The sequence below is a fragment of the Phyllobates terribilis genome, unplaced genomic scaffold (genome assembly GCF_046119375.1).
Source record: "Phyllobates terribilis strain yellow unplaced genomic scaffold, ASM4611937v1 Scaffold_65__1_contigs__length_7625178, whole genome shotgun sequence".
Taxonomy (NCBI): Eukaryota; Metazoa; Chordata; class Amphibia; order Anura; family Dendrobatidae; genus Phyllobates; species Phyllobates terribilis.
Window position 1 is genome coordinate 725,033 of NW_027362825.1, and position 72,089 is coordinate 797,121.

The 72,089-nt window shown below is 41.6% G+C and overlaps 11 non-coding genes across 11 annotated transcripts; all 11 read left to right on the plus strand.

Annotated features, from left to right (window-relative positions):
• The first annotated feature begins 18,967 nt into the window (after nt 1-18,967).
• Nucleotides 18,968-19,040, plus strand: TRNAF-GAA (transfer RNA phenylalanine (anticodon GAA)). The gene has a single exon. It is a non-coding gene; the product is annotated as a tRNA-Phe (tRNA).
• Nucleotides 19,041-20,226: 1,186 nt separating this feature from the next.
• TRNAL-CAG (transfer RNA leucine (anticodon CAG)) lies at nt 20,227-20,309 on the plus strand. Its single transcript has one exon. It is a non-coding gene; the product is annotated as a tRNA-Leu (tRNA).
• Nucleotides 20,310-22,493: 2,184 nt separating this feature from the next.
• TRNAL-CAG (transfer RNA leucine (anticodon CAG)) lies at nt 22,494-22,576 on the plus strand. Its single transcript has one exon. It is a non-coding gene; the product is annotated as a tRNA-Leu (tRNA).
• A 934-nt stretch (nt 22,577-23,510) lies between these two features.
• Nucleotides 23,511-23,583, plus strand: TRNAF-GAA (transfer RNA phenylalanine (anticodon GAA)). The gene has a single exon. It is a non-coding gene; the product is annotated as a tRNA-Phe (tRNA).
• A 1,185-nt stretch (nt 23,584-24,768) lies between these two features.
• On the plus strand, nt 24,769-24,851 carry TRNAL-CAG (transfer RNA leucine (anticodon CAG)). The gene has a single exon. It is a non-coding gene; the product is annotated as a tRNA-Leu (tRNA).
• A 910-nt stretch (nt 24,852-25,761) lies between these two features.
• Nucleotides 25,762-25,834, plus strand: TRNAF-GAA (transfer RNA phenylalanine (anticodon GAA)). The gene has a single exon. It is a non-coding gene; the product is annotated as a tRNA-Phe (tRNA).
• A 1,184-nt stretch (nt 25,835-27,018) lies between these two features.
• TRNAL-CAG (transfer RNA leucine (anticodon CAG)) lies at nt 27,019-27,101 on the plus strand. The gene has a single exon. It is a non-coding gene; the product is annotated as a tRNA-Leu (tRNA).
• Nucleotides 27,102-28,029: 928 nt separating this feature from the next.
• Nucleotides 28,030-28,102, plus strand: TRNAF-GAA (transfer RNA phenylalanine (anticodon GAA)). Its single transcript has one exon. It is a non-coding gene; the product is annotated as a tRNA-Phe (tRNA).
• Nucleotides 28,103-31,700: 3,598 nt separating this feature from the next.
• Nucleotides 31,701-31,773, plus strand: TRNAF-GAA (transfer RNA phenylalanine (anticodon GAA)). Its single transcript has one exon. It is a non-coding gene; the product is annotated as a tRNA-Phe (tRNA).
• A 2,158-nt stretch (nt 31,774-33,931) lies between these two features.
• On the plus strand, nt 33,932-34,004 carry TRNAF-GAA (transfer RNA phenylalanine (anticodon GAA)). The gene has a single exon. It is a non-coding gene; the product is annotated as a tRNA-Phe (tRNA).
• Nucleotides 34,005-70,317: 36,313 nt separating this feature from the next.
• TRNAL-CAG (transfer RNA leucine (anticodon CAG)) lies at nt 70,318-70,400 on the plus strand. The gene has a single exon. It is a non-coding gene; the product is annotated as a tRNA-Leu (tRNA).
• The last annotated feature ends 1,689 nt before the right edge of the window (nt 70,401-72,089 follow it).

Consider the following 72,089-nt stretch of genomic DNA (forward strand, 5'->3'; position numbering starts at 1 on the left):
CAGAAGTCCTCCTTTTCTCAATGTTACCAATAAGTAAATGTAGCTATAAAAGGTCATCAATAGGCTACCTAATACAGGCGGCTAAGAATGTCATTCCACGACACTGGAAAAGCAGAGACCCACCCACTGTAGGCTGATGTTGATAGATACTGTGTGATTTGGAGGGATTGGATTGATTTGCAAAACTCTGACGCCTACCATCTAGCCCCCAACTAAAGTTATCCATGATGTCGGCACAACAATGATCATAATCACACTCTATTGATTGGTGGTCTGTCGTGGTCCGCTCCCTCTCTCTCTATCTTTCATATGGAAAAATACATGATTGATCTGGATATTGATGGAAAACCCTCCCTGTACCCCCCAATGTACTGTCGTTATGCATAGATTTATAGTTATACTACCCATTTTACTATGTATATTGTATTTTCTTGTACTTTTTCAACACAAAAATAAAAAAAAAATTTAATTTGAAAAAAAAATTGTAATTAGATCTACAGGCGGTGGCTACTCCGCTGACTAGCAGACACTGAAGCTTTGGAGCAGACCTCTGATTCCCAGGCTATAGTATGAGTAAACAGCTCTTCAGACTCAACCATCTGTGTTACCCCAAGCCATAGTGTATGTAGTTTCTTGCGGTTAAAAGGGAGGGGGAGACCCGACCCACCTGGAATTGACGATGGCAACGTCATGTAAAACACAGCAAGGGGACTCCAAAAAGAGTTTCCATTTTTTCCCAAAATTGTGGCACAGACACCACTTAAGTGGCATCAATTGTCCCAGAGTTGCTTAAAATGGTTGGTGAGGTCATTTTCCAAAATCCTCAAGCTTTTAGTCTCCCCAGAATGACACAGGTGGGGCAGATGGTGGTTGTCCCAGCCCGCTAGGCCGCATTGTAGCACAGTGAGCTTCGCACTGCAACTTATGCTTCATATCCATGTGACGGTTCATGCATGAAGTACTCAAACTATGGATTTTTTGGCCTCTATTTAGCTTTTGGTGACAAATGTTACAGATAAGACGAGTTGGGTAATCCTTATCGATCTGAAAAATGCACATGCTATGCAAGGTTTAGAGCCCATGCGACTCTGCTACTAGCAATACTATCAAATGATTGGCTGGGTTAGATGCAGAGCGTCTGGGTTGGTTGGGGGTCCTCACAGTCTGCCTAGGCTAGATGCAGCTAAAAATTATTATTAAATACACAGGCGGTGCAGCTTGCTTCGCAGCTGGGCTAATACGCCCAAAGTATTGGTAGACTCTATACTAAATAAGGAAGGATTCACTGACTGTGGTGGCCCCTCCATGGGCCGTGGCGATTGGTAGAGATTTGGTGGATGATTAGAGGAGAAAGCTCCTTAATAGAGAAAGTTGGTGGATTTATACTTTAAATACATGTGTACCAGCGGGTTTAAACATCAGACATGATTTGAAGTATCATTATGAATGATCATTTATAGATTATTATTATTATTATATATGTTCCTTTTTTCTTCTTTTCTTTTTCTATTGGATTATTTACATTTATATGCATTGTTTCTATGCTATACGATTTTAACATGGTATGTGTGTTTACATTTCTGATTAACTCAGCCTTGAACAGGTGCATAGCAGGACATGACATATAAATACCACTTCCTTGCTGTTTTTTTGCAATGCAATGCTTAAGAACCTTTAGTTCGAAACGCGTTTGCTGTTCTTCTCCAAGGTGGACTTTTAAAATATTTTTTGTATGACCCAATAAAAAGTGGATTTTAGAAGATTTGTTCAGCTGGATCTTCCTAGTTCCTCATGTTCGTCTTGTAGCACTCCTGGCTCCGTGCTGTTGATCTTCTAGGTGGGTGAGCTGATTTTTTTCCTTATTTTCTACCATGTGGCGATTGGTCATCCACTTTCGCTGCCCCTTACTCAACGAATTCACAAACATCTCCTGTCGGTTTGGAGTCCCATTATGCCCAACCAAAAACATAGGCCCCACAACTAAAAAAAATCGTTCTTAGGCATCGAAATCGACACCACAGCAAGGTTGTTCCGCCTCCCATGGGAAAAAATACCAAAACATTACACCTGATCTAGGTTTTTTGCGCAGTATGGAAAGTAACACTACAGCAGATGCAAGTATTACTAGGTCTCCTCGTGTTTGCGAACCGGGTGATGCCAGTCGGAAGGGTTTTTTCTCTTCATTTATCGCCCGCAACAAAAGGGGCATCTAAACCGAGTCATACAATCAGAATCAGCAGGCAACTACGGGCGGACTTAGAGGTGTGGAAAACCTTCTTATAATCATTCAACAGTCTAACATTCAACTAAGATTATTCACCGGGGCGGCAGAATCAGGCGGATATGCAGCGATACTAAGTAACCAATGGTGCACAAGCTTATGGCCTCCGTATTGGGCAGAACAAGTGCTGACAAAAAATCAGACAGTCTTGCAACTGTTTCCTATAGTGGTAGCAATAGAAATATTGGGTGCGCGTCTGGCTAACAAAAATATACTCTTCATAACAAAAAACACCCGCCTAGCGCACTGCATTAATAATATGGCATCATCGTCTCTCCCAGTGCTAGGCCTACTATGCCCGCTAGCATTCCTGTGCCTAAAACACAATGTATGGGTCTGCGCTAGCCACGATGCTGAGGGGTCTAACGCTGCTGCTAACGCTTTATCAAAATTCAATTGGCAGATTTTCACAGAGCTCCTCCCCAACACCAACCCATCGGGCAACAGTTGCCCAGCCTCCCTATGGGATCTAGTGGAGAATAGTTGATGCCATTAATCAGAGCGTCAGTTGCCCCGTCAATGTGGCAAGCATACAGTAAGGCATGGGAACAGTGGACACGATTAGTAGCAGGCAGACGGGTTGACCAATTTGAACAAGCCAGATTACAAGTCACCATAGAATTTCTCCACCAGCTAATGATGAGGGGCATATCAGGGGCGTCAGCGCAGCCGTGGCTGACCAGAGTAGCATTTCACTTCCAACTACTGAATTGGGGATATGTGACAAAGAGATTCATCATCAGACAATCCATAAAAGGGTGGAAAAAGGGTCAGCCAAGTCAGGAGTGTAGACGTCCCATCCCGTGTCACTAAAACTGATTTCTCACATCATATCCCTAACACCATTAACATGATACTCACAATTCAAAGCAACACTACTGTCTACTGTATTTGCGATCGCCTTCTTTGGGGCGCTATGCATAAGCGAATTAGTCCCTCAATCCAAAATTAACACCAGTGGAGGCTTATTACACCAGGATGTTGTCATAGCCAATAATGCAATACGTCTACGCATACGCCAATTGAAAACGGTTCCAGCGGGCAGGGGCACTTGGGTACTTCTACAACCCACAAATGGTACGCTGAATCTGGTAACAATAGTAAAAACATATATAACCATCAGATCACAAAGTAATTTCTTCCTATCACACATTGATGGAACGCCATTATCAAGATAACAGTTCCAAGCTATATTTAATAAATGCATAACATCGGCAGGGAACCACCCCAAAGATTATGGGACACACTCATTCCGCATAGGCGCGGCCACGGAAGCAGCAAGAGCAGGACTGTCAGAAACGGAAGTTCAGAGGATAGGGAGATGTCGATCCACGTGTTTGGCGAGATACATAACACCGGACTTGTTATCCTAACGTTGTTTGTTTCATTTACAAGTGACGCTAAGCCAACAGTGTGGGTGATAGGCCACTCGTATATATATTGTGCAGAAAAAAGGGCGAAAATCTGCCCAGGAGGGAGGAAATTTGAGTTTCATAACACATATTTGAACAGGAGAGGTAATAGAGGCCTGCAATGGCCACATGTACTAATGGAGGTAATAAAGGTAGGGAGAGAGGCAAGAGGTCCGGTCATCTTAGTTATACAGGCCGGGGGAAACGACCTAGGTCATCACAAGAGCGCATAACTAATGGCAATAATGAAACTAGACACTAAGCGCTTCAGAAAATTTTTCACAAAAATAGTCAGAGATTGTGCCGAGCGCGGTATGGCAAGGTGCCCGAGACATCACGGCCATCGAACGGACAAGGCGGCTAATAAATATTTGGATGCCAAAATTTATAAGAGACAGAGGCGGACAACTGGAAGGAGATAAAGCAGGCCTCATACTGCCCGACTGTGTTCACTTAATGGATATTGGACTGGACATATTCCTGTCAGGACTCCAGGACGGAGTGGAACAAGCGTTAAGAGTGATGGATGGGGGTCAGAGTCCTGCATACGAGTATGCAGGATCCTCCGTGGCCTGGAAATAGAAAGGACATGTTGGAGAGTTACAATTGTTGGCCAACTTGCTGTTGTGGAGGCTGGAGACACAGGGCATGCTGCAACAAGCTGAATAATTTTAGAAATAAAATGTCTTTCTAATGTAATGAGTATAAACAGTTAATAAAGCTGTGACCGATCCTCACCTATCCAGTTGTAAGAGTTACATGATTGTATTGTCAATGAAAGGGGGGCGGAAGGGGGCTGAGCGTCTGGGTTTGGTTGGGGGTCACCACAGTCTGCCTAGGCTAGATGCAGTTAAAAATCATTATTAGATACACAGGCGGTGCAGCTTGCTTCGCAGCTGGGTTACTATGCTGACTAGCAGACACTGAAGCTTTGGAGCAGACCTCTGAGTAAACAGCTCTTCAGACTCAACCATCTGTGTTACCCCAAGCCATAGTGTATGTAGTTTCTTACGGTTAAAAAGGGGGGGGGACCAACCCACCTGTAATTGTCGATGCCAACATCACGTAAAACTCAGCAAGGGGACTCCAAAAAGAGTCTCCATTTTTTCCCAAAATTGTGGCACAGACACCACTTAAGTGGCATCAATTGTCCCAGAGTTGCTTAAAATGGTTGGTGAGGTGATTTTACCAAATCCTCAAGCTTTTAGTCTCCCCAGGATGACACAAGGGTAGAAAAGTCCTTGCGGATCCTTGATTTGTTCATCTTTATCAACGTGAGTCTGTCTACATTGTCAGTGGACAGCCGCGTCCACTTATCTGTCAGCACACCTCCAGCAGCGCTGAACACACGTTCAGAGAGAACAAAAATTATTATTAATTTGAAAGCTGGTGGAGCTTAGTATAGATGGCCTAATAGAATGAGTACCACACACTGCTACTATGCCCAAAATTATTTTCCAGGCAAGATGCAGCTAAAAATTATTAGTAATTTGAAAGCTGGTGGAGCTTAGTATAAATGGCATTACAGAATGAGTACCACACACTGATACAGGCCCAAAATTATTTTCCAGGTTAGATACAGCTAAAACTTATTATTAATTTCAAAGCTTAAAATGGTTGGTGAGGTGATTTTAACAAACCCTCAAGCTTTTACTCTCCCCAGGATGACACAGGGGTAGAAAAGTCCTTGCGGATCCATGATTTGTTCATCTTTATGAAAGTGAGTCTGTCTACATTGTCAGTGGACAGCCACGTGCGCATATTTGTTACCAAACCACCAGCAGCGCTGAACACACATTCAGAGAGAACGCTGGCTGCGGGTCATGACAAGATCTCAAAGGCGTGAGTGGCGAGCTCCGGCCATTTATCCAGATTGGAAGCCCAAAAAGAGCAAGGGTCCAGTGACACAGTCAAGGCTTCAATGTTCACTTGGAGATACTCCTGTACCATTGTCTCTAGGCGCTGACTATGTGTCTGACTTCTTGTCTCCTGTGGCCTTGCAAAGGATGGGCTAAAAAAGTGGTGAAAGGATTCCGCAAAATTGCTGTTACCAGCAGATACTGTGTTTCTGTTACGGTTTGAGTGCTGAAGACTCGACAGTCTCACGGTTGGCAAGTGAGAACTGTGAGATTCACTACGTGCACCACTGGTATTTTGTGGAAAAGCACATGTAAGATTCTGCAACAGTCTCTGCTGATACTCCTGCATGCGTGAATCCCTTTCTATGGCAGGAATTATTTTGGCAAATTTACTTTTGTACCGGGGATCTAAGAGTGTGGCAACCCAGTAGTCAGGATTATTTCGAATTCTGACAATTCGAGGGTCATGTTGCAGGTAGTGCAGCAAGAAGGCACTCATGTGTCTTGCGCATCCAGGAGCACCAAGTCCCTGTTGTGTTGGTGGCGGGGTAAGAATCATGCTTCCTTACTCTGCCCTCTCCCCCCAACCTCGCACAACAGAAATGTGATCAAGGTCTCCCTCATCTGATGAGTCTTCCATGCCCATCGCCAGTTCGTCCTCCACTTCTTCCTGGGTTCCTGCACCTTCCTCACTAGTTTGGCTGCTACCTTGCGCCGTGGTTAATCCCTCTCCCCCACCATACCATGCCTGCTGCCTTGGTGCTGCCGACCGTCTGGACCTTGCAGATGTTAGCCCTTCCGCATACAACTCCTTCTCCTCTACTTCCTCCACCTCCTCTTGTCCCACCACCTGACTCCGAATTCTGTTTAACATGTGCAGCTAAAAATTATTAGTAATTTGAAAGTTGGTGGAGCTTAGTATAGATGGCCTAATAGAATGAGTACCACACACTGCTACTATGCCCAAAATTATTTTCCAGGTAAGATGCAGCTAAAAATTATTATTAATTTCAAAGCTGGTGGAGCTTGGTATAGATGGCCTAATACAATGAGCACCACACACTGCTACTATGCCCAAAATTATTTTCCGGGCTAGATGCAGCTAAAAATTATTAGTAATTTGAAAGCTGGTGGAGCTTGGTATAGATGGCCTAATAGAATGAGTACCACACACTGCTAATATGCCCAAAATTATTTTCCGGGCTAGATGCAGCTAAAAATTATTAGTAATTTGAAAGCTGGTGGAGCTTAGTATAGATGGCCTAATAGAATGACTACCACACACTGCTTTTATGCCCAAAATTATTTTCCAGTCAAGGTGCAGCTAAAAATTATTAGTAATTTGAAAGCTGGTGGAGCTTAGTATAGATGGCCTAATAGAATGACTACCACACACTGCTCATATGCCCAAAATTATTTTACAGGCAAGATGCAGCTAAAAATTATTATTAATTTCAAAGCTTGTGGAGCTTGGTATAGATGGCCTAAAACAATGAGTACCACACACTGCTACTATGACCAAAATTATTTTCCGGGCTACATGCTGCTAAAAATTATTATTAATTTCAAAGCTGGTGGAGCTTGGTATAGATGGCCTAATACAATGAGTACCACACACTGCTACTAAGCCCAAAATTATTTTCCGGGCTGAATGCAGCTAAAAATTATTAGTGGTTTGAAAGCTGGTGGAGCTTAGTATAGATGGCCTTATACAATGAGTACCACACACTGCTACTATGCCCAAAATTATTTTACAGGCAAGATGCAGCTAAAAATTATTATTAATTTCAAAGCTGTTGGAGCTTAGTATAGATGGCCTAATAGAATGAGTACCACACACTGCTAATATGCCCAAAAGGTTTTACTTGGCTAAGTGCAGTAAAAAATTTGTATTACATACACAGGTGGTGTAGCTTGCAACACAGATAGGCTACTCCACTGACTAACACACACTGCAAGAGGCCCAGAAGGATTTGCTTAGCTAGATTTAGCCAAATGCTGTGAAAAACACTTGCACAGCACTTAAACAGACCTGCCTGGCAAAAAAGTGATAGGAACTGATGTAACCTAGCCCTCAAAAGGGCTGCAATTACAACTAGTCACTACTCCCAACCTATCTGTCTATTTAAGAGCACAGACCTGCCTGCTAAAAGTCGTAGGAAATGCTGGAACCTAGCCCTCAAAGGACTGCAATTAGAACTAGTTCCTACTCCCTAAAACTATCTGTCTATTTAAGAGCAAATTCGCTTGCAATTCACACAGTTACAAAATATAGCACCCACAGCAGCAGCGGTGCCGTCTAACACTCTGCTGCAGCAGTGAGAAAATGGTGGAGATGTGGAAAATGGCTGGGTCTTATAGGGCAAGGACATGTGACATACACAGCCAATGACACATGCCCTTGCTTGTGTGAAAAAAAGCACTGATAGGCTGACAGACTGCAGCTCCCCACTGTAAATGCGGGAAAGAGAAAAAAAATGAAGATCTTCATTATTTCTGCAGAGATCCATCCCATGCCCCTCCCTCCGCACCGCTGTACGCTCAAACTGTGTATTAACATTTATTATCAGCATTACTGTGAAAAAATCCAGTTACGATTTTGGTGCACTAACAGTTATCGAACATAACCTCGAACAGCCTGATTTTTTTCAAATCGTTCGGGTTCGTCGAAAGGCTCGAACACCGCCCAAAACAACTCGAATTTGAGATTGGCAAACAGTTCGATTCGAACACCGCTCATCTCTTCTTGTGAGCTGTGGACAGCTGTGAAAGAGCAGGCAGATCTGTGGCTGAGACCGCTGAACCTACATCCAGGCATGGTCGTGTGTAACAATGGCCGTAACCAGGTGGCGGCTCTGAGGCGAGGCGAGATCACACACGTACCATACCTGGCTCATGTGCTTAACCTCCTCGTTCAGCGGTTTCTTAAATCGTACCCTGAGTTGCCAGATCTGCTCGTCAAAGTACGCCGCCTGTCAGCTCATTTTCGCAAATCGGCTACAGCTTCCGCCGCCCTTGCTGTGTTGCAGCAGAGTTTGCAGCTTCCGGCACACCGACTGGTGTGTGATGTCCCCACACATTGGAACTCTACCCTCCACATGTTGCAAAGGATTTGTGAGCAGAAGAGAGCAGTTGTGGAGTACCAGCTGCAACAAGGCCGTCGATATTCAGGTCAGACTCCACACATAAGACCTCATGAGTGGACCTGGATGTCTGACATATGTACCATCCTGACAAACTTTGAGGAGGCCACCAAGATGGTGAGTGGCGATGACGCCATCATTAGTGTCAGCATCCCACTTGTCTGTCTTTTGCAACGCTCTCTGCAGAGAATTAAAGAGGAGGCATTGCAGCCAGAGTATGATGAGATGGATCAAGAAGCCATAGTGGGCGATTACACACAGCCCAGCCTCTTCTCATCCCAATGTGCATTGGGGGACAATGAGGGAGAGGAGGAGAGAGAACAGGAGCAGTTATCATGCGCAGTAGACGGTAGTACCTGTACAAGTATCTTACTGTCGGTTCAGCGTGGGTGGCCTGAGGACAGGGGGGAGGAGGAGGAGGAGGAGGAGAGCATGGTCAGTCGTCATCTTGGTGAGGACACGGAAATCTTGCCCGTTACCAGTTTGGCATGCATAGCTGACTTTATGTTACGCTGCCTTAACCGTGACCCTCGCGTCGTTAAAATGTTGGGTGACATTTATTACTGGTTGGTGACACTTGTAGACCCCCGCTACAAGGAGAACTTTCACTCTCTTATTCCTGAGGTGGAGAGGTCTACAAAAATGGGCCAGTACCAGAAGGGCCTTGCTGCAGAACTGTTAAAAAAATTCCCATCTGAACACGCTAGCGGCAGAGGTCACAGTTCGTTGACCAACCAAAGCGTACAAGCGAGAGAGAGGCAACTCCAATCCAACAGAGGCAGTGGAACACTGTCAATGTTCTGGGACAGTTTTCTCAGACCCTCCCTTCGGACAGACCCTGAGGCGCTGGGTACTCTCACATAGAGTGGAAAGTTTCAAAAGATGGTTAGGGAGTACCTTGCCGACCGTACCAGCGTCCTCCGTGATTCCTCTGTGCCTTTTAATTATTGGGAATCCAAGCTGGACACTTGGAATGAACTCGCTCTGTACGCCTTGGAGGTCCTGGCCTGCCCTGCTGCTAGCGTGTTATCGGAGCGTGTTTTTAGTGCCGCTGGGGGAATTATAACTGATAAGTGCACTCACCTGTCAACTGACAATGCTGACAAGCTGACCCTTATCAAAATGAACAAGGGCTGGATTGGGCCAGACTTCTCATCACCACCAAATGACAACAGAGTAACATAAAGTCAAATCCACTCTGTTATTTCGGGAGGTGTATTCATATGCACCGCTTCACACCCACACATGGGTATAGGCTTCCTCATTTCGGCTGTTTTATGTTCTTCTCCTTATCGTCAGCCTCCACCACCACTATACCACCAGGGTGACCGTGGTCCATGTTGCCATTATTGAAAGTTCCTCCGTCCTTATTTTTGTCAGCTTTTGCTTGGAAGGCATAAGCAAAGACTGTGGGAGACCCACTCCCCAATAATGGGAATAATATTTTTAAGATGCTGTACTGTGTGGCTCTTGTAAGGGGCATTAAAACTGTCTTGTTATACGCCTCTGACCTCCACGTCTCTTCTGAGGGGCATTAAAACCGTCTTGTTATACCACTCTGACCTCCACGTCTCTTGTAAAGGGCATTAAAAGCATCTTGTTAAACCACTCTAACCTCCACATCTCTTCTGAGGGGCATTTAAACCGTCTTGTTATACCACTCTGACCTCCACGTCTCTTCTGAGGGGCATTAAAAGCATCTTGTTATACTACTCTGACCTCCACGTCTCTTTTAATGGGCATTAAAAGCATCTTGTTATACCACTCTGAACTCCACGTCTGTTGTAAGGGGCATTAAAAGTATCTTGTTATACCACTCTGACCTCCACATCTCTTGTAAGGGGCATTAAAAGCGTCTTGCTATACCACTCTGACCTCCATGTCTCTTGTAAGGGGCATTAAAAGCAATTTGTTATACCACTCTGACCTCCACATCTCTTGTATGCAGCATTAAAACTGTCTTGTTATACCACTCTGACCTCCACGTCTCTTCTGAGGGGCATTAAAAGCGTCTTGTTATACCACTCTGACCTCCACGTCTCTTCTGAGGGGCATTAAAAGCGTCTTGTTATACCACTCTGACCTCCACGTCTTTTGTAAGGGGCATTAAAACCGTCTTGTTAAGCTACTGGGACCTCCACGAATCTTCGAACGGGCATTGCATTTCCTCCTAATTTTTTGAAGCTTTTGCTTGGAAGGCATAAGCAAATACTATGGGAGACCCACTCCCCAATAATGGGACTTATGTTTTTAATATGCTGTACTGCATGGCTCTTGTAAGGGGCATTGCAAGTTGCTCCGTCTTAATTTTTTGAAGCTTTTGCTTGGAAGGCATAAGCAAATACTATGGGAGACCCACTCCAGAATAATGGGACTTATGTTTGTAATATGCTGTACTGCATGGCTTTTGTAAGGGGCATTGCAAGTTGCTCCGTCTTAATTTTTGGAATCTTTTGCTTGGAAGGCATAAGCTAATACTATGCAAATACTATGGGAGACCCACTCCCAAATAATGGGACTTATGTTTGTAATATGCTGTACTGCATGGCTCTTGTAAGGGGCATTGCAAGTTGCTCCATCCTAATTTTTGGAAGCTTTTGCTTGGAAGGCATAAGCAAAAACTATGGGAGACACACTCCCCAATAATGGGAATAATGTTTGTAATATGCTGTACTACATGGCTCTTGTAAGGGGCATTGCAAGTTGCTCCGTCTTAATTTTTGGAAGCTTTTGCTTGGAAGGCATAAGCAAATACTATGGGAGACCCACTCCCCAATAATGGGACTTATGTTTGTAATATGCTCTACTGCATGGCTCTTGTAAGGGGCATTTCAAGTTGCTCCGTCCTAATTTTTGGAAGCTTTTGCTTGGAAGGCATGAGCAAATACTGTGGGAGACCCACTCCCCAATAATGGGAATAATATTTTTAAGATGCTGTACTGTATGGCTCTTGTAAGGGGCATTATAAGTGTCTTGTTAAGCTACTGTGACCTCCACGTCTATTCCAAGGGGCATTCAAACCATCTTGTTAAGCTACTGGGACCTCCACGTCTTTTCCGAGCGGCATTAAAACCCTCTTGTTAAGCTACTGCGACCTCCACCACTTTTCCGAGGGGCATTAAAACCGTCTTGTTAAGCTTCTGTGACATCCACGTCTCTTCCAAGGGGCATTCAAACCGTCTTGTTAAGCTACTGTGACTTCCACGTCTCTTCAAAGGGGCATTAAAATCATCTTATTAAGCCACTCTGAACTCCACAGCTCTTCCAAGGGCCATTGAAATGTTGTTTTTAATTACCTCTAACGTCCACGACTCTTCCAACGGGCATTGCATTTCCTCCTAATTTTAGTCAGTTTTTGCTTTTCAATGCAAAGGCGAAAACTAAGGGAGACCCACTCCCCAATAATGGGTAGAAGGTTTTTAGTAAGCTGTAATCCACGTCTGTTTCATGGGGCATTGCAGTTCCTCATAATTTTTGGAAAGCCTTCCATTCACTGCTTAGGCCAACAGTGTACAGGACATCCAGTTGCTATAAATGGAAAAAACGGTTTAGTTAGGGCCCTCTGACCTCCATGTCATTTCCAAGGGGCATTGGAGTGCCTCAAAATTTTTGCTAGGCATTGCACTCACTGTATGCCCTATAACTGTGTAGCCGAACTGCTCCTTTTGTTACTGAAACATATCCTACAAGACATATGTGGTTGACTGGCCTGATATTGATATGAATGGTCCCTGTTTCTCCTCCTCTTTCTCCTTTGCCACTACCTCATCCATCATTTATCACCTGAAGCTTTGTTTTAAAGGGAGTCATAGAACTGGAATAGTGGCAGGAAAACATCCAGCAATCCTCAGAGGAGGTAGGATATGCACCAAAACGCTGACCACCTCAGGCCTAGCCGCTACTACATACATGCGTTTGCATTCCAAAAAAACAAAGCAGATGCTAACTTGTATCATCATCATCATGGTCCTCACCTTGGCACTCTCAACTCCCCTGATGGAGAAGCCAGGGCCCACCGGAGTAGTCTGGTTCTCTGGTGGGCTTGTCCAATGCTGCCCTAAAGCAGGCCGGGCTAAGAAAAGTGTGTGGGGGGATGTTCCAAGGAGAAATAAGGGCGGCTGGGGACCGTTTATGGACACCCGGCTGCCCCCAGGCGGCTGGGGATCGTGTGTGGACAACCGGCTGCAGGGCGGCTGGGGACCGAGTGTGGACACACAGGGATAGTTGCAAGTCTGCATCTTCTGATGCGGTAAGGATGACTTCTGATGGGCACACTTTTAGGCAGTGACCTGGGTGTAAGAGATGCTTACAGGGGTCTTCCCCATGCTGTTCCCATGTCTTTTCAGCACTGTATGCATGTGTCACACAGCACATGGCCAGATAAGGTTGTAAAATGTTAAAATTACATTTCCCGGTGAATGCATTTGTCACGGTTGAAAGCAATACAAAAGTGCAAAAACGCATAAAAAATTATACTTGTGAACATAGCCCAAGGTGTGGAGGAGTATTTTTTTGGGGGGGGTTATTTATTTTACCTTATACACAAGTTTTTACCCTGGAAAGGAAGTTCCTTAACAAATTTCACAGGAAAGCAGTTTCAGTTTCGTTTTTGAATGTTTTATTGTGAGCCCTTAAAAGTGGCTTACTACCTCTGACCATGTTGTTGAGAGCAGTGACCTGGGCATCAGAAATGCTTCCTGGGGCGATCCCCATGCTGTCCCCATGTCATTTGAGCACTGTCACTATTGTTTTGGGCACTTGTTAGGCTTTTAAAAGACTGCCGGGGGTGTGATGCCAAAAATGCTCGGGTCTCCCTTAGACTAACATTGGGATCGTTGCTCGGGATGAGCACCCGAGTATCACGGCGAGCTCGGCCCAAGCTTCGAGCACCCGAACATTTTAGTGCTCGATCAACACTAGCTGTAACTAATAGGTTACGAATCAATATTAAAATAAAAGAAATAATGGTATATTTCCTTTCATCGCAAGTAATGCTCATCTTTCTACTGCTTAGCTTAGAAAGAGTTAAATCACAAAATGCCAGAAGAAGTCAGGTTGCTGAGCGGTCTAAAGTGCTGCGTTCAGCTCACAGTCTCAACTGGAGGCGTGGGTTCGAATAACACTTCTGACATTAGTATTTTCTTTCAAGAAATTGTACAGCTTCACTCCTGTTACTGATTAGTTGGGGGTCTGCTTTATTGGCGGCAATCTCAAACCGAAAACTAAAAGTGATGGGGCTTAGCAAAACCAATTCTCAACGTTGGCACTTTGGCAGTATTCCTGGGGGTCCTTGAGTTAAATGTCCTGAATATGTGCTTTCACAAAAGAAAAATACTGTGGATATTAAAATGGGAGGGACTATTTCATCTCTATGTGTTCTCTGTCCCTATTACGGCAGAGAGTGAACCTCCTAAGGTGCTGTCGTGGAAGATTCCTAGAAACTTAATTACCTGTAAGTCTAATTTTAGATTTTTCTACCTCAGGCATAAATAGACTATAAATATACTTAATAAACAAAAGCTAAAAGAGCAGATGAACATAGTTTAACAAGTCTGAAATGCGCATGTGATACTGACATCAAAGTTTCACCACATTTTTGGACAAATGTTTTCACTTTCAACATTAACAATCAGTAGAATATTTTCTCTAAATTTGCATCTCCTTTCTTCACTCCAATTGTTTGCACCTAAGAAAAAATATATCTTGATGCAACATTATGCTTACAAATTGTGTTTTATGCTCAATCATCACCTCTCCTACAGAGACACAGTCAGAATTACCCTGGCGAATTGAGTACATTTAAATATGTAAAAAAAATGCAGAATTGCTGTTTTTTTCTATTCATTCACAAACAGTTAATGTAAGTTCTTAAATATGTACGCAAAATAGCGTGATTTTCAAATATAGATCATCTTGCAAAAACAAGTCAAAGTAAAAATAAAAACATCCAGTTGTGACATTTGCAGTGTGTTGAACATTCGTGAAGCTAAATGTGTCCAGCCGAAATAGCTCAGCTGGGAGAGCGTTAGACTGAAGATCTAAAGGTCCCAGGTTTCGGCAAAAGTTTTCTTCTTCACCCATTAAATTTTAAGCAGAAAATAAACAAAGAATATGGACTGACTGTTTACAGAGAATGTAAAAGTCCTAATCATTATAACTATCTACAGGAAATAAAATGATAGAAACTTGAGAACTGAACACTTTTAACTTTTGAGGAAAATAATATTTTTTGTAATTTTTTCTTCATTCTGGACGTCATCATTTTCTTTTATTTTAGTTTGACTTATATGTATGAGGATTTAAAGGAAACCTGATAGCTAATACGGGCAGCATGTATCAGACACTAGCTGAATGATTTCAGCCATGTATGTTTGACTATGAATCGCTGTGGCATTACTGAGACAAATATGCTTCAAAAATATGCCATGACCAAAGTTGTTTGGGGAAAAAGTCAGAAAGGCAAAAAACACAAGCCCCAACTCAGGACCGTCATCTTTCATTCTAAAAATAGGTGGTTTCCACGTTAATGGTAAGACAAAGAATCCACAGATTTGGCATTTCTCTAGCGAGGAGAGCCCACTTAAAATGTATGGGGTGCTTGTCTCCATAAGCTCAAGCTGGGCAATATCTGGCTTATTTGCAATTCTGGATGTTGCAGAGTGAAAACACCTGTTGGACAAAAATAGTAATTACCAGTGTTGATGAATTCATTGTGAGGAGTAATTTATAAAATGGGATCACTTTGAAGGGGTTTCTGCTGTTTTGGTACTTTTGGAACTCTGCAAAAGTCAACCTCAAAATATTCTTGCAAAATCTGCGTTCCCAAAACCCAAATAGCGCTCTTACTTTCAAAGCCCTGCTGTGTGACCACACAGTAGTTTCTGAAGACATATGGGGCATCACCACATTTCAATGAAATTGAGCAACTTTTGATATTTTCACAAGAAAAACGAAATATTTATTGACCTAAATTTACAATTAATATAAAGTACAATGTGTTACAAAATAACACTATCAGAATCATGGGGATATGTTAAGCATTCCAGTGTTATTGCCACATAAAGTGATACATGTCAGATTTAAAAAACGGTGCTTGTTCATGAAGCTTAAAATTGGCTGTAACTAATAGGTTACGAATCAATATTAAAATAAAAGAAATCATGGTATATTTCCTTTCATCACAAGTAATGCTCATCTTTCTACTACTTAGAAAGAGTTACATAACTAAAGCTAGACGAAGTCAGGCTGGCCGAGCTGTCTAAGGCGCTGCGTTCAGATTGCAGTCTCTCCTGGAGGTCTGGGTTCAAATCCCACTTCTGACATTAGCATTTTCTTTCAAGAAATAGTTAGTTGTTGCTTTGGCATTGGAAAAATCTCTATGTGTTCTCTGTCCCTATTAGGGCAGAGAGTGAACCTCCTAAGGTGCTGTCGTGGAAGATTCCTAGAAACCAAATTACCAGTAAGTCTAATTTCAGATTTTTTTTACCTCAGGCATCAATAGACTAAAAATATACTTAATAAACAAAAGCTAAAAGAGCAGATGAACATAGTTTAACAAGTCTGAAATGCGCATGTGATACTGACATCAAAGTTTCACCACATTTTGGGACAAATGTTTTCACTTTCAACATTAACAATCAGTAGAATATTTTCTCTAAATTTGCATCTCCTATCTTCACTCCAATTGTTTGCACCTAAGAAAAAAATAAAGCTTGATGCAGCATTATGCTTACAAATTGTGTTTTATGCTCAATCATCACCTGTCCTACAGAGACACAGTCAGAATTACCCTGGCGAATTGAGTAAATTTGAAAATGTAAAAAAAATGCAGAATTGCTGTTTTTTTCTATTCATTCACAAAGAATTAATGTAAGTTCTTAAATATGTACGCAAAATAGCGGGACTTTCAAATATAGATAATCTTGCAAAAACAGGTCAAAGTAAAAATAAATACATCCAGTTGTGACATCTACAGTGTGTTGAACATTCCTGAAACTAAAAGTGTCCTGCCGAAATAGCTGAGTTGGGAGAGTGTTAGACTGAAACCCTGGTTCAATCCTGGGTTTCAGCATAAGTTTTTTTCTTCACCCATTAAATTTTAAGCAGAAAATAAACAAAGCATATGGACTGACTGTTTACAGAGAATGTAAAAATCCTAATCATTATAACTATCTACAGGAAATAAAATGATAGAAACTTGAGAACTGAACACTTTTAACTTTTGAGGAAAATAATATTTTTTGTAATTTTTCCTTCATTCTGGACGTCATCACTTTGTTTTATTTTAGTTTGACTTAGCTGTATGCGGATTTAAAGGAAACCTGATAGCTAATACGGGCAGCATGTATCAGACACTAGCTGAATGATTTCAGCCATTTATGTTTGACTATGAATCGCTGTGGCATTACTGAGACAAATATGCTTAAATAATATGCCAGGAACAAAGCTGTTTGGGGAAAAAGCCAGGAAGGCAAAAAACACAAGCCCCAACTCAGGACCGTCATCTTTCATTCTAAAAATAGGGGTTTCTACGTTAATGGTAAGACAAAGAATCCACAGATTTGGCATTTCTCTAGCGAGGAGAGCCCACTTAAAATGTATGGGGTGCTTGTCTCCATAAGCGCAAGCTGGGCACTAAACTGGCTTATTTGCAATTCTGGATGTTGCAGAGTGAAAACATATGTTGGACAATAATAGTAATTGCTGGTGTTGATGAATTCATTGTGAGGAGTAATTTATAAAATGGGATCACTTTGGAGGGGTTTCTGCTGTTTTGGTACTTTTGGAACTCCGCAAATGTCACCCTCAAAATATTCTTGCAAAATCTGCATTCCCAAAACCCAAATAGCGCTCTTACTTTCAAAGCCCTGCTGTGTGACCAAACAGTAGTTTCTGAAGACATATGGGGCATCACCGCATTTCAAAGAAATTGTGCAACTTTATATATTTTCACAAGAAAAACTAAATATATATTGACCTAAATTTACCATTAATATAAAGTACAAGGTGTTACAAAATAACACTATCAGAATCACGGGGATATGTTAAGCATTCCACTGTTATTGCCACATAAATTGATACATGTCAGATTTAAAAAATGGTGCTTGGTCATGAAGCTCAAAATTGGCTGTAACTAATAGGTTACAAATCAATATTAAAATAAAAGAAATCATGGCATATTTCCTTTCATCACAAGTAGTGCTCATCTTTCTACTGCTTAGCTTAGAAAGAGTTAAATTACAAAAGCCAGAAGTAGTCATGATGGCCGAGCGGTCTAAGGCGCTGCGTTCAGGTCGCAGTCTCTTCTGGAGGGGTGGGTTTGAATCCCTCTTCTGACATTAGAATTTTCTTTCAAGAAATTTTACAGCTTCACTCCTGTTACTGATTAGTTGGGGGTCCGCTCTATTGGTGGCAATCTCAAATCGAAAACTAAAAGTGATGGGGCTTAGCAAAACCAATTCTCAACGTTGTCACTTTGGCAGTATTCCATGGGGTCCTTGAGGCAAATCTTAAATGTCCTGAATTTGTGCTTTCGCAAAAGACTTCTGGGAACATCAAATAGTTTCTTTGTGCATATTTTATTTGTTGCTTTGGCATCAGAAAAATACTGTGGATAGGAAAATGGGAGGGACTATTTCATCTCTATGTGTTCTCTGTCCCTATTAGGGCAGAGTGTGAACCTCCTAAGGTGCTGTCGTGGAAGATTCCTAGAAACCAAATTACCAGTAAGTCTAATTTCAGATTTTTTACTTCAGGCATCAATAGACTATAAATATACTTAATAAACAAAAGCTAAAAGAGCAGATGAACATAGTTTAACAAGTCTGAAAATGCGCATGTGATACTGACATCAAAGTTTCACCACATTTTGGGACAAATGTTTTCACTTTCAACATTAACAATCAGTAGAATATTTTCTCTAAATTTGCATCTCCTTTCTTCACTCCAATTGTTTGCACCTAAGAAAAAAATAAAGCTTGATGCAACATTATGCTTACAAATTGTGTTTTATGCTCAATCATCACCTGTCCTACAGAGACACAGTCAGAATTACCCTGGCGAATTGAGTAAATTTGAAAATGTAAAAAAAATGCAGAATTGCTGTTTTTTCTATTCATTCACAAAGAATTAATGTAAGTTCTTAAATATGTACGCAAAATAGCGGGACTTTCAAATATAGATAATCTTGCAAAAACAAGTCAAAGTAAAAATACATACATCCAGTTGTGACATTTACAGTGTGTTGAACATTCCTGAAAGTAAACGTGTCCTGCTGAAATAGCTCAGTTGGGAGAGCGTTAGACTGAAGATGTAAAGGTCCCTGGTTTAATCCTGGGTTTCGGCAAAAGTTTTTTTCTTCACCCATTAAATTTTAAGCAGAAAATAAACAAAGCATATGGACTGACTGTTTACAGAGAATGTAAAAATCCTAATCATTATAACTATCTACAGGAAATAAAACGATAGAAACTTGAGAACTGAACACTTTTAACTTTTGAGGAAAATAATATTTTTTTGTAATTTTTCCTTCATTCTGGACGTCATCACTTTGTTTTATTTTAGTTTGACTTAGCTGTATGAGGATTTAAAGGAAACCTGATAGCTAATACGGGCAGCATGTATCAGACACTAGCTGAATGATTTCAGCCATTTATGTTTGACTATGAATCGCTGTGGCATTACTGAGACAAATATGCTTAAATAATATGCCAGGAGCAAAGCTGTTTGGGGAAAAAGCCAGGAAGGCAAAAAAACACAAGCCCCAACTCTGGATTGTCATCTTTCATTCTAAAAATAGGGGTTTCTACGTTAATGGTAAGACAAAGAATCCACAGATTTGGCATTTCTCTAGCGAGGAGAGCCCACTTAAAATGTATGGGGTGCTTGTCTCCATAAGCGCAAGTTGGGCACTAAACTGGCTTATTTGCAATTCTGGATGTTGCAGAGTGAAAACATATGTTGGACAATAATAGTAATTGCTGGTGTTGATGAATTCATTGTGAGGAGTAATTTATAAAATGGGATCACTTTGGAGGGGTTTCTGCTGTTTTGGTACTTTTGGAACTCCGCAAATATCACCCTCAAAATATTCTTGCAAAATCTGCATTCCCAAAACCCAAATAGCGCTCTTACTTTCAAAGCCCTGCTGTGTGACCAAACAGTAGTTTCTGAAGACATATGGGGCATCACCGCATTTCAATGAAATTGTGCAACTTTAGATATTTTCACAAGAAAAACTAAATATATATTGACCTAAATTTACCATTAATATAAAGTACAATGTGTTACAAAATATCACTATCAGAATGACGGGGATATGTTAAGCATTCCAGTGTTATTGCCACATAAATTGATACATGTCAGATTTAAAAAACGGTGCTTGGTCATGAAGCTCAAAATTGGCTGTAACTAATAGGTTACAAATCAATATTAAAATAAAAGAAATCATGGCATATTTCCTTTCATCACAAGTAGTGCTCATCTTTCTACTGCTTAGCTTAGAAAGAGTTAAATTACAAAAGCCAGAAGTAGTCAGGATGGCCGAGCGGTCTAAGGCGCTGCGTTCAGGTCGCAGTCTCTTCTGGAGGCGTGGGTTCGAATCCCTCTTCTGACATTAGAATTTTCTTTCAAGAAATTTTACAGCTTCACTCCTGTTACTGATTAGTTGGGGGTCCGCTCTATTGGTGGCAATCACAAATCGATAACTAAAAGTGATGGGGCTTAGCAAAACCAATTCTCAACGTTGGCACTTTGGCAGTATTCCATGGGGTCCTTGAGGCAAATCTTAAATGTTCTGAATTTGTGCTTTCACAAAAGACTTCTGGGAACATCAAATAGTTTCTTTTGTGCATATGTTAGTTGTTGCTTTGGCATCGGAAAAATACTGTTGATAGGAAAATGGGAGGGACTATTTCATCTCTATGTGTTCTCTGTCCCTATTAGGGCAGAGAGTGAACCTCCTAATGTGCTGTCGTGGAAGATTCCTAGAAACCGAATTACCAGTAAGTCTAATTTCAGATTTTTTTACCTCAAGGCATCAATAGACTATATATATACTTAATAAACAAAAGCTAAAAGAGCAGATGAACATAGTTTAACAAGTCTGAAATGCGCATGTGATACTGACATCAAAGTTTCACCACATTTTGGGACAAATGTTTTCACTTTCAACATTAACAATCAGTAGAATATTTTCTCTAAATTTGCATCTCCTATCTTCACTCCAATTGTTTTCACCTAAGAAAAAAATAAAGCTTGATGCAACATTATGCTTACAAATTGTGTTTTATGCTCAATCATCACCTGTCCTACAGAGACACAGTCAGAATTACCCTGGCGAATTGAGTAAATTTGAAAATGTAAAAAAAATGCAGAATTGCTGTTTTTTTCTATTCATTCGCAAAGAATTAATGTAAGTTCTTAAATATGTACGCAAAATAGCGGGACTTTCAAATATAGATAATCTTGCAAAAACAGGTCAAAGTAAAAATAAATACATCCAGTTGTGACATCTACAGTGTGTTGAACATTCCTGAAACTAAAAGTGTCCTGCCGAAATAGCTGAGTTGGGAGAGTGTTAGACTGAAACCCTGGTTCAATCCTGGGTTTCAGCATAAGTTTTTTTCTTCACCCATTAAATTTTAAGCAGAAAATAAACAAAGCATATGGACTGACTGTTTACAGAGAATGTAAAAATCCTAATCATTATAACTATCTACAGGAAATAAAATGATAGAAACTTGAGAACTGAACACTTTTAACTTTTGAGGAAAATAATATTTTTTGTAATTTTTCCTTCATTCTGGACGTCATCACTTTGTTTTATTTTAGTTTGACTTAGCTGTATGAGGATTTAAAGGAAACCTGATAGCTAATACGGGCAGCATGTATCAGACACTAGCTGAATGATTTCAGCCATTTATGTTTGACTATGAATCGCTGTGGCATTACTGAGACAAATATGCTTAAATAATATGCCAGGAACAAAGCTGTTTGGGGAAAAAGCCAGGAAGGCAAAAAACACAAGCCCCAACTCAGGACCGTCATCTTTCATTCTAAAAATAGGGGTTTCTACGTTAATGGTAAGACAAAGAATCCACAGATTTGGCATTTCTCTAGCGAGGAGAGCCCACTTAAAATGTATGGGGTGCTTGTCTCCATAAGCGCAAGCTGGGCACTAAACTGGCTTATTTGCAATTCTGGATGTTGCAGAGTGAAAACATATGTTGGACAATAATAGTAATTGCTGGTGTTGATGAATTCATTGTGAGGAGTAATTTATAAAATGGGATCACTTTGGAGGGGTTTCTGCTGTTTTGGTACTTTTGGAACTCCGCAAATGTCACCCTCAAAATATTCTTGCAAAATCTGCATTCCCAAAACCCAAATAGCGCTCTTACTTTCAAAGCCCTGCTGTGTGACCAAACAGTAGTTTCTGAAGACATATGGGGCATCACCGCATTTCAAAGAAATTGTGCAACTTTATATATTTTCACAAGAAAAACTAAATATATATTGACCTAAATTTACCATTAATATAAAGTACAAGGTGTTACAAAATAACACTATCAGAATCACGGGGATATGTTAAGCATTCCACTGTTATTGCCACATAAATTGATACATGTCAGATTTAAAAAATGGTGCTTGGTCATGAAGCTCAAAATTGGCTGTAACTAATAGGTTACAAATCAATATTAAAATAAAAGAAATCATGGCATATTTCCTTTCATCACAAGTAGTGCTCATCTTTCTACTGCTTAGCTTAGAAAGAGTTAAATTACAAAAGCCAGAAGTAGTCAGGATGGCCGAGCGGTCTAAGGCGCTGCGTTCAGGTCGCAGTCTCTTCTGGAGGGGTGGGTTCGAATCCCTCTTCTGACATTAGAATTTTCTTTCAAGAAATTTTACAGCTTCACTCCTGTTACTGATTAGTTGGGGGTCCGCTCTATTGGTGGCAATCTCAAATCGAAAACTAAAAGTGATGGGGCTTAGCAAAACCAATTCTCAACGTTGTCACTTTGGCAGTATTCCATGGGGTCCTTGAGGCAAATCTTAAATGTCCTGAATTTGTGCTTTCGCAAAAGACTTCTGGGAACATCAAATAGTTTCTTTGTGCATATGTTAGTTGTTGCTTTGGCATCAGAAAAATACTGTGGATAGGAAAATGGGAGGGACTATTTCATCTCTATGTGTTCTCTGTCCCTATTAGGGCAGAGTGTGAACCTCCTAAGGTGCTGTCGTGGAAGATTCCTAGAAACCAAATTACCAGTAAGTCTAATTTCAGATTTTTTACTTCAGGCATCAATAGACTATAAATATACTTAATAAACAAAAGCTAAAAGAGCAGATGAACATAGTTTAACAAGTCTGAAAATGCGCATGTGATACTGACATCAAAGTTTCACCACATTTTGGGACAAATGTTTTCACTTTCAACATTAACAATCAGTAGAATATTTTCTCTAAATTTGCATCTCCTTTCTTCACTCCAATTGTTTGCACCTAAGAAAAAAATAAATCTTGATGCAACATTATGCTTACAAATTGTGTTTTATGCTCAATCATCACCTGTCCTACAGAGACACAGTCAGAATTACCCTGGCGAATTGAGTAAATTTGAAAATGTAAAAAAAATGCAGAATTGCTGTTTTTTCTATTCATTCACAAAGAATTAATGTAAGTTCTTAAATATGTACGCAAAATAGCGGGACTTTCAAATATAGATAATCTTGCAAAAACAAGTCAAAGTAAAAATACATACATCCAGTTGTGACATTTACAGTGTGTTGAACATTCCTGAAAGTAAACGTGTCCTGCTGAAATAGCTCAGTTGGGAGAGCGTTAGACTGAAGATGTAAAGGTCCCTGGTTTAATCCTGGGTTTCGGCAAAAGTTTTTTTCTTCACCCATTAAATTTTAAGCAGAAAATAAACAAAGCATATGGACTGACTGTTTACAGAGAATGTAAAAATCCTAATCATTATAACTATCTACAGGAAATAAAACGATAGAAACTTGAGAACTGAACACTTTTAACTTTTGAGGAAAATAATATTTTTTGTAATTTTTCCTTCATTCTGGACGTCATCACTTTGTTTTATTTTAGTTTGACTTAGCTGTATGAGGATTTAAAGGAAACCTGATAGCTAATACGGGCAGCATGTATCAGACACTAGCTGAATGATTTCAGCCATTTATGTTTGACTATGAATCGCTGTGGCATTACTGAGACAAATATGCTTAAATAATATGCCAGGAGCAAAGTTGTTTGGGGAAAAAGCCAGGAAGGCAAAAAAACACAAGCCCCAACTCTGGATTGTCATCTTTCATTCTAAAAATAGGGGTTTCTACGTTAATGGTAAGACAAAGAATCCACAGATTTGGCATTTCTCTAGCGAGGAGAGCCCACTTAAAATGTATGGGGTGCTTGTCTCCATAAGCGCAAGTTGGGCACTAAACTGGCTTATTTGCAATTCTGGATGTTGCAGAGTGAAAACATATGTTGGACAATAATAGTAATTGCTGGTGTTGATGAATTCATTGTGAGGAGTAATTTATAAAATGGGATCACTTTGGAGGGGTTTCTGCTGTTTTGGTACTTTTGGAACTCCGCAAATGTCACCCTCAAAATATTCTTGCAAAATCTGCATTCCCAAAACCCAAATAGCGCTCTTACTTTCAAAGCCCTGCTGTGTGACCAAACAGTAGTTTCTGAAGACATATGGGGCATCACCGCATTTCAATGAAATTGTGCAACTTTAGATATTTTCACAAGAAAAACTAAATATATATTGACCTAAATTTACCATTAATATAAAGTACAATGTGTTACAAAATATCACTATCAGAATGACGGGGATATGTTAAGCATTCCAGTGTTATTGCCACATAAATTGATACATGTCAGATTTAAAAAACGGTGCTTGGTCATGAAGCTCAAAATTGGCTGTAACTAATAGGTTACAAATCAATATTAAAATAAAAGAAATCATGGCATATTTCCTTTCATCACAAGTAGTGCTCATCTTTCTACTGCTTAGCTTAGAAAGAGTTAAATTACAAAAGCCAGAAGTAGTCAGGATGGCCGAGCGGTCTAAGGCGCTGCGTTCAGGTCGCAGTCTCTTCTGGAGGCGTGGGTTCGAATCCCTCTTCTGACATTAGAATTTTCTTTCAAGAAATTTTACAGCTTCACTCCTGTTACTGATTAGTTGGGGGTCCGCTCTATTGGTGGCAATCACAAATCGATAACTAAAAGTGATGGGGCTTAGCAAAACCAATTCTCAACGTTGGCACTTTGGCAGTATTCCATGGGGTCCTTGAGGCAAATCTTAAATGTTCTGAATTTGTGCTTTCACAAAAGACTTCTGGGAACATCAAATAGTTTCTTTTGTGCATATGTTAGTTGTTGCTTTGGCATCGGAAAAATACTGTTGATAGGAAAATGGGAGGGACTATTTCATCTCTATGTGTTCTCTGTCCCTATTAGGGCAGAGAGTGAACCTCCTAATGTGCTGTCGTGGAAGATTCCTAGAAACCGAATTACCAGTAAGTCTAATTTCAGATTTTTTTACCTCAAGGCATCAATAGACTATATATATACTTAATAAACAAAAGCTAAAAGAGCAGATGAACATAGTTTAACAAGTCTGAAATGCGCATGTGATACTGACATCAAAGTTTCACCACATTTTGGGACAAATGTTTTCACTTTCAACATTAACAATCAGTAGAATATTTTCTCTAAATTTGCATCTCCTATCTTCACTCCAATTGTTTGCACCTAAGAAAAAAATAAAGCTTGATGCAACATTATGCTTACAAATTGTGTTTTATGCTCAATCATCACCTGTCCTACAGAGACACATTCAGAATTACCCTGGCGAATTGAGTAAATTTGAAAATGTAAAAAAAATGCAGAATTGCTGTTTTTTCTATTCATTCACAAAGAATTAATGTAAGTTGTTAAATATGTACGCAAAATAGCGGGACTTTCAAATATTGATAATCTTGCAAAAACAAGTCAAAGTAAAAATAAATACATTACATTCCTGAATCTAAATGTGTCCTGCTGAAATAGCTGAGTTGGGAGAGCGTTAGACTGAAGATCTAAAGGTCCCTGGTTCAATCCCGGGTTTCGGCAAAAGTCTTTTTCTTCACCCATTAAATTTTAAGCAGAAAATAAACAAAGCATATGGACTGACTGTTTACAGAGAATGTAAAAATCCTAATCATTATAACTATCTACAGGAAATAAAATGATAGAAACTTGAGAACTGAACACTTTTAACTTTTGAGGAAAATAATATTTTTTGTAATTTTTCCTTCATTCTGGACGTCATCACTTTGTTTTATTTTAGTTTGACTTAGCTGTATGAGGATTTAAAGGAAACCTGATAGCTAATACGGGAAGCATGTATCAGACACTAGCTGAATGATTTCAGCCATTTATGTTTGACTATGAATCGCTGTGGCATTACTGAGACAAATATGCTTAAATAATATGCCAGGAACAAAGCTGTTTGGGGAAAAAGCCAGGAAGGCAAAAAACACAAGCCCCAACTCAGGACCGTCATCTTTCATTCTAAAAATAGGGGTTTCTACGTTAATGGTAAGACAAAGAATCCACAGATTTGGCATTTCTCTAGCGAGGAGAGCCCACTTAAAATGTATGGGGTGCTTGTCTCCATAAGCGCAAGCTGGGCACTAAACTGGCTTATTTGCAATTCTGGATGTTGCAGAGTGAAAACATATGTTGGACAATAATAGTAATTGCTGGTGTTGATGAATTCATTGTGAGGAGTAATTTATAAAATGGGATCACTTTGGAGGGGTTTCTGCTGTTTTGGTACTTTTGGAACTCCGCAAATGTCACCCTCAAAATATTCTTGCAAAATCTGCATTCCCAAAACCCAAATAGCGCTCTTACTTTCAAAGCCCTGCTGTGTGACCAAACAGTAGTTTCTGAAGACATATGGGGCATCACCGCATTTCAATGAAATTGTGCAACTTTAGATATTTTCACAAGAAAAACTAAATATATATTGACCTAAATTTACCATTAATATAAAGTACAATGTGTTACAAAATAACACTATCAGAATCACGGGGATATGTTAAGCATTCCAGTGTTATTGCCACATAAATTGATACATGTCAGATTTAAAAAACGGTGCTTGGTCATGAAGCTCAAAATTGGCTGTAACTAATAGGTTACAAATCAATATTAAAATAAAAGAAATCATGGCATATTTCCTTTCATCACAAGTAGTGCTCATCTTTCTACTTCTTAGCTTAGAAAGAGTTAAGTTACAAAAGCCAGAAGTAGTCAGGATGGCCGAGCGGTCTAAGGTGCTGCGTTCAGGTCGCAGTCTCTTCTGGAGGCGTGGGTTCGAATCCCTCTTCTGACATTAGAATTTTCTTTCAAGAAATTTTACAGCTTCACTCCTGTTACTGATTAGTTGGGGCAATTGGTGGCAATCTCAAATCGATAACTAAAAGTGATGGGGCTTAGCAAAACCAATTCTCAATGTTGGCACTTTGGCAGTATTCCTTGGGGTCCTTGAGGCAAATCTTAAATGTTCGGAATTTGTGCTTTCACAAAAGACTTCTGGGAACATCAAATAGTTTCTTTGTGCATATGTTAGTTGTTGCTTTGGCATCGGAAAAATACTGTTGATAGGAAAATGGGAGGGACTATTTCATCTCTATGTGTTCTCTGTCCCTATTAGGGCAGAGAGTGAACCTCCTAAGGTGCTGTCGTGGAAGATTCCTAGAAACCGAATTACCAGTAAGTCTAATTTCAGATTTTTTTACCTCAAGGCATCAATAGACTATATATATACTTAATAAACAAAAGCTAAAAGAGCAGATGAACATAGTTTAACAAGTCTGAAATGCGCATGTGATACTGACATCAAAGTTTCACCACATTTTGGGACAAATGTTTTCACTTTCAACATTAACAATCAGTAGAATATTTTCTCTAAATTTGCATCTCCTTTCTTCACTCCAATTGTTTGCACCTAAGAAAAAAATAAAGCTTGATGCAACATTATGCTTACAAATTGTGTTTTATGCTCAATCATCACCTGTCCTACAGAGACACAGTCAGAATTACCCTGGCGAATTGAGTAAATTTGAAAATGTAAAAAAAATGCAGAATTGCTGTTTTTTCTATTCATTCACAAAGTATTAATGTAAGTTCTTAAATATGTACGCAAAATAGCGGGACTTTCAAATATAGATGATCTTGCAAAAACAAGTCAAAGTAAAAATAAATACATCCAGTTGTGACATCTACAGTGTGTTGAACATTCCTGAATCTAAACGTGTTCTGCCGAAATAGCTCAGTTGGGAGAGCGTTAGACTGAAGATCTAAAAGTCCCTGGTTCAATCCTGGGTTTTGGCAAAAGTTTTTTTCTTCACCCATTAAATTTTAAGCAGAAAATAAACAAAGCATATGGACTGACTGTTTACAGAGAATGTAAAAATCCTAATCATTATAACTATCTACAGGAAATAAAATGATAGAAACTTGAGAACTGAACACTTTTAACTTTTGAGGAAAATAATATTTTTTGTAATTTTTCCTTCATTCTGGACGTCATCACTTTGTTTTATTTTAGTTTGACTTAGCTGTATGAGGATTTAAAGGAAACCTGAGAGCTAATACGGGCAGCATGTATCAGACACTAGCTGAATGATTTCAGCCATTTATGATTGACTATGAATCGCTGTGGCATTACTGAGACAAATATGCTTAAATAATATGCCAGGAACAAAGCTGTTTGGGGAAAAAGCCAGGAAGGCAAAAAACACAAGCCCCAACTCAGGACCGTCATCTTTCATTCTAAAAATAGGGGTTTCTACGTTAATGGTAAGACAAAGAATCCACAGATTTGGCATTTCTCTAGCGAGGAGAGCCCACTTAAAATGTATGGGGTGCTTGTCTCCATAAGCGCAAGCTGGGCACTAAACTGGCTTATTTGCAATTCTGGATGTTGCAGAGTGAAAACATATGTTGGACAATAATAGTAATTGCTGGTGTTGATGAATTCATTGTGAGGAGTAATTTATAAAATGGGATCACTTTGGAGAGGTTTCTGCTGTTTTGGTACTTTTGGAACTCCGCAAATGTCACCCTCAAAATATTCTTGCAAAATCTGCATTCCCAAAACCCAAATAGCGCTCTTACTTTCAAAGCCCTGCTGTGTGACCAAACAGTAGTTTCTGAAGACATATGGGGCATCACCGCATTTCAATGAAATTGTGCAACTTTAGATATTTTCACAAGAAAAACTAAATATATATTGACCTAAATTTACCATTAATATAAAGTACAATGTGTTACAAAATAACACTATCAGAATCACGGGGATATGTTAAGCATTCCAGTGTTATTGCCACATAAATTGATACATGTCAGATTTAAAAAACGGTGCTTGGTCATGAAGCTCAAAATTGGCTGTAACTAATAGGTTACAAATCAATATTAAAATAAAAGAAATCATGGCATATTTCCTTTCATCACAAGTAGTGCTCATCTTTCTACTGCTTAGCTTAGAAAGAGTTAAATTACAAAAGCCAGAAGTAGTCAGGATGGCCGAGCGGTCTAAGGTGCAGCGTTCAGGTCGCAGTTTCTTCTGGAGGCGTGGGTTCGAATCCCTCTTCTGACATTAGAATTTTCTTTCAAGAAATTTTACAGCTTCACTCCTGTTACTGATTAGTTGGGGGTCCGCTCTATTGGTGGCAATCTCAAATCGATAACTAAAAGTGATGGGGCTTAGCAAAACCAATTCTCAACGCTGGCACTTTGGCAGTATTCCTTGGGGTCCTTGAGGCAAATCTTAAATGTTCTGAATTTGTGCTTTCACAAAAGACTTCTGGGAACAATCATTATAACTATCTACAGGAAATAAAATGATAGAAACTTGAGAACTGAACACTTTTAACTTTTGAGGAAAATAATATTTTTTGTAATTTTTCCTTCATTCTGGACGTCATCACTTTGTTTTATTTTAGTTTGACTTAGCTGTATGAGGATTTAAAGGAAACCTGATAGCTAATACGGGCAGCATGTATCAGACACTAGCTGAATGATTTCAGCCATTTATGTTTGACTATGAATCGCTGTGGCATTACTGAGACAAATATGCTTAAATAATATGCCAGGAACAAAGCTATTTGGGGAAAAAGCCAGGAAGGCAAAAAACACAAGCCCCAACTCAGGACCGTCATCTTTCATTCTAAAAATAGGGGTTTCTACGTTAATGGTAAGACAAAGAATCCACAGATTTGGCATTTCTCTAGCGAGGAGAGCCCACTTAAAATGTATGGGGTGCTTGTCTCCATAAGCGCAAGCTGGGCACTAAACTGGCTTATTTGCAATTCTGGATGTTGCAGAGTGAAAACATATGTTGGACAATAATAGTAATTGCTGGTGTTGATGAATTCATTGTGAGGAGTAATTTATAAAATGGGATCACTTTGGAGGGGTTTCTGCTGTTTTGGTACTTTTGGAACTCCGCAAATGTCACCCTCAAAATATTCTTGCAAAATCTGCATTCCCAAAACCCAAATAGCGCTCTTACTTTCAAAGCCCTGCTGTGTGACCAAACAGTAGTTTCTGAAGACATATGGGGCATCACCGCATTTCAATGAAATTGTGCAACTTTAGATATTTTCACAAGAAAAACTAAATATATATTGACCTAAATTTACCATTAATATAAAGTACAATGTGTTACAAAATAACACTATCAGAATCACGGGGATATGTTAAACATTCCAGTGTTATTGCCACATAAATTGATACATGTCAGATTTAAAAAACGGTGCTTGGTCATGAAGCTCAAAATTGGCTGTAACTAATAGGTTACAAATCAATATTAAAATAAAAGAAATCATGGCATATTTCCTTTCATCACAAGTAGTGCTCATCTTTCTACTGCTTAGTTTAGAAAGAGTTAAATTACAAAAGCCAGAAGTAGTCAGGATGGCTGAGCGGTCTAAGGCGCTGCGTTCAGGTCGCAGTCTCTTCTGGAGGCTTGGGTTCGAATCCCTCTTCTGACATTAGAATTTTCTTTCAAGAAATTTTACAGCTTCACTCCTGTTACTGATTAGTTGGGGGTCCGCTCTATTGGTGGCAATCTCAAATCGATAACTAAAAGTGATGGGGCTTAGCAAAACCAATTCTCAACGTTGGCACTTTGGCAGTATTCCTTGGGGTCCTTGAGGCAAATCTTAAATGTTCGGAATTTGTGCTTTCACAAAAGACTTCTGGGAACATCAAATAGTTTCTTTGTGCATATGTTAGTTGTTGCTTTGGCATCGGAAAAATACTGTTGATAGGAAAATGGGAGGGACTATTTCATCTCTATGTGTTCTCTGTCCCTATTAGGGCAGAGAGTGAACCTCCTAAGGTGCTGTCGTGGAAGATTCCTAGAAACCGAATTACCAGTAAGTCTAATTTCAGATTTTTTTACCTCAAGGCATCAATAGACTATATATATACTTAATAAACAAAAGCTAAAAGAGCAGATGAACATAGTTTAACAAGTCTGAAATGCGCATGTGATACTGACATCAAAGTTTCACCACATTTTGGGACAAATGTTTTCACTTTCAACATTAACAATCAGTAGAATATTTTCTCTAAATTTGCATCTCCTTTCTTCACTCCAATTGTTTGCACCTAAGAAAAAAATAAAGCTTGATGCAACATTATGCTTACAAATTGTGTTTTATGCTCAATCATCACCTGTCCTACAGAGACACAGTCAGAATTACCCTGGCGAATTGAGTAAATTTGAAAATGTAAAAAAAATGCAGAATTGCTGTTTTTTCTATTCATTCACAAAGTATTAATGTAAGTTCTTAAATATGTACGCAAAATAGCGGGACTTTCAAATATAGATAATCTTGCAAAAACAAGTCAAAGTAAAAATAAATACATCCAGTTGTGACATCTACAGTGTGTTGAACATTCCTGAATCTAAACGTGTCCTGCCAAAATAGCTCAGTTGGGAGAGCGTTAGACTGAACATCTAAAGGTCCCTGGTTCAGTCCCGTGTTTTGGCAAAAGTTTTTTTCTTCACCCATTAAATTTTAAGCAGAAAATAAACAAAGCATATGGACTGACTGTTTTCAGAGAATGTAAAAATCGTAATCATTATAACTATCTACAGGAAATAAAATGATAGAAACTTGAGAACTGAACACTTTTAACTTTTGAGGAAAATAATATTTTTTGTAATTTTTCCTTCATTCTGGACATCATCATTTTGTTTTATTTTAGTTTGACTTAGCTGTATGAGGATTTAAAGGAAACCTGATAGCTAATACGGGCAGCATGTATCAGACACTAGCTGAATGATTTCAGCCATTTATGTTTGACTATGAATCGCTGTGGCATTACTGAGACAAATATGCTTAAATAATATGCCAGGAACAAAGCTGTTTGGGGAAAAAGCCAGGAAGGCAAAAAACACAAGCCCCAACTCAGGACCGTCATCTTTCATTCTAAAAATAGGGGTTTCTACGTTAATGGTAAGACAAAGAATCCACAGATTTGGCATTTCTCTAGCGAGGAGAGCCCACTTAAACTGTATGGGTTGCTTGTCTCCATAAGCGCAAGCTGGGCACTAAGCTGGCTTATTTGCAATTCTGGATGTTGCAGAGTGAAAACATATGTTGGACAATAATAGTAATTGCTGGTGTTGATGAATTCATTGTGAGGAGTAATTTATAAAATGGGATCACTTTGGAGGGGTTTCTGCTGTTTTGGTACTTTTGGAACTCCGCAAATGTCACCCTCAAAATATTCTTGCAAAATCTGCATTCCCAAAACCCAAATAGCGCTCTTACTTTCAAAGCCCTGCTGTGTGACCAAACAGTAGTTTCTGAAAACATATGGGGCATCACCGCATTTCAATGAAATTGTGCAACTTTAGATATTTTCACAAGAAAAACTAAATATATATTGACCTAAATTTACCATTAATATAAAGTACAATGTGTTACAAAATAACACTATCAGAATCACGGGGATATGTTAAGCATTCCAGTGTTATTGCCACATAAATTGATACATGTCAGATTTAAAAAACGGTGCTTGGTCATGAAGCTCAAAATTGGCTGTAACTAATAGGTTACAAATCAATATTAAAATAAAAGAAATCATGGCATATTTCATTTCATCACAAGTAGTGCTCATCTTTCTACTGCTTAGCTTAGAAAGAGTTAAATTACAAAAGCCAGAAGTAGTCAGGATGGCCGAGCGGTCTAAGGCGCTGCTTTCAGGTCGCAGTCTCTTCTGGAGGCGTGGGTTTGAATCCCTCTTCTGACATTAGAATTTTCTTTCAAGAAATTTTACAGCTTCACTCCTGTCCGCTCTATTGGTGGCAATCTCAAATCGATAACTAAAAGTGATGGGGCTTAGCAAAACCAATTCTCAACGTTGGCACTTTGGCAGTATTCCATGGGGTCCTTGAGGCAAATCTTAAAAGTTCTGCATTTGTGCTTTCACAAAAGACTTTTGGGAACATCAAATAGTTTCTTTGTGCATATGTTAGTTGTTGCTTTGGCATCGGAAAAATACTGTTGATAGGAAAATGAGAGGGACTATTTCATCTCTATGTGTTCTCTGTCCCTATTAGGGCAGAGAGTGAACCTCCTAAGGTGCTGTCGTGGAAGATTCCTAGAAACTGAATTACCAGTAAGTCTAATTTCAGATTTTTTTACCTCAAGGCATCAATAGACTATATATATACTTAATAAACAAAAGCTAAAAGAGCAGATGAACATAGTTTAACAAGTCTGAAATGCACATGTGATACTGACATCAAAGTTTCACCACATTTTGGGACAAATGTTTTCACTTTCAACATTAACAATCAGTAGAATATTTTCTCTAAATTTGCATCTCCTATCTTCACTCCAATTGTTTGCACCTAAGAAAAAAATAAAGCTTCATGCAACATAATGCTTACAAACTGTGTTTTATGCTCAATCATCACCTGTCCTACAGAGACACAGTCAGAATTACCCTGGCGAATTGAGTAAATTTGAAAATGTAAAAAAAATGCAGAATTGCTGTTTTTTCTATTCATTCACAAAGAATTAATGTAAGTTGTTAAATATGTACAAAAAACAGCGGGACTTTCAAATATTGATAATCTTGCAAAAACAAGTCAAAGTAAAAATAAATACATTACATTCCTGAATCTAAATGTGTCCTGCTGAAATAGCTCAGTTGGGAGAGCGTTAGATTGAAGATCTAAAGGTCCCTGGTTCTATCCCGGTTTTCGGCAAAAGTTTTTTTCTTCACCCATTAAATTTTAAGCAGAAAATAAACAAAGCATATGGACTGACTGTTTACAGAGAATGTAAAAATCCTAATCATTATAACTATCTACAAGAAATAAAATGATAGAAACTTGAGAACTGAACACTTTTAACTTTTGAGGAAAATAATATTTTTTGTAATTTTTCCTTCATTCTGCATGTCATCACTTTGTTTTATTTTAGTTTGACTTAGCTGTATGAGAATTTAAAGGAAACCTGATAGCTAATACGGGCAGCATGTATCAGACACTAGCTGAATGATTTCAGCCATTTATGTTTGACTATGAATCGCTGTGGCATTACTGAGACAAATATGCTTAAATAATATGCCAGGAACAAAGCTGTTTGGGGAAAAAGCCAGGAAGGCAAAAAACACAAGCCCCAACTCAGGACCGTCATCTTTCATTCTAAAAATAGGGGTTTCTACGTTAATGGTAAGACAAAGAATCCACAGATTTGGCATTTCTCTAGCGAGGAGAGCCCACTTAAAATGTATGGGGTGCTTGTCTCCATAAGCACAAGCTGGGCACTAAACTGGCTTCTTTGCAATTCTGGATGTTGCAGAGTGAAAACATATGTTGGACAATAATAGTAATTGCTGGTGTTGATGAATTCATTGTGAGGAGTAATTTATAAAATGGGATCACTTTGGAGGGGTTTCTGCTGTTTTGGTACTTTTGGAACTCCGCAAATGTCACCCTCAAAATATTCTTGCAAAATCTGCATTCCCAAAACCCAAATAGCACTCTTACTTTCAAAGCCCTGCTGTGTGACCAAACAGTAGTTTCTGAAGACAAATGGGGCATCACCGCATTTCAATGAAATTGTGCAACTTTAGATATTTTCACAAGAAAAACTAAATATATATTGACCTAAATTTACCATTAATATAAAGTACAATGTGTTACAAAATTACACTATCAGAATCACGGGGATATGTTAAGCATTCCAGTGTTATTGCCACATAAATTGATACATGTCAGATTTAAAAAACGGTGCTTGGTCATGAAGCTCAAAATTGGCTGTAACTAATAGGTTACAAATCAATATTAAAATAAAAGAAATCATGGCATATTTCCTTTCATCACAAGTAATGCTCATCTTTCTACTGCTTAGCTTAGAAAGAGTTAAACTACAAAAGCCAGAAGAAGTCAGGAACAGTCTAAGTCGCTGCGTTCAGGTCGCAGTCTCTTCTGGAGGCGTGGGTTCGAATCCCTCTTCTGACATTAGAATTTTCTTTCAAGAAATTTTACAGCTTCACTCCTGTTACTGATTAGTTGGGGGTCCGCTCTATTGGTGGCAATCTCAAATCGATAACTAAAAGTGATGGGGCTTAGCAAAACCAATTCTCAACGTTGCCACTTTGGCAGTATTCCTTGGGGTCCTTGAGGCAAATCTTAAATGTTCTGAATTTGTGCTTTCACAAAAGACTTCTGGGAACAATCATTATAACTATCTACAGGAAATAAAATGATAGAAACTTGAGAACTGAACACTAGAGATGAGCGTTGTTCTACTCGAACTGTTCGCCAATCTCAAATTCGAGCTGTTTTGGGCGGTGTTCGAGCCGTTCGGCGAACACGAACAATTTGAGAAAAATTCGGCTGTTCGAGGTTATGTTCGATAACTGTTCGTGCACCAAAATCATAACTGGATTTTTTCTCAGTAATGATGAAAATTAATGTTAATACACAGTTTGAGTGTACAGCGGGGTGGGGGGAGGGGCAGGGGATGGATCTCTGCAGGAACAATGAAGATCTCCATTTTTTTTTCTCTTTCCCGCATTTACAGTGGGGAGGTGCAATCTGTCAGCCTATCAGCAGCGCACACACGGAGCGAAGTGCTTTTTTTCACACAAGCAAGGGCATGTGTGATTGGCAGTGTATGTCACATGTCCTTGCCCTATAAGACCAAGCCATTTTCCCCGTCGCCACCATTTTCTCACTGCTGCATCTGCGTGTTAGACGGCACCGCTGTTGCTGTGTGCGCTATACCTTGTTAATTTCAAGCCAATTTTCACACAAATATACAGATAGCTTGGGAGTAGGGAATAGTTGTGATTGCAGTCCTTTTAAGGACTAGGTTACAGCATTTCCTACGACTTTTATCAGGGAGGTCTGTGCTCTTAAATAGATAGGTTGTGGGAGTAAAGACTAATTGTAATTGGAGTCCTTTTCAGGACTAGGTTACATCAGTTCCTATCAGTTTTTGCCAGGCAGGTTTGTGCCAGTGCTGTGCAAGTTTTTTTCACAGCATTTGGCTGAATCTAGCAAAGCTAATCCTTTTTGGCCTATTGCAGAGTGTGTTAGTCAGTGGAGTAGCCTATCTGTGTTGCAAGATATACCACCTGTGTATAGAATACCATTTTTTTTACTGCACCTAGTGAAGTAAAATCTTTTGGGCATAGCATCAGTCTATTAGTCCATCTATACTGACCTCCATCAGGTTGCAAACTGAATATATTTTTTTTTGCATCTACCTCTGAAAAAATATTGGGCTTCTAGCTGTGTGTGGGTCTTGTTCTATTAATCCATCTATACTGACCTCCATCAGGTTGCAAACTGAATATATTTTTTTCTGCATCTACCTCGGAAAAAATATTGGGCTTCTAGCTGTGTGTGGGTCTTGTTCTATTAATCCATCTATACTGACCTACATCAGGTTGCAAACTGAATATAATTTTTTCTGCATCTACCTCTGAAAAAATATTGGGCTTCTAGCTGTGTGTGGGACTTGTTGTATTAATCTATCTATACTGACCTCCATCAGGTTGCAAACTGAATATAATTTTTTTCTGCATCTAGCTCTGAAAAAATATTTGGCCTTCTAGTAGTGTGTCGGACTTTCTCTATTAGTCCATCTATTCTGACCTCCATCAGGTTGCAAATTAAAACTAATTTTATCTGCATCTACAGTACCTCTGAAAAAATATTTGGGCTTCTAGCTGTGTGTGGGACTTGTTGTATTAGTCCATCTATACTGACCTCCATCCGGTTGCAAACTGAATATATTTTTTTCTGCATCTACCTCTGAAAAAATATTGGGCTTCTAGCTGTGTGTGGGTCTTGTTCTATTAATCCATCTATACTGACCTCCATCAGGTTGCAAACTGAATATATTTTTTTCTGCATCTACCTCGGAAAAAATATTGGGCTTCTAGCTGTGTGTGGGTCTTGTTCTATTAATCCATCTATACTGACCTCCATCAGGTTGCAAACTGAATATAATTTTTTCTGCATCTACCTCTGAAAAAATATTGGGCTTCTGTGTGTGGGACTTGTTGTATTAATCCATCTATACTGACCTCCATCAGGTTGCAAACTGAATATAATTTTTTTTTGCATCTAGCTCTGAAAAAATATTTGGCCTTCTAGTAGTGTGTCGGACTTTCTCTATTAGTCCATCTATACTGACCTCCATCAGGTTGCAAATTAAAACTAATTTTTATCTGCATTTACAGTACCTCTGAAAAAATATATGGGCTTCTAGCTGTGTGTGGGTCTTGTTCTATTAATCCATCTATACTGACCTCCATCAGGTTGCAAACTGAATATATTTTTTTCTGCATCTACCTCTGAAAAAATATTGGGCTTCTAGCTGTGTGTGGGACTTGTTGTATTAGTCCATCTATACTGACCTCCATCCGGTTGCAAACTGAATATATTTTTTTCTGCATCTACCTCTGAAAAAATATTGGGCTTCTAGCTGTGTGTGGGTCTTGTTCTATTAATCCATCTATACTGACCTCCATCAGGTTGCAAACTGAATATAATTTTTTTCTGCATCTAGCTCTGAAAAAATATTTGGCCTTCTAGTAGTGTGTCGGACTTTCTCTATTAGTCCATCTATACTGACCTCCATCAGGTTGCAAATTAAAACTAATTTTTATCTGCATCTACAGTACCTCTGAAAAAATATTTGGGCTTCTAGCTGTGTGTGGGACTTGTTGTATTAGTCCATCTACACTGACCTCCATCCGGTTGCAAACTGAATATATTTTTTTCTGCATCTACCTCTGAAAAAATATTGGGCTTCTAGCTGTGTGTGGGTCTTGTTCTATTAATCCATCTATACTGACCTCCATCAGGTTGCAAACTGAATATAATTTTTTTCTGCATCTAGCTCTGAAAAAATATTTGGCCTTCTAGTAGTGTGTCGGACTTTCTCTATTAGTCCATCTATTCTGACCTCCATCAGGTTGCAAATTAAAACTAATTTTATCTGCATCTACAGTACCTCTGAAAAAATATTTGGGCTTCTAGCTGTGTGTGGGACTTGTTGTATTAGTCCATCTATACTGACCTCCATCCGGTTGCAAACTGAATATATTTTTTTCTGCATCTACCTCTGAAAAAATATTGGGCTTCTAGCTGTGTGTGGGTCTTGTTCTATTAATCCATCTATACTGACCTCCATCAGGTTGCAAACTGAATATATTTTTTTCTGCATCTACCTCGGAAAAAATATTGGGCTTCTAGCTGTGTGTGGGTCTTGTTCTATTAATCCATCTATACTGACCTCCATCAGGTTGCAAACTGAATATAATTTTTTTCTGCATCTAGCTCTGAAAAAATATTTGGCCTTCAAGTAGTGTGTCGGACTTTCTCTATTAGTCCATCTATACTGACCTCCATCAGGTTGCAAATTAAAACTAATTTTTATCTGCATCTACAGTACCTCTGAAAAAATATTTGGGATTCTAGCTGTGTGTGGGACTTGTTGCATTAGTCCATCTATACTGACCTCCATCCGGTTGCAAACTGAATATATTTTTTTCTGCATCTAGCTCTGAAAAAATATTTGGCCTTCTAGTAGTGTGTCGGACTTTCTCTATTAGTCCATCTATACTGACCTCCATCAGGTTGCAAATTAAAACTAATTTTTATCTGCATCTACAGTACCTCTGAAAAAATATTTGGGCTTCTAGCTGTGTGTGGGACTTGTTGTATTAGTCCATCTATACTGACCTCCATCAGGTTGCAAATTCAAAATAATTTTTTTCTGCATCTAACCCAGCCAATAGTTTTGGCCTAATACCACAGTTTGGCCACTCAGCTCTGCTCGGTTACCATCCATTGTTTTTTTGTGCAAACAACTCCAGAGTTGTGAATTAGTTAACCACCAAAATGAGTGGAAAAAGGCCTGCTGCTGGTGGAAAGGGGAATAGGCGTGTTGGGAAGGGGAAAAAAGTTTGTGTCCGTGGGGTAGGTGTTAAAGCAACAGTAACATCTGCAGAAGAAAGACCATCTTCCAGCCAAACTAAAATGTCTACTTCTTTTAGCGGACAATGTGATAAGATCCCTTTCTTACGGCCACGCCAATCGCTACAAATTCCAGATGAGGCACAAACACAGCAGGTGCTTCAACGGATATCAAGTGCTCCTTTAAGTGGGCTCTCCTCCACATCAACTTCAACATCACAAATACTCCAGTCCTCAAAGGTGTCACCCAAATCGCACTTGCTTCCTCACAGCTCCCAAATCTCCAGCTGCCCGTCTGAGTATGAGGTAGAACAGATGGTTGAGTCTGCAGAGCTGTTTACTCATACTATAGCCTGGGAATCAGAGGTCGACTCCAGCGCTTCTGTGAATCCAGACGAGGAAATGATCTGCACTGATGCCCAGAATCTTTATGAGTCGGATCCAGGACCAGACGCAGAAGGTTTTGACCATAATGTAGACCCTCATTCCCAAACTGTAACTCCTGTTGGTGGAGACAATGAGGAAGACGATGATAAGACTCAAATACCTGATTGGAGCGACAACTTTAGTTTTTTGTCAGGGCAGGAACAGGTTGGCTCTGAGGACGACGGGTGTGATAACGCACAGGGTGATGATGATGAGGTCGGAGATCCCACTTACTGTCAACCCACAGTCAGCCAAGAGATGAGGTCAGCAGAGGAGGTGGAGGAAGATGCTAGTGACGACGAGGTCAGGCTGCGCCTTCCTGGACAGAGACGTAGTACTGGAAGCACGTCAACAACTGCATCCTCAAACACAACTCTGCCTCTCACCACAAGTCGTGGTGGCTCTTCAGGTCGCATGGGTGCTAAGCCTTGCATAGCCTGGGCATTTTTTCAGATCGATAAAGATGACCCAACTCGTGTTATCTGTAACATTTGTCAGCAAAAGCTAAGTAGAGGCCAAAAAATACATAGTTTGAGTACTTCATGCATGAACCGGCACATGGACATGAAGCATAAGTTGCAGTGGGATGCTCAGTGTGCTACAATGCGGCCTATCCGGCCGGGCAAACCACAGTCTGCCATATCTTGTGCATCCGCGGCCTCTTCATCCTCTGTGACTGGGGGGACAGCAGTCACACCTGTTTTGGGGCGCAGACCTGCCACCTCTTTACCCGCAACAGCCAGCGTGATTGGCAGGTCATCATTTTCTTTGGAGGTGGTAACACCAGCTGGTGTTGAGCGCTGTCCGACATCGATAGCACCAGCTTTGGATCAAGGCAACCTAACATGTCCGCCTGCATCTTCCTCACAGACCGGCAGTTTGCCGGGGACACCCTTATCAACCCCGTCTAAGCACAATAGCCAACCCTCGGTCCCTCAGATGTGGACAAGTAAAAGACCATTTCCTCCTAGCCATGAGAAAGCTAAGAGGTTGAATTTCACCATCTGCAAGCTCTTGGCTACAGAAATGCTGCCTTTCCGCCTGGTGGACACAGAGGATTTTCGAGACCTTATGTCCGTCGCAGTGCCCCAGTACCAGATGCCCAGTCGGCACTACTTCTCAAAGAAAGGTGTGCCTGCGCTCCACCAGCATGTCGCACACAACATCACCGCTTCTTTGAGAAACTCTGTGTGTGACAGGGTGCATTTCACCACAGACACTTGGACGAGTAGGCATGGAAAGGGGCGTTACATGTCGCTGACTGGGCACTGGGTAACTATGGTGACAGCAGGACAAGGGGCTGCTGTCCAAGTCTTGCCGTCCCCACGAGTTGTGCGTCAATCCTCTTTATGTCAAAGTTCCTCCACTGCTTCTGCCTCCTCAACCTCCTCTCGGTCTTCCACCTGCACCCAAAGCCTGTCTGGTCATGCCACAAGCTTTCTAACTGCGCAGAAGGGATCCTGCACACCTCCTTACTATGCTGGCAGTAGGGCTCAACGTCATCAGGCGGTTTTTACATTGAAATGTCTGGGAAATGTGAGTCACACAGCTGAGGAGTTGTGGTCAGCTCTGGAGAACCAATTTCATGAATGGTTGTCTCCACTGGACCTGAAACCAGGGAAGGCCGTGTGCGACAATGCTGCAAACCTGGGTGCGGCCCTTCGCCGGGGCAATGTCACACACGTGCCTTGTATGGCTCACGTGTTGAACCTGGTTGTCCAGCAATTTTTAGCCCACTATCCCAGACTAGATGGCCTTCTGCAGAGGGCACGGTCGCTGTGTGCTCACTTCTGCCGTTCGCATCCCGCAGCTCAGCGACTTACATCTCTACAGAAGTCGTTGGGCCTGCCACTTCACCGGCTAAAATGCGATGTGCCTACCCGGTGGAATTCAACTCTGCACATGTTGCAGCGACTGTGGCAGCACCGACAAGCCCTGGTGCAATACGTTCTGACGTATAGCCTGGGCCAACGAGATTCAGAGGTGGGGCAAATCACGCTGGAGGAGTGGTCTCAGATCAGGGACCTATGCACCCTTCTGCACAGTTTTGAAATGGCGACTAGAGATGAGCGTTGTTCTACTCGAACTGTTCGCCAATCTCAAATTCGAGCTGTTTTGGGCGGTGTTCGAGCCGGTCGGCGAACACGAACAATTTGAGAAAAATTCGGCTATTCGAGGTTATGTTCGATAACTGTTCGTGCACCAAAATCATAACTGGATTTTTTCTCAGTAATGATGAAAATTAATGTTAATACGCAGTTTGAGTGTACAGCGGGGCGGGGGGAGGGGCAGGGGATGGATCTCTGCAGGAACAATGAAGATCTCCATTTTTTTTTCTCTTTCCCGCTTTTGCAGTGGGGAAGTGCAATCTGTCAGCCTATCAGCAGCGCACACACGGAGCGAAGTGCTTTTTTTCACACAAGCAAGGGCATGTGTGATTGGCAGTGTATGTCACATGTCCTTGCCCTATAAGACCAAGCCATTTTCCCCGTCGCCACCATTTTCTCACTGCTGCAGCTGCGTGTTAGACGGCACCGCTGTTGCTGTGTGCGCTATACCTTGTTAATTTCAAGCCAATTTTCGCACAAATATACAGATAGCTTGGGAGTAGGGAATAGTTGTGATTGCAGTCCTTTTAAGGACTAGGTTACAGCATTTCCTACGACTTTTATCAAGCAGGTCTGTGCTCTTAAATAGATAGATTGTGGGAGTAAAGACTAATTGTAATTGGAGTCCTTTTCAGGACTAGGTTACATCAGTTCCTATCAGTTTTTGCCAGGCAGGTCTGTGCCAGTGCTGTGCAAGTTTTTTTCACAGCATTTGGCTGAATCTAGCAAAGCTAATCCTTTTTGGCCTATTGCAGAGTGTGTTAGTCAGTGGAGTAGCCTATCTGTGTTGCAAGATATACCACCTGTGTATAGAATACCAATTTTTTTACTGCACCTAGTGAAGTAAAATCTTTTGGGCATAGCATCATTCTATTAGTCCATCTATACTGACCTCCATCAGGTTGCAAACTGAATATAATTTTTTTCTGCATCTAGCTCTGAAAAAATATTTGGGCTTCTAGCAGTGTGTGGGACTTGGTCTATTAGTCCATCTATACTGACCTCCATCAGGTTGCAAATTAAAAATAATTTTTTTCTTCATTTATCTCTGAAAAAATATTTGGGCTTCTAGCAGTGTGTGGGACTTGTTCTATTAGTCCTTCTATACTGACCTCCAGCAGGTTGCAAATTGAATATAATTTTTTTCTGCATCTAGCTCTGAAAAAATATTTGGGCTTCTAGCGGTGTGTGGGACTTGATCTATTAGTCCATCTATACTGACCTCCATCAGGTTGCAAATTAAAAATAATTTTTTTCTGCATCTAGCTCTGAAAAAATATTTGGGCTTCTAGCAGTGTGTGGGACTTGGTCTATTAGTCCATCTATACTGACCTCCATCAGGTTGCAAATTGAATAAAAAAATTTTCTGCATCTAGCTCTGAAAAAATATTTGGGCTTCTAGCGGTGTGTGGGACTTGGTCTATTAGTCCATCTATACTGACCTCCATCAGGTTGCAAATTAAAAATATTTTTTTTCTGCATCTAGCTCTGAAAAAATATTTGGGCTTCTAGCAGTGTGTGGGACTTGGTCTATTAGTCCATCTATACTGACCTCCATCAGGTTGCAAATTGAATAAAAAAAATTTCTGCATCTAGCTCTGAAAAAATATTTGGGCTTCTAGCGGTGTGTGGGACTTGGTCTATTAGTCCATCTATACTGACCTCCATCAGGTTGCAAACTGAATATAATTTTTTTCTGCATCTAGCTCTGAAAAAATATTTGGGCTTCTAGCAGTGTGTGGGACTTGGTCTATTAGTCAATCTATACTGACCTCCATCAGGTTGCAAATTAAAAATAATTTTTTTCTTCATTTAGCTCTGAAAAAATATTTGGGATTCTAGCAGTGTGTGGGACTTGTTCTATTAGTCCTTCTATACTGACCTCCAGCAGGTTGCAAATTGAATATAATTTTTTTCTGCATCTAGCTCTGAAAAAATATTTGGGCTTCTAGCGGTGTGTGGGACTTGGTCTATTAGTCCATCTATACTGACCTCCATCAGGTTGCAAATTAAAAATAATTTTTTTCTGCATCTATCTCTGAAAAAATATTTGGGCTTCTAGCAGTGTGTGGGACTTGGTCTATTAGTCCATCTATACTGACCTCCATCAGGTTGCAAATTGAAAAAAAAATTTTCTGCATCTAGCTCTGAAAAAATATTTGGGCTTCTAGCGGTGTGTGGGACTTGGTCTATTAGTCCATCTATACTGACCTCCATCAGGTTGCAAACTGAATATAATTTTTTTCTGCATCTAGCTCTGAAAAAATATTTGGGCTTCTAGCAGTGTGTGGGACTTGGTCTATTAGTCCATCTATACTGACCTCCATCAGGTTGCAAATTAAAAATAATTTTTTTCTTCATTTAGCTCTGAAAAAATATTTGGGCTTCTAGCAGTGTGTGGGACTTGTTCTATTAGTCCTTCTATACTGACCTCCAGCAGGTTGCAAATTGAATATAATTTTTTTCTGCATCTAGCTCTGAAAAAATATTTGGGCTTCTAGCGGTGTGTGGGACTTGGTCTATTAGTCCATCTGTACTGACCTCCATCAGGTTTCAAATTGAATAAAAAAAATTTCTGCATCTAGCTCTGAAAAATATTTGGGCTTCTAGCGGTGTGTGGGACTTGGTCTATTAGTCCATCTATACTGACCTCCATCAGGTTGCAAATTAAAAATAATTTTTTTCTGCATCTAGCTCTGAAAAAAAATTTGGGCTTCTAGCAGTGTGTGGGACTTGGTCTATTAGTCCATCTATACTGACCTCCATCAGGTTGCAAACTGAATATAATTTTTTTCGGCATCTAGCTCTGAAAAAATATTTGGGCTTCTAGCAGTGTGTGGGACTTGGTCTATTAGTCCATCTATACTGACCTCCATCAGGTTGCAAATTAAAAATAATTTTTTTCTTCATTTAGCTCTGAAAAAATATTTGGGCTTCTAGCAGTGTGTGGGACTTGTTCTATTAGTCCTTCTATACTGACCTCCAGCAGGTTGCAAATTGAATATAATTTTTTTCTGCATCTAGCTCTGAAAAAATATTTGGGCTTCTAGCGGTGTGTGGGACTTGGTCTATTAGTCCATCTATACTGACCTCCATCAGGTTGCAAATTAAAAATAATTTTTTTCTGCATCTAGCTCTGAAAAAATATTTGGGCTTCTAGCAGTGTGTGGGACTTGGTCTATTAGTCCATCTATACTGACCTCCATCAGGTTGCAAATTGAATAAAAAAATTTTCTGCATCTAGCTCTGAAAAAATATTTGGGCTTCTAGCGGTGTGTGGGACTTGGTCTATTAGTCCATCTATACTGACCTCCATCAGGTTGCAAATTCAAAATAATTTTTTGTCTGCATCTAGCTCTGAAAAAATATTTTGCCTTCTAGCAGTGTGTGGGACTTTCTCTATTAGTCCATTTATACTGACCTCCATCAGGCTGCAAATTAAAAATAATTTTTATCTGCATCTACCTGTGAAAAAATATTTGGCCTTCTAGCAGTGTGTGGGACTTGTTCTATTAGTCCATCTATACTGACCTCCATCAGGTTGCAAACTGAATATAATTTTTTTCTGCATCTAGCTCTGAAAAAATATTTGGCCTTCTAGCAGTGTGTGGGACTTTCTCTATTAGTCCATCTATACTGACCTCCATCAGGTTGCAAATTAAAAATAATTTATATCTGTATCTAGCTCTGAAAAAATATTTTGCCTTCTAGCAGTGTGTGGGACTTTCTCTATTAGTCCATCTATACTGACCTCCATCAGGTTGCAAATTTAAAATAATTTTTTGTCTGCATCTAGCTCTGAAAAAATATTTGGCCTTTTAGCAGTGTGTGGGACTTTCTCTATTAGTCCATCTATACTGACCTCCATCAGGTTGCAAATTCAAAATATTTTTTTGTCTGCATCTAGCTCTGAAAAAATATTTGGCCTTCTAGCAGTGTGTGGGACTTTCTCTATTAGTCCATCTATACTGACCTCCATCAGGCTGCAAATTAAAATATTTTTTTTCTGCATCTACCTCTGAAAAAATTGTTGGGCTTCTAACTGTGTGTAGGACTTGTTCTATTAGTCCATCTATACTGACCTCCATCAGGTTGCAAACTGAATACAATTTTTTTCTGCATCTACCTCTGAAAAAATATTTGGGCTTCTAGCTGTGTGTGGGACTTGTTCTATTAGTCCATCTATACTGACCTCCATCAGGTTGCAAATTGAATATAATTTTTTTCTGCATCTAACCCAGCCAATAGTTTTGGCCTAATACCACAATTTGGCCACTCAGCTCTGCTCGGTTCCATCCATTGTTTTTTTGTGCAAACAACTCCAGAGTTGTGAATTAGTTAACCACCAAAATGAGTGGAAAAAGGCCTGCTGCTGGTGGAAAGGGGAATAGGCGTGTTGGGAAGGGGAAAAAAGGTTGTGTCCGTGGGGTAGGTGTTAAAGCAACAGTAACATCTGCAGAAGAAAGACCATCTTCCAGCCAAACTAAAATGTCTACTTCTTTTAGCGGACAATGTGATAAGATCCCTTTCTTACGTCCACGCCAATCGCTACAAATTCCAGATGAGGCACAAAAACAGCAGGTGCTTCAACGGATATCAAGTGCTCCTTTAAGTGGGCTCTCCTCCACATCAACTTCAACATCACAAATACTCCAGTCCTCAAAGGTGTCACCCCAATCGCACTTGCTTCCTCACAGCTCCCAAATCTCCAGCTGTCCGTCTGAATATGAGGTAGAACAGATGGTTGAGTCTGCAGAGCTGTTTACTCATACTATAGCCTGGGAATCAGAGGTCGACTCCAGCGCTTCTGTGAATCCAGACGAGGAAATGATCTGCACTGATGCCCAGAATCTTTATGAGTCGGACCCAGGACCAGATGCAGAAGGTTCTGACCATAATGTAGACCCTCATTCCCAAACTGTAACTCCTGTTGGTGGAGACAATGAGGAAGACGATGATGAGACTCAAATACCTGATTGGAGCGACAACTTTAGTTTTTTGTCAGGGCAGGAACAGGTTGGCTCTGAGGACGACGGTTGTGATAACGCACAGGGTGATGATGATGAGGTTGGAGATCCCACTTACTGTCAACCCACAGTCAGCCAAGAAATGAGGTCAGCAGAAGAGGTGGAGGAAGATGCTAGTGACAACGAGGTCAGGTTGCGCCTTCCTGGACAGAGACGTAGTACTGGAAGCACGTCAACAACTGCATCCTCAAACACAACTCTGCCTCTCACCACAAGTCGTGGTGGCTCTTCAGGTCGCATGGGTGCTAAGCCTTGCATAGCCTGGGCATTTTTTCAGATCGATAAAGATGACCCAACTCGTGTTATCTGTAACATTTGTCAGCAAAAGCTAAGTAGAGGCCAAAAAATACATAGTTTGAGTACTTCATGCATGAACCGGCACATGGACATGAAGCATAAGTTGCAGTGGGAAGCTCAGTGTGCTACAATGCGGCCTAGCCGGCCGGGCCAACCACCGTCTGCCATATCTTGTGCATCCGCGGCCTCTTCATCCTCTGTGACTGGGGGGACAGCAGTCACACCTGTTTTGGGGCGCAGACCTGCCACCTCTTTACCCGCAACAGCCAGCGTGATTGGCAGGTCATCATTTTCTTTGGAGGTGGTAACACCAGCTGGTGTTGAGCGCTGTCCGACATCGATAGCACCACCTTTGGATCAAGGCAACCTAACATGTCCGCCTGCATCTTCCTCACAGACCGGCAGTTTGATGGGGACACCCTTATCAACCCCGTCTAAGCAAAATAGCCAGCCCTCGGTCCCTCAGATGTTGACAAGTAAAAGACCTTTTCCTCCTAGCCATGAGAAAGCTAAGAGGTTGAATTTCACCATCTGCAAGCTCTTGGCTACGGAATTGCTGCCTTTCCGCCTGGTGGACACAGAGGATTTTCGAAACCTTATGTCCGTCGCAGTGCCCCAGTACCAGATGCCCAGTCGGCACTACTTCTCAAAGAAAGGTGTGCCTGCGCTCCACCAGCATGTCGCACACAACATCACCGCTTCTTTGAGAAACTCTGTGTGTGACAGGGTGCATTTCACCACAGACACTTGGACGAGTAGGCATGGACAGGGGCGTTACATGTCGCTGACTGGGCACTGGGTAACTATGGTGACAGCAGGACAAGGGGCTGCTGTCCAAGTCTTGCCGTCCCCACGAGTTGTGCGTCAATCCTCTTTATGTCAAAGTTCCTCCACTGCTTCTGCCTCCTCAACCTCCTCTCGGTCTTCCACCTGCACCCAAAGCCTGTCTGGTCATGCCACAAGCTTTCTAACTGCGCAGAAGGCATCCTGCACACCTCCTTACTATGCTGGCAGTAGGGCTCAACGTCATCAGGCGGTTTTTACTTTGAAATGTCTGGGAAATGTGAGTCACACAGCTGAGGAGTTGTGGTCAGCTCTGGAGAACCAATTTCATGAATGGTTGTCTCCACTGGACCTGAAACCAGGGAAGGCCGTGTGCGACAATGCTGCAAACCTGGGTGCGGCCCTTCGCCGGGGCAATGTCACACACATGCCTTGTATGGCTCACGTGTTGAACCTGGTTGTCCAGCAATTTTTAGCCCACTATCCCAGACTAGATGGCCTTCTGCAGAGGGCACGGTCGCTGTGTGCTCACTTCCGCCGTTCGCATCCCGCAGCTCAGCGACTTACATCTCTACAGAAGTTGTTGGGCCTGCCACTTCACCGGCTAAAATGCGATGTGCCTACCCAGTGGAATTCAACTCTGCACATGTTGCAGCGACTGTGGCAGCACCGACAAGCCCTGGTGCAATACGTTCTGACGTATAGCCTGGGCCAACGAGATCCAGAGGTGGGGCAAATCACGCTGGAGGAGTGGTCTCAGATCAGGGACCTATGCACCCTTCTGCACAGCTTTGAAATGGCGACGAAGATGTTTAGTGCTGACGATGCCATTATCAGCATGACTATTCCGGTGATTTACATGCTGGAGCACATGTTAAACAGAATTCGGAGTCAGGTGGTGGCACAAGAGGAGGTGGAGGAAGTAGAGGAGGAGGAGTTGTATGCGGAAGGGCTAACATCTGCAAGGTCCAGACGGTCGGCAGCACCAAGGCGGCAGGCATGTGAGGGTGGGGGAGATGGTTTTACCAGGGCGCATGGTAGCAGCCAAACTAGTGAGGAAGGTGCAGGAGCCCAGGAAGAAGTGGAGGACGAACTGATGGAAGACTCATCAGATGAGGGAGAACTTGATCACATTTCTGTTGTGCGAGGTTGGGGGGAGAGGACAGAGGAAGGAAGCATGATTGTTACCTCGCCACCAACACAACAGGGACTTGGTGCTCCTGGATGCGCAACACACATGAGTGCCTTCTTGCTGCACTACCTGCAACATGACCCTCGAATTGTGAGAATTAGAAATAATCCTGACTACTGGGTTGCCACACTGTTAGATCCCCGGTACAAAAGTAAATTTGCAGAAATTATTCCTGCCATAGAAAGGGATGCACGCATGCTGGAGTATCAGCAGAGACTGTTGCAGAATCTTACATGTACTTTTCCACAAAACACCAGTGGTGCACGTAGTAAATCTCACAGTTCCAACTTGCCAACCATGGGACCGTCAAGTGTTCAGCACTCAAACCGTAACAGAACCACAGTATCTGCTGGTAACATCAATTTTGCGGAATCATTTCACCACTTTTTTAGCCCATCCTTTGCAAGGGCACAGGAGACAAGAAGTCTGACACATAGTCAACGCCTAAAGACGATGGTACAGGAGTATCTCCAAGTAAACATTGAAGCCATGACTGTGTCACTGGACCCTTGCTCTTTTTGGGCTTCCAATCTGGATAAATGGCCGGAGCTAGCCACTTACACCTTGGAGATCTTGTCATGCCCCGCAGCCAGCGTACTGTCTGAACGTGTGTTCAGCGCTGCTGGTGGTGTGCTGACAGATAAGCGCACGCAGCTCTCCACTGATAATGTAGACAGACTCACGTTCATAAAGATGAACAAATCATGGATCCGAAACGACTTTTCTACCCCTGTGTCATCCTGGGGAGAGTAAAAGCTTGATGATTGGTTAAAATCATCTCACCAACCATTTAAAGCTTTCAAATTACTAATCATGTTTATCTGTATCTTGGCTGGAAAATAATTTGGGCTTTGTAGCAGTGTGCAGCACTGATTCTATTAGGCCATCTATAATAAGCTCCACCAGATTTAAAATTACTAATCATGTTTATCTGTATCTTGGCTGGAAAATAATTTGGGCTTTGTAGTAGTGTGCAGCACTGATCCTATTAGGCCATCTATACTAAACTCCACCAGATTTAAAATTAATAATAATTTTTAGCTACATCTAGCCCGGAAAATAATTTTGGGGCTCCGAGATGCGCAAGACACATAAGTGCCTTCTTGCTGCACTACCTGCAACATGACCCTCATATTGTCAGAATTCGAAGTAATCATGATTACTGGGTTGCCACACTCTTAGATCCCCCAAACTTTTCGATCAACCTTTTCATTTTAATAAAGACCAAAAAAATGGTCATTTTTGAAATTATAAGCATTAGCAGGTTATTAGAAACTGAAATCAAACAGTTTTCAACTCAAAACTTTATTCTAGGTGATGTTACATTTTCACATAGGACCACTTGTTCGAAAGGAGCTTCTGAACTCTCTCGTCCATTGAATTTGTCAGGTTTTGGATGGTTTCTGCTTCAATTGTTTTGCATGAGGACAGAATACCCTCCCAGAGCTGTTGCTTAGATGTGAACTGCCTCCCGCCATCATAGACACTCCTTTTGATGATGCTCCAGAGGTTCTGAATGGGGTAGAGGTCAGGGGAGCATGGGGGTCACACCATAAGTTTGTCCCCTTTTATGCCCATATCAGCCAGAGATGAAGATGTGTTATGTGCAGCATGAGATGGTGCATTATCATGCATAAAAATGATCTTGCTGTGGAATACACTGTTCTTCTTCTTGAACCATGGCAGGAAGTGCTGTTTGAGAAAATCCACATACATTATGGAATTCATCTTTACCCTTTCAGGGATCCGAAAGGGGGCGACAATCTCTCTCCCCATGATTCTAGCCCAAAACATTACCCAACCTCCTCCTTGTTGGCGCTGTAGCCGTGTTTGCGTGGGGTGTCCATCAACCAGCCATCCTCCACTCCATCCATCTGGACCATCGAGCGCTGCACGGCACTCATCCGTGAACAAAACAGTTTTGAAATCAGTCTTCATGTAATGTTTGGCCCACTGGAGCCGTTTCTGCTTGTTAGAAGTGGATAGAGGAGGTCGATAGGATGGCGTATGCACAGCTGCGAACCTCTGAAGGACCCTGCATCTTGTTGTTCGGGGGACGTTGGAGGCACCAGAAGCTTCAAAAACTTACTTGTCTGCTGCTATGACAAGGCTTTTTTGCCACTGCTCTTTTAACCTGACGTAATTGCCTGTAGGAAAGAGTCCTCAATTTGCCCTTATCAGCACGCACACGTGTGTACTGTGAATCAGCTACATACTTCTTGATTGCCAAGACACTTCATCCTGATCATCGCACAATGTTGATTGTAGTCATGCCTTGACCTAAACACTCCACAATTTGTTGCTTCTCAGCAGCCGACACATCCTTTTTCTTTCCCATTTTGGCAGAAAATGTAGGCTGCTTAATAATGTGAGACAGCCTTCTTAAGTAGTCTTGCCTTTCATTGGACACACCTGTCAAACTAATTAGCACAGGTGTCTGCAATTGCTTACAGTGATATAAAGAGCCCTGACACACATCACCATCAATGAGTTTAACTGACAAACAAATAAATTCTTCCCTTATCACTCCTAAACACTTTTTGCATAATAATTTGGAACACAGTGTACATGTGCTTTTCCACAAAACACCAGTGGTTCCCGTGGTGAATCTTACAGTTCTAACTTGCCATCCGTGGTCTGTATGGAGTTGTTCAATAAAGGGCCCAAAATGAAGATAACATAGATGGGAGAGGTCTCTATGAATAGGAATTCCTAAGTATTTGATACCCTGTGAGGGCCAGACAAAGGGAAAGTTGGACTGGATGGAATCCTGTATGGATTTGGGGAGGGAGACATCGAGGGCCTCAGACTTCGCTGCATTGATTTTAAAATTTGACCATGTAACAAAGTGATCTATTTCAGCCCTAACAGCATGGATGGATATATGTGATTGAGTGATATATACTAGGACATCATCAGCAAATAGAGAGCACTTGTACTCGGTGCCTCCCACCTCAATCCACCTAATATTGGGGTTATGGCGAATTGATGAGAGCAGGTGCTCCGTCACTAGGATGTATAAGAGAGGGGACAGAGGACATCCCTGCCTTGTCCCATTGGTGATTGTGAAAGGTGATGAAAATGTTCTGATGCACCCCCTGGGCCTTGGAACACCCGGAGCCGGACCCTTTTTGGTGGATGCTGGTGGTTGTAGTCTCCATGGCGGCAAACCGGTTCCGTGGCTCAGGGCGGTCAAACCAGCGGCGGAACTATTTATGTTGTTTTGATGTTTAAATGTCCGACTACGCCACCCGTGGATTGCGGTCAGAGTGAACCGCCGCTGCAGGGCAGACCGCTGAGGCTGGTGTTGTGGGTGCAGCAGAGCGTAGCATAACTCCCCACGGGAGGAGTATAGCCTCAGGGCAATGTATGCAGAGGATGGGGGTGATGGTGCAGGGCAGCAGCAGTAACGACACAGAGTCAGTGATGCAGTCCAGGGCTTTTACTCACAGTTCTTATTATCCAGATCATGTCTGCAGGTAACGGCTGCCCACGTCGTACTGTGCTCACCAGGTGAGGGGCTCAGACAACTCCCAGATAACTTTGGAGCGCTTCACAGGACCCCCTTTGTGTGTCCTTTGTCTTGCCTTTCTTACCAACCCTTCTGTCCGACTGCCTCGGGCCTCCTCTTGGTAAACTTGGCGCCAGTTTCCCTGACCCTATGTGGTGCCTTCCTAGCGGGTGTAGCGAGGGGCTGCGCCACATAAAATGTCACAGCCTCCGGTTTCTAGCTGAGGGTCGTTTCCTGCCTCCACTAGTTTCGGGGACCGGTCTCCCCCTTTGGCCTGACCCCTCCACGCAGGTGGATTCGGGCGTGCAATGGCGACTCGCCCGTCCGCACCCCTGGGATCCCTTCGTTCCTCGTTCCTGGAGCCTTCTCCGCTCCTCTTCCTTCCTTCTCCCCCTTCCATGCCTGGGCCTCTGTTACTAGGCCTGCCTCCGGAGCAGAGCTCATGCAGAGCTCCTGCTCCCTGCCACTTCTGCTCAGACTTCTCTGCACTGAACTAAGATGGTGCCCACCTTTTATACTCCCTTCTCAATGCACCCATGAACTGCTTCCTCCCTGCTCCTACACTACAGGGTTCCCTTTCCTCAGTGTTCCCTCCCCCCACTCCAGCCAGAGACAGGGACTGTCGTGCCCATCTCAGGGGCATATTGGTCGCCCTGCCCCACGGCAATGTGGTGTAATGCATGCAGGTGTCGGGTCCTGATCCACACTCCATCCTTACCTGAGAGTGAGATATCACACCTCTGGGAGAGGTGCAATACCTCTGTAGCAACCGAGCCCTCAGGGTGCTACAGTTCCATTTATCTTCAGCCTAGGTGACGTATTGCAATACAGGGCCGTGATTTGGCTATAAAAGGGACCCCTAGACCCCTACCCCAAGCTTTTTAAGAGAATAATATATGGTGTGCCAGGAGACTCTATGGAATGCTTTCTCAGCATCCAACGAGAGTATGTAATTACAAATTTTTAACTGCATCTAGCCCAGGAAATACTTTGTGCCTAGTAGCAGTGTCTGCTAGTCAGCGGATTATCCCGGCTGTTAAGCAAGCTACACCACCTGTAGTTTGGACACTTAATTTTTTCAAAGGAAATGCTTCGGGACCACGGGATACTCAGTGAAGAGCATCAGGAGGCACCCCAAGGCATAGGGGCTGGGACTGGCAGTAGGATGCCTTGCGGTGGACAGCCGAGCTCGATCCTTATAAAAGCTTTTTAACTGCAGCAGCTTTAGTGGACGCTAATGGAGCTTGAATTACGCGGCTGCTGGCATGAGACTTGCCCTCCAATAGATCCTTGTAAATGGATTTAAAGTGTATTCATTCAAATTAGAGAGACAATTTAAATTAAAAAGCTTAGAGCTGCCTCCACCACAGGGGGGCTCGCTCGACCCACCAGCGGACAGGCACCAGTATTGGGAGAGGGGGGCTGGCCGTCAGGGTTCACCGCGGCTCTGGCAGAAACCCGGCGACACGGAGGTGGCACGGGCAGGAGCGGACTGAACGTGTCGGCTTCTCACTTTTTGGATTTTAGAAGGGCATGACATGCCTATATCTGTGTCTCTCCCTCCTTTTACTCCTCCACCTCTTTTCTTTTCGCATGACTATATGTACTTGTCACTTTTCCATGTGTTAGTTGTGTCTTCTGCGCAGTTTGTCAGCTTTTGGACACCTTTGAAGGTGTTTTCTATGTGTTTCTATGTGTTTTTGTTTGCCTGCCATTGGTTTTAACGGTGTTCGAAGGTGTTCGACGAACAGTTCGATGAACAGTTCGGCGAACACACGGGTGTTCGACGAACCGAACCGAACTCGAACATTACGGGGGTGGCTCAACACTACTCCTAAGGTGCTGTCGTGGAAGATTCCTAGAAACCGAATTACCAATAAGTCTAATTTCAGATGTTTCTACCTCAGGCATCAATAGACTATAAATATACTTAATAAACAAAAGCTAAAAGAGCAGATGAACATAGTTTAACAAGTCTGAAATGCGCATGTGATACTGACATCAAAGTTTCACCACATTTTGGGACAAATGTTTTCACTTTCAACATTAACAATCAGTAGAATATTTTCTCTAAATTTGCATCTTCTTTCTTCACTCCAATTGTTTGAACCTAAGAAAAAATAAAGCTTGATGCAACATTATGCTTACAAATTGTGTTTTATGCTCAATCATCATCTGTCCTACAGAGACACAGTAAGAATTACCCTGGCGAATTGATTAAATTTGAAAATCTTAAAAAAAATGCAGAATTGCTGTTTTTTTCTATTCATTCACAAAGAATTAATGTAAGTTCTTAAATATGTACGCAAAATAGCGGGACTTTCAAATATAGATAATCTTGCAAAAACAAGTCAAAGTAAAAATAAATACATCCAGTTGTGACATCTACAGTGTGTTGAACATTCCTGAATCTTAATGTGTCCTGCCGAAATAGCTCAGTTGGGAGAGCGTTAGACTGAAGATCTAAAGGTCCCGGGTTTCGGCAAAAGTTTTTTTCTTCACCCATTAAATTATAAGCAGAAAATAAACAAAGCATATGGACTGACTGTTTACAGAGAATGTAAAAGTCCTAATCATTATAACTATCTACAGGAAATAAAATGATAGAAACTTGAGAACTGAACACTTTTAACTTTTGAGGAAAATAATATTTTTTGTAATTTTTCCTTCATTCTGGACATCATCACTTTGTTTTATTTTAGTTTGACTTAGCTGTATGAGGATTTAAAGGAAACCTGATAGCTAATACGGGCAGCATGTATCATACACTAGCTGAATGATTTCAGGCATTTATGTTTGACTATGAATCGCTGTGGCATTACTGAGACAAATATGCTTCAAAAATATGCCAGGAACAAAGCTGTTTGGGGAAAAAGCCAGGAAGTCAAAAAACACAAGCACCAACTCAAGACCGTCATCTTTCATTCTAAAAATAGGGGTTTCCACGTTAATGGTAAGACAAAGAATCCACAGATTTGGCATTTCTCTAGCAAGGAGAGCCCACTTAAAATGTATTTGGTGCTTGTCTCCATAAGCGCAAGCTGGGCACTAAACTGGCTTAATTGTAATTCTGGATGTTGCAGAGTGAAAACACCTGTTGGACAAAAATAGTAATTGTCGGTGTTGATGAATAGAGATGAGCGTTGTTCGACTAGAACTGTTCGCCATTCTCAAATTCGAGCTGTTTTGGGCGGTGTTCGAGTTGTTCGACGAACCCGAACGATTTGCAAAAAATTCGGCTGTTCGAGGTTATGTTCGATAACTGTTCGTGCACCAAAAGCGTGTCCTGCATGTCTGGTGCTATTTACAGCACCAATCATGCAGGGATTGTCTGCCACTCACTGTAATGCCGCAGCCATGGTGGTTGTGGCATTACAGTGATTGCCCAAATCGATGGGAACAGTGCCAACAGTGAAACATGAAAAGCCGGCAATTCAGCAGCGGCATACACCGGTACCCGACAATTTAGAACCGAAAGAATAGAGCATCACACATAGATTAGATAGATATAAACATGTCAGCCACATATATAAGAAGTACAGTGACAGTGTTGCTTACTGTACTTGTCATTTAGCGTAAAGGATTTATCAAAAAAAATAATAGTGTTTTCATGCACCGTCTCTTTAAAAAAGCCGGCCGGCAATTCAGCAGCGGTACCCGACAATTTAGAATAGAAGGAATAGAGAATCACACATAGATTAGATAGATAGAAACATGTCAGTCACATATATATGAAGTACAGTGACAGTGTTGCTTACTGTACTTGTCATTTAGTGTAAAGGATTTATCAAAAAAAATAATAGTGTTTTCATGCACCGTCTCTTTAAGAAAGCCGGCCGGCAATTCAGCATCTGTACCCGACAATTTATAACAGACAGAATAGAGCTTCACACATAGATTAGATAGATAGAAACATGTCAGTCACATATATATGAAGTACAGTGATAGTGTTGGTTACTGTACTTGTCATTTAGTGTAAAGGATTTATTAAAAAAAATAATAGTGTTTTCATGCACTGTCTCTTTAAAAAAGCCGGCCGGCAATTCTGCATCTGTACCCGACAATTTATAACAGACAGAATAGAGCTTCACACATAGATTAGATAGATAGAAACATGTCAGTCACATATATATGAAGTACAGTGATAGTGTTGGTTACTGTACTTGTCATTTAGTATTAAAATAAAGGATTTATTATTAAAAAAATTGGCGTGGGGTACCCCTTAATTTTAGGCTCTAGCGGAGGTTAAGCAGACAGCTGGGGCAGATGTTTGAAGCCTGGGAAGGGGGTAATACCCACGGAGCTTCCCAGGCTACTAATATCAGCGCCCAGCTGAATACATAGCCTTTACTAGCTATTAAAATGGGGGACCCCCCCAAAAAAAATGACGTGGGGTCCCCCCTAATTTAATAGCTAGCAAAGGCTAGGCAGACAGCTGGGGGCTGATATTAATAGCCCAGGAAGGGAGCCATGAATATTGGCCCCCTCCCAGGCTAGAAACACCAGCCGTCAGCCGCCCCAGAAATGGCGCATCCATAGGATGCGCCAGTTCTGGCACTTAGCCTCGCTCTTCCACGCTGCCCCGGTGCGGTGGCAGGGGGTAATAGGGCTGCGGTTGATGTCAGCTTATAATGCCAGCTGACATCAAGCCCAGGTTAGTAATGGAGAGGCGTCTATAAGACACCCCCATTACTAACCCCATAGTCAAAGTTAAAAAAAACACAAACACCCAGAATAAAGTCCTTTAATTGAAATAAAGACACCATTCTTTATTGTTCTAAATTAAACCATACTTACCATCACGCCCATCCCAGCTGAAGCCAACGATCTCCTGTAATAAAAATAAAATAATAAAGCAACCTCATCCTTACCTTTCCATGGTTCCCACGACAGCTTCAGCTCTGCTACATCGAGATGACAGGCTGGACCGCAGCAGAACGCTGCCATCCAGCCTGTCATCCCGCAGACACTGAGAAGCGCAGGCATGCTTGCGCTCCTCAGTGTCTCTCTGTGACGGCATCCAGATGAGCCGAGGTCATGTCCAATGAACTCGGCTCACCTCATGCACGTCACTGACAGCGTGGGAGAATTCTCACGCTGAAGCGCTGAGTGCAGGAGAATTTTCCCACGCTGTCAGTGAGGTGGATGAGGTGAGCTGAGTTCATTGGACATGAGCTCACCTCATGCACGTCACTGACAGCGTGGGAGAATTCTCCTGCACTCAGCACTTCAGCGTGAGAATTTTCCCACGCTGTCAGTGACGTGCATGAGGTGAGCCGAGTTCATTGGACATGACCTCGGCTCATCTGGATGCCGTCACAGCCAGACACTGAGGAGCGCAAGCATGCCTGCGCTTCTCAGTGTCTGCGGGATGACAGGCTGGATGGCAGCGTTCTGCTGCGGTCCAGCCTGTCATCTCGATGTAGCAGAGCTGAAGCTGTCGTGGGAACCATGGAAAGGTAAGGATGAGGTTGGTTTACTATTTTTCTTTTATTGCAGGAGATCGTTGGCTTCAGCTGGAATGGGCGTGATGGTAAGTATGGTTTAATTTAGAACAATAAAGAATTGTGTCTTTATTTCAATTAAAGGACTTTTTTCTGGGTGTTTGTGTTTTTTTTAAATACTTTACTAGAAATTCATGGTGGTCATGTCTAATACTGGCGTGACCCCATGAATTTTGGGCTTGGGGCCAGCTGATAATACCAAGCTGGCCCTAACCCCTTTATTACCCAGTGAGCCACCCCACCAGGGCCCTGGATGAGTTGGGTACAGCGCCAGAAGATGGCGCTTCTATGAACGCGCCATTTTCCGGGGTGGCTACGGACTGCAATTTGCAGCGGGGGGGGCCCAGAAAGCTTGGGCCTCCCTGAGCTGCAGATTCCAGCCCCCAGCTGCCTGCTGTACCTGGCTGGACACAAATATAGTGCGAAGCCCCACTTCAATTTTTTTTAATTATTTCATGAAATAATTAAGAAAAAAAGGCCTTCCCTATATTGTTGTGTCCGGCCAGGTACAAATAGGCAGCTGGTGGTTGGGGGCAGCCCGTTCCTGCGTGCTGTACCTGGCTGGACACAAATATAGTGCGAAGCCCCACTTCAATTTTTTTTAATTATTTCATGAAATTCATGAAATAATTAAGAAAAAAAGGCCTTCCCTATATTGTTGTGTCCGGCCAGGTACAAATAGGCAGCTGGTGGTTGGGGGCAGCCCATTCCTGCCTGCTGTACCTGGCTGGACACAAATATAGTGCGAAGCCCCACTTCAATTTTTTTAAATTATTTCAGGAAATTCATGAAATAATTAAAAAAAAATTGACGTGGGGCTTCGCCCTGTTTTTGTGTCCAGCCAGGTACAACTATGCAGCTGGGGGCTGGAATCCGCAGCGCAGGGAGGCCCAAGCTTTCTGGGCCACCCCCGCTGCAAATTGCAGTCCGCAGCCACCCCAGAAAATGGCGCGTTCATAGAAGCGCCATCTTCTGGCGCTGTACCCAACTCATCCAGGGCCCTGATGCGGTGGCTCACTGGGTAATAAAGGGGTTAGGGCCAGCTTGGCATTATTTGCTGGCCCTAAGCCCAAAATTCATGGGGTCACGCCAATATTAGACATGACCACCATGAATTTCTAGCAAAGTATTTAAAAAAAACACAACACCCAGAAAAAAGTCCTTTAATTGAAATAAACACACAATTCTTTATTGTTCTAAATTAAACCATACTTACCATCACACCCATTCCAGCTGAAGCCAACGATCTCCTGAAATAAAAGAAAAATAATAAAGCAACATCATCCTTACCTTTCCATGGTTCCCATGACAGCTTCAGCTCTGCTACATCGAGATGACAGGCTGGACCGCAGCAGAAAGCTGCCATCCAGCCTGTCATCCCGCAGACACTGAGAAGCGCAGGCTTGCTTGCGCTCCACAGTGTCTTTCTGTGAGGGCATACAGATGAGCCGAGTTAATGTCCAATGAACTCGGCTCACCTCATGCACGTCACTGACAGCGTGGGAAAATTCTCCTGCACTCAGCGCTTCAGCGTAGGAGAATTCTCACACTGAAGCGCTGAGTGCAGGAGAATTCTCCCACGCTGTCAGTGACGTGCAGGAGGTGAGCTGAGTTCATTGGACATGAGCTCACCTTATGCACGTCACTGACAGCGTGGGAAAATTCTCCTGCACTCAGCACTTCAGCGTGGGAGAATTCTCACGCTGAAGCGCTGAGTGCAGGAGAATTCTCCCACGCTGTCAGTGACGTGCAGGAGGTGAGCTGAGTTCATTGGACATGAGCTCACCTTATGCACGTCACTGACAGCGTGGGAGAATTCTCCTGCACTCAGCACTTCAGCATGAGAATTTTCCCACGCTGTCAGTGACGTGCATGAGGTGCGCCGAGTTCATTGGACATGAACTCGTCTCATCTTTATGCCGTCACAGCCAGACACTGCATAGCGCAAGCATGCCTGCGCTTCTCAGTGTCTGCGGGATGACAGGCTGGATGGCAGCGTTCTGCTGCAGTCCAGCCTGTCATCTCGATGTAGCAGAGCTGAAGCTGTCGTGGGAACCATGGAAAGGTAAGGATGAGGTTGCTTTATTATTTTTCTTTTATTGCAGGAGATCGTTGGCTTCAGCTGGAATGGGCGTGACGGTAAGTATGGTTTAATTTAGAACAATAAAGGATTGTGTCTTTATTTCAATTAAAGGACTTTATTCTGGGTGTTTGTGTTTTCTTTTAACTTTGACTATGGGGTTAGTAATGGGGGTGTCTTATAGACGCCTCTCCATTACTAACCTGGGCTTGATGTCAGCTGGCATTATAAGCTGACATCAACCGCAGCCCTATTACCCCCTGCCACCACTACAGGGCAGCGTGGAAGAGCGAAGCTAAGTGCCAGAATTGACGCATCCTATGAATGCGCCATTTCTGGGGCGGCTGACGGCTGGTGTTTCTAGCCTGGGAGGGGGCCAATATTCATGGCACCCTTCCTGGGCTATTAATATCAGCCCCCAGCTGTCTGCCTAGCCTTTGCTAGCTATTAAATTAGGGGGGACCCCACGTCATTTTTTTTGGGGGGTCCCCCATTTTAATAGCTAGTAAAGGCTATGTATTCAGCTGGGGGCTCATATTAGTAGCCTGGGAAGCTCCGTGGGTATTACCCCCTTCCCAGGCTTCAAACATCTGCCCCAGCTGTCTGCTTAACCTCCGCTAGAGACTAAAATTAAGGGGAACCCCACGCCAATTTTTTTTAATAATAAATCCTTTATTTTAATACTAAATGACAAGTACAGTAATCAACAATGTCACTGTACTTCATATATATGTGACTGACATGTTTCTATCTATCTAATCTATGTGTGAAGCTCTATTCTGTCTGTTATAAATTGTCGGGTACAGATGCTGAATTGCCGGCCGGCTTTTTTAAAGAGACAGTGCATGAAAACACTATTATATTTTTTAATAAATCCTTTACACTAAATGACAAGTACAGTAAGCAACATTGTCACTGTACTTCATATATATGTGACTGACATGTTTCTATCTATCTAATCTATGTGTGAAGCTCTATTCTGTCTGTTATAAATTGTCGGGTACAGATGCTGAATTGCCGGCCGGCTTTTTTAAAGAGACAGTGCATGAAAACACTATTATATTTTTTAATAAATCCTTTACACTAAATGACAAGTACAGTAAGCAACACTGTCACTGTACTTCATATATATGTGACTGACATGTTTCTATCTATCTAATCTATGTCTGAGGCTCTATTCCTTCTTGTCTAAATTGTCGGGTACCGGTGTATGCCGCTGCTGAATTGCCGGCCGGCTTTTTTAAAGAAAGCGTCTTCTGAGCAGTTTGTCAGCTTTTGGACACCTTTGAAGGTGTTTTCTATGTGTTTCTATGTGTTTTTGTTTGCCTGCCATTGGTTTTAACGGTGTTCTAAGGTGTTCGACGAACAGTTCGACGAACAGTTCCTCGAACATCCCGGTGTTCGACGAACCGAACCCGAACCCGAACACTATGGGGGTGGCTCAACACTATTGATGAATTCATTGTGAGGAGTAATTTATAAAATGGGATCACTTTGGAGGGGTTTCTGCTGTTTTGGTACTTTTGGAACTCCGCAAATGTCACCCTCAAAATATTCTTGCAAAATCTGCATTCCCAAAACCCAAATAGCGCTCTTACTTTCAAAGCTATGCTGTGTGACCAAACAGTAGTTTCTGAAGACATATGGGGCATCACCGCATTTCAATGAAATTGTGCAACTTTAGATATTTTCACAAGAAAAACTAAATATATATTGACCTAAATTTACCATTAATATAAAGTACAATGTGTTACAAAATAACACTTTCAGAATCACGGGGATATGTTAAGCATTCCAGTGTTATTGCCACATAAAGTGATACATGTCAGATTTAAAAAACGGTGCTTGGTCATGAAGCTCAAAATTGTCTGTAACTAATAGGTTACAAATCAATATTAAAATAAAATAAATCATGGTATATTTCCTTTCATCACAAGTAATGCTCATCTTTCTACTGCTTAGCTTAGAAAGAGTTAAATTACAAAAGCCAGAAGAAGTCAGGATGGCTGAGCAGACTAAGGTGCTGCGTTCAGTTCACAGTTTCTCCTGAAGACGTAGGTTCGAATCCCACTTCTGACATTAGTATTTTCTTTCAAGAAATTGTACAACTTCACTCCTGTTACTGATCAGTTGGGGTTCTGCTCTATTGGTGGCAATCTCAAATCAAAAACTAAAAGTGATGGGGGGCTTAGCAAATCCAATTCACAATGTCGGCACTTTGGCAGTATTCCTGTGGGTCCTTGAGGCAAATCTTAATTGTCCTGAATTTGTGCTTTCACAAAAGACTTCTGGGAACATCAAATAGTTTCTTTGTGCATATGTTAGTTGTTGCTTTGACATTGGAAAAATACTGTGGATAGGAAAATGGGAGGGACTATTTCATCTCTATGCGTTCTCGGTCTTTATTAGGCAAGAGAGTGAACCTCCTAAGGTGCTGTCATCGAAGATTCCTAGAAACCGAATTACCAGTAAGTCTGATTTCAGATTTTTCTACCTCACGCATCAATAGACTATAAATATACTTAATAAACAAAAGCTAAAAGAGCAGATGAACATAGTTTAACAAGTCTGAAATGCGGATGTAATACTGACATCAAAGTTTCACCACATTTTGGGACAAATGTTTTCACTTTCAACATTAACAATCAGTAGAATATTTCCGCTAAATTTGCATCTCCTTTCTTCACTCCAATTGTTTGCACCTAAGAAAAAATAAAGCTTGATGCAACATTATGCTTACAAATTGTGTTTTATGCTCAATCATCACTAGTGTTGAGCCACCCCCGTAGTGTTCGGGTTCGGTTCGGTTCGTCGAACACCGGGATGTTCGAGGAACTGTTCGTCGAACTGTTCGTCGAACACCTTAGAACACCGTCGAACACCGTTAAAACCAATGGCAGGCAAACAAAAACACATAGAAACACATAGAAAACACCTGCAAAGGTGTCCAAAAGCAGACAAACTGCTCAGAAGACACTCTCTTTAAAAAAGCCGGCCGGCAAATTCAGCAGCGGCATACACCGGTACCCGACAATTTAGACAAGAAGGAATAGAGCATCACACATAGATTAGATAGATAGAAACATGTCAGTCACACATATAAGAAGCACAGTGACAGTGTTGGTTACTGCACTTGTCATTTAGTGTAAAGGATTTATTAAAAAAAATATTAGTGTTTTCATGCACCGTCTCTTTAAAAAAGGCGGCCGGCAATTCAGCATCTGTACCCGACAATTTTGAACAGAAAGAATAGAGCTTCACACATAGATTAGATAGATAGAAACATGTCAGTCACATATATAATAAGTACAGTGACAGTGTTGCTTACTGTACTTGTCATTTAGTGTAAAGGATTTATTTAAAAAAATAATAGTGTTTTCATGCACTGTCTCTTTAAAAAAGCCGGCCGGCAATTCAGCAGCGGTACCCGACAATTTAGAACAGAAAGATAGAGCATCACACATAGATTAGATAGATAGAAACATGTCAGTCACATTTATAATAAGTACAGTGATAGTGTTGGTTACTGTACTTGTCATTTAGTGTTAAAATAAAGGATTTATTAAAATAAAAAATGGCATGGGATCCCCCATAATTTTAGGCTCTAGCGGAGGTTAAGCAGACGGCTGGGGCAGATGTTTGAAGCCTCGGAAGGGGGTAATACCCACGGAGCTTCCCAGGCTACTAATATCAGCCCCCAGCTGAATGCTTAGCCTTTACTAGCTATTAAAATGGGGGACCCCCCAAAAAAAATGACGTGGGGTCCCCCCTATTTTAATAGCTAGCAAAGGCTAGGCAGACAGCTGGGGGCTGATATTAATAGCCCAGGAAGGGTGCCATGAATATTGGCCCCCTCCCAGGCTAGAAACACCAGCCGTCAGCCGCCCCAGAAATGGCGCATCCATAGGATGCGCCAATTCTGGCACTTAGCCTCGCTCTTCCCACTGCCCTGTAGCGGTGGCAGTGGGGTAATAGGGCTGGGGTTGATGTCAGCTTATAATGCCAGCTGACATCAAGCCCAGGTTAGTAATGGAGAGGCGTCTATAAGACACCCCCATTACTAACCCCATAGTCAAAGTTAAAAAAAACACAAACACCCAGAATAAAGTCCTTTAATTGAAATAAACACACAATTCTTTATTGTTCTAAATTAAACCATACTAACCGTCACGCCCATTCCAGCTGAAGCCAACGATCTCCTGTAATAAAAATAAAATAATAAACAAACATCATCCTTACCTTTCCATGGTTCCCAGGACAGCTCCAGCTCTGCTACATCGAGATGACTGGCTGGACCGCAGCAGAACGCTGCCATCCAGCCTGTCATCCCGCAGACACTGAGAAGCGCAGGCATGCTTGCGCTCCTCACTGTCTCGCTGTGACGGCATCCAGATGAGCCGAGGTCATGTCCAATGATCTCGGCTCACCTCATGCACGTCACTGACAGCGTGGGAAAATTCTCACGCTGAAGCGCTGAGTGCAGGAGAATTTTCCCACGCTGTCAGTGAGGTGCATGAGGTGAGCTGAGTTCATTGGACATGAGCTCACCTCATGCACGTCACTGACAGCGTGGGAGAATTCTCCTGCACTCAGCACTTCAGCGTGAGAATTTTCCCACGCTGTCAGTGACGTGCATGAGGTGAGCCGAGTTCATTGGACATGACCTCGGCTCATCTGGATGCCGTCACAGCAAGACAGTGAGGAGCGCAAGCATGCCTGCGCTTCTCAGTGTCCGCGGGATGACAGGCTGGATGGCAGCGTTCTGCTGCGGTCCAGCCAGTCATCTCGATGTAGCAGAGCTGGAACTGTCCTGGGAACCATGGAAAGGTACGGATGATGTTGGTTTATTATTTTATTTTTATTACAGGAGATCGTTGGCTTCATCTGGAATGGGCGTGATGGTAAGTATGGTTTAATTTAGAACAATAAAGAATTGTGTGTTTATTTCAATTAAAGGACTTTATTCTGGGTGTTGTGTTTTTTTTAAATACTTTACTAGAAATTCATGGCGGTCATGTCTAATACTGGCGTGACCCCATGAATTTTGGGCTTGGGGCCAGCTGATAATACCAAGCTGGCCCTAACCCCTTTATTACCCAGTGAGCCACCGCACCAGGGCCCTGGATGAGTTGGGTACAGCGCCAGAAGATGGCGCTTCTATGAACGCGATATTTTCCGGGGTGGCTGCGGACTGCAATTTGCTGCGGGGGGGGGGCCCAGAAAGCTTGGGTTTCCCTGCGCTGCAGATTCCAGCCCCCAGCTGCCTAGTTGTACCTGGCTGGACACAAAAATAGGGCGAAGCCCCACGTATTTTTTTTTTAATTATTTCATGAAATTCATGAAATAATTAAGAAAAAAAGGCCTTCCCTATATTGTTGTGTCCGGCCAGGTACAAATAGTCAGCTGGTGGTTGGGGGCAGCCCGTTCCTGCCTGCTGTACCTGGCTGGACACAAATATAGTGCGAAGCCCCACTTCAATTTTTTTTAATTATTTCATGAAATTCATGAAATAATTAAGAAAAAAAGGCCTTTCCTATATTGTTGTGTCCGGCCAGGTACAAATAGGCAGCTGGTGGTTGGGGGCAGCCCGTTCCTGCCTGCTGTACCTGGCTGGACACAAATATAGTGCGAAGCCCCACTTCAATTTTTTTTAATTATTTCATGAAATTCATGAAATAATTAAGAAAAAAAGGCCTTCCCTATATTGTTGTGTCCGGCCAGGTACAAATAGGCAGCTGGTGGTTGGGGGCAGCCCGTTCCTGCCTGCTGTACCTGGCTGGACACAAATATAGTGCGATGCCCCACTTCATATTTTTTAAATAATTTCAGGAAATTCATGAAATAATTAAAAAAAAATTGACGTGGGGCTTCGCACTATATTTGTGTCCAGTCAGGTGCAGCAGGCAGGAAGGGGCTGCCCCTAACCACCAGCTGCCTATTTGTACCTGGACGGACACAACAATATAGGGAAGCCCTTTTTTTCTTAATTATTTCATGAAATAATTTAAAGAAAATTGACGTGGGGCTTCGCCCTGTTTTTGTGTCCAGCCAGGTACAACTAGGCAGCTGGGGGCTGGAATCCGCAGCGCAGGGAGGCCCAAGCTTTCTGGGCCACCCCCGCTGCAAATTGCAGTCCGCAGCCACCCCGGAAAATGGCGCGTTCATAGAAGCGCCATCTTCTGGCGCTGTACCCAACTCATCCAGGGCCCTGATGCGGTGGCTCACTGGGTAATAAAGGGGTTAGGGCCAGCTTGGCATTATCATCTGGCCCTAAGCCCGAAATTCATGGGGTCACGCCAATATTAGACATGACCACCATGAATTTCTAGTAAAGTATTTAAAAAAAACACAACACCCAGAAAAAAGTCCTTTAATTGAAATAAACACACAATTCTTTATTGTTCTAAATTGAACCATACTTACCATCACGCCCATTCCAGCTGAAGCCAACGATCTCCTGAAATAAAAGAAAAATAATAAAGCAACATCATCCTTACCTTTCCTTGGTTCCCATGACAGCTTCAGCTCTGCTACATCGAGATGACAGGCTGGACCGCAGCAGAACGCTGCCATCCAGCCTGTCATCCCGCAGACACTGAGAAGCGCAGGCTTGCTTGCGCTCCACAGTGTCTCTCTGTGAGGGCATCCAGATGAGCCGAGTTAATGTCCAATGAACTCGGCTCACCTCATGCACGTCACTGACAGCGTGGGAAAATTCTCCTGCACTCAGCGCTTCAGCGTGGGAGAATTCTCACGCTGAAGCGCTGAGTGCAGGAGAATTCTCCCACGCTGTCAGTGACGTGCAGGAGGTGAGCTGAGTTCATTGGACATGAGCTCACCTTATGCACGTCACTGACAGCGTGGGAGAATTCTCCTGCACTCACCGCTTCAGCGTGAGAATTTTCCCACGCTCTCAGTGACGTGCATTAGGTGAGCCGAGTTCATTGGACATGAACTCGGCTCATCTGGATGCCGTCACAGAGAGACGCTGAGCAGCGCAAGCAAGCCTGCGCTTCTCAGTGTCTGCGAGATGACAGGCTGGATGGCAGCTGCGGTCCAGCCTGTCATCTCGATGTAGCAGAGCTGATGCTGTCGTGGGAACCATGGAAAGGTAAGGATGAGGTTGCTTTATTATTTTTCTTTTATTGCAGGAGATCGTTGGCTTCAGCTGGAATGGGCGTGACGGTAAGTATGGTTTAATTTAGAACAATAAAGGATTGTGTCTTTATTTCAATTAAAGGACTTTATTCTGGGTGTTTGTGTTTTTTTTAACTTTGACTATGGGGTTAGTAATGGGGGTGTCTTATAGACGCCTCTCCATTACTAACCTGGGCTTGATGTCAGCTGGCATTATAAGCTGACATCAACCCCAACTCTATTACCCCCTGCCACCGCACCAGGGCAGCGTGGAAGAGCGAGGCTAAGTGCCAGAATTGGCGCATCCTATGAATGCTCCATTTCTGGGGCGGCTGACGGCCGGTGTTTCTAGCCTGGGAGGGGGCCAATATTCATGGCTCCCTTCCTGGGCTATTAATATCAGCCCCCAGCTGTCTGCCTAGCCTTTGCTAGCTATTAAATTAGGGGGGACCCCACGTCATTTTTTTTGGGGGGGTCCCCCATTTTAATAGCTAGTAAAGGCTATGTATTCAGCTGGGGGCTGATATTAGTAGCCTGGGTAGCTCCGTGGGTATTACCCCCTTACCAGGCTTCAAACATCTGCCCCAGCTGTCTGCTTAACCTCCGCTAGAGACTAAAATTAAGGGGAACCCCACGCCAATTTTTTTAATAATAAATCCTTTATTTTAATACTAAATGACAAGTACAGTAACCAACACTATCACTGTACATCATATATACGTGACTGACATGTTTCTATCTATCTAATCTATGTGTGAAGCTCTATTCTGTCTGTTATAAATTGTCGGGTACAGATGCTGAATTGCCGGCCGGCTTTCTTAAAGAGACGGTGCATGAAAACACTATTATTTTTTTTAATAAATCCTTTACACTAAATGACAAGTACAGTAATCAACACTGTCACTGTACTTCATATATATGTGACTGACATGTTTCTATCTATCTAATCTATGTGTGATGCTCTATTCTGTCTGTTATAAATTGTCGGGTACCCTGCTGAATTGTCGGCCGGCTTTTTTAAAGAGACGGTGCATGAAAACACTATTATTTTTTTGGATAAATCCTTTACGCTAAATGACAAGAACAGTAAGCAGCACTTTCACTGTACTTCGTATATATGTGGCTGACATGTTTATATCTATCTAATCTATGTGTGAAGCTCTATTCTGTCTGTTCTAAATTGTCGGGTACCGGTGTATGCCGCTGCTGAATTGCCGGTTTTTCATGTTTCACTGTTGGCACTGTTCCCATCGATTTGGGCAATCACTGTAATGCCACAACCACCATGGCTGTGGCATTACAGTGAGTGGCAGACAATCCCTGCATGATTGGTGCTCTAAATAGCGCCAGACATGCAGGACAAGCTTTTGGTGCACGAACAGTTATCGAACATAACCTCGAACAGCCGAATTTTTTGCAAATCGTTCGGGTTCGTCGAACAACTCGAACACCGCCCAAAACAGCTCGAATTTGAGATTGGCGAACAGTTCTAGTCGAACACCGCTCATCTCTAATCATCACCTGTCCTACAAAGACACAGTCAGAATTACCCTGGCGAATTGAGTAAATTTGAAAATGTCAAAAAAATGCAGAATTGCTGTTTTTTCTATTCATTCACAAAGAATAAATGTAAGTTCTTAAATATGTGCGCAAAATAGCGGTACTTTCAAATATAGATAATCTTGCAAAAACAAGTCAAAGTAAAAAAAAATGCATCCAGTTGTGACATTTACAGTGTGTTGAACATTCCTGAATCTAAACATGTCCTGCCGAAATAGCTCAGTTGGGAGAGCGTTAGACTGAAGATCTAAAGGTCCTGGGTTTCGGCAAAAGTTTTTTTCTTCACCCATTAAATTATAAGCAGAAAATAAACAAAGCATATGGACTGACTGTTTACAGAGAATGTAAAAGTCCTAATCATTATAACTATCTACAGGAAATAAAATGATAGAAACTTGAGAACTGAACACTTTTAACTTTTGAGGAAAATAATATTTTTTGTAATTTTTCCTTCATTCTGGACATCATCACTTTGTTTTATTTTAGTTTGACTTAGCTGTATGAGGATTTAAAGGAAACCTGATAGCTAATACGGGCAGCATGTATCAGACACTAGCTGAATGACTTCAGCCATTTATGTTTGACTATGAATCGCTGTGGCATTACTGAGACAAATATGCTTCAAAAATATGCCAGGAACAAAGCTGTTTGGGGAAAAAGCTAGGAAGTCAAAAAACACAAGCCCCAACTCAAGACCGTCATCTTTCATTCTAAAAATAGGGGTTTCCACGTTAATGGTAAGACAAGGAATCCACAGATTTGGCATTTCTCTAGCAAGGAGAGCCCACTTAAAATGTATGGGGTGCTTGTCTCCATAAGCGCAAGCTGGGCACTAAACTGGCTTATTTGCAATTCTGGATGTTGCAGAGTGAAAACACCTGTTGGACAAAAATAGTAATTGTCGGTGTTGATGAATTCATTGTGAGGAGTAATTTATAAAATGGGATCACTTTGGAGAGGTTTCTGCTGTTTTGGTACTTTTGGAACTCCGCAAATGTCAGCCTCAAAATATTCTTGCAAAATCTGCATTCCCAAAACCCAAATAGTGCTCTTACTTTCAAAGCCCTGCTGTGTGACCAAACAGTAGTTTCTGAAGACCTATGGGGCATCACCGCTTTTCAATGAAATTGTGCAACTTTAGATATTTTCACAAGAAAAACTAAATATATATTGACCTAAATTTACCATTAATATAAAGTACAATGTGTTACAAAATAACACTATCAGAATCACGGGGATATGTTAAGCATTCCAGTGTTATTGCCACATAAAGTGATACATGTCAGATTTAAAAAACGGTGCTTGGTCATGAAGCTCAAAATTGGCTGTAACTTATAGGATACAAATCAATATTGGAATAAAAGAAATCATGGTATATTTCCTTTCATCACAAGTAATGCTCATCTTTCTACTGCTTAGCTCAGAAAGAGTTAAATTACAAAAGCCAGAAGAAGTCAGGATGGCCGAGCGGTCTAAGGCGCTGCGTTCAGGTCGCAGTCTCTGCTGGAGGCGTGGGTTCGAATCTCACTTCTGACATTATCATTTTCTTTCAAGAAATTGTACAGCTTCACTCCTGTTACTGATCAATTGGGGTTCCGCTCCATTGGTGGCAATCTCAAATCGAAAACTAAAAGCAATCGGACTAAGCAAAACCAATTCTCAACGTTGGCACTTTGGCAGTATTCCTGGGGGTCCTTGAGGCAAATCTTTAATGTCCTGAATTTGTGCTTTCACAAAAGACTTCTGGGAACATCAAATAGTTTTTGTGCATATATTAGTTGTTGTTTTGGCATTGGAAAAATACTGTGGATAGGAAAATGAGAGGGACAATTTCATCTCTATGTGTTCTCTGTCCCTATTAGGGCAGAGAGTGAACCTCCTAATGTGCTGTCGTGGAGGATTCCTAGAAACCGAATTACCAGTAAGTCTAATTTCAGATTTTTCTACCTCAGGCATCAATAGAATATAAATATACTTAATAAACAAAAGCTAAAAAGCAGATGAACATAGTTTAAGAAGTCTGAAATGTGCATGTGATACTGACATCAAAGTTTCTCCACATTTTGGGACAAATGTTTTCACTTTCAACATTAGCAATCAGTAGAATATTTTCTCTAAATTTGCATCTCCTTTCTTCACTCCAATTGTTTGCACCTAAGAAAAAATAAAGCTTGATGCAACATTATGCTTACAAATTGTGTTTTATGCTCAATCATCACCTGTCCTACAAAGACACATTCAGAATTACCCTGGCGAATTGAGTAAATTTGAAAATATAAAAAAAATGCAGAATTGCTGTTTTTTCTATTCATTCACAAAGAATTAATGTAAGTTCTTAAATATGTACGCAAAATAGCGGGACTTTCAAATATAGATAATCTTGCAAAAACAAGTCAAAGTAAAAATAAATACATCCAGTTGTGACATCTACAGTGTGTTTAACATTCCTGAATCTAAATGTGTCCTGCTGAAATAGGTCAGTTGGGAGAGCGTTAGCCTGAAGATCTAAAGGTCCTAGGGTCAATCCTGGGTTTTGGCAAAAGTTTTTTTCTTCACCCATTAAATTTTAAGCAGAAAATAAACAAAGCATATGGACTGACTGTTTACAGAGAATGTAAAAGTCCTAATCATTATAACTATCTACAGGAAATAAAATGATAGAAACTTGAGAACTGAACACTTTTAACTTTTGAGGAAAATAATATTTTTTGTAATTTTTCCTTCATTCTGGACGTCATCACTTTGTTTTATTTTAGTTTGATTTAGCTGTATGAGGATTTAAAGGAAACCTGATAGCTAATACGGGCAGCATGTATCAGACACTAGCTGAATGATTTCAGCCATTTATGTTTGACTATGAATCGCTGTGGCATTACTGAGACAAATATGCTTTAAAAATATGCCAGGAAAAAAGTTGTTTGGGGAAAAAGCCAGGAAGGCAAAATACACAAGCCCCAACTCAGGACCGTCATCTTTCATTCTAAAAATAGGAGTTTCCACGGTAATGGTAAGACAAAGAATCCACAGATTTGGCATTTCTCTAGCGAGGAGAGCCTACTTAAAATGTATGGGGTGCTTGTCTTCATAAGCGCAAGCTGGGCACTAAACTGGCTTATTTGCAATTCTAGATGTTGCAGAGTGAAAACACCTGTTGGACAAAAATAGTAATTGCCGGTGTTGCTGAATTCATTGTGAGGAGTAATTTATAAAATGGGATCACTTTGG